This window comes from Urtica dioica, chromosome 10 (genome assembly GCF_054948205.1).
Source record: "Urtica dioica subsp. dioica isolate 48M chromosome 10, U.dioica_male_clone48M_v1_H2, whole genome shotgun sequence".
NCBI lineage: Eukaryota > Viridiplantae > Streptophyta > Magnoliopsida > Rosales > Urticaceae > Urtica > Urtica dioica.
Window position 1 is genome coordinate 14,903,972 of NC_142765.1, and position 72,089 is coordinate 14,976,060.

Consider the following 72,089-nt stretch of genomic DNA (forward strand, 5'->3'; position numbering starts at 1 on the left):
GCTTCATCTTGTAGCGCCGCAGGATCGCAAACATCTCTCTCAGGTCTCGAACGTGGTCGTGGGTCTTGAGGCTTTTGACGAGCATATCGTCCACGTAGACCTCCATGGTTTTGCCAATTTGATTGGCGAACATTCGGTTTACCAACCTTTGATACGTCGCTCCCGCGTTTTTGAGGCCAAAGGGCATGACCTTGTAACAGTAGAGTCCGCGGTTCGTAACAAAGGTGGTCTTGATCTGGTTCGGCTCGTGCATGCGGATCTGGTTGTAGCCTGAGTAGGCGTCCATGAAGCTCAACAACTCGTGGCCCGCCGTAGCGTCCACAAGTTGCTCGATCCTCGGGAGGGGGAAGCTATCTTTCGGGCAGGCCTTTTTGAGATCTTTATAGTCGATACAGATCCGCCATTTCTCGTTTGGCTTCTTGACCATCACCACATTGGACACCCACTTGGGGTGCTCCGCCTCCCTGATGAAGTCGGCGGCGAGAAGCTTGTCGACCTCTACACCGATGGCTTGGTATCTCTCTCCGCTGAACGTCCGCCGCGGTTGAACGCGTTCGGCTACTCTCTTGTCGTCGTTGAGACGGTGAACCATTATCTCGGGGTCGATCCCCGGCATGTCGGCGTGTGTCCACGCGAAGACGTCCTTGTGCTTGCGGAGGAAGGTGGCGAGCTGGTTTCGGACTTCGGACGGGAGCTGGGCGCCTACCTTGACTACCTGGTCGGGTTTGGCGTCGTCCAACACGACGGGAACAAGGTCGTCCGGTGTCTCCACCTTTCGACGCTCGACATCGTCCCTCTGGTCCAGTTCTCCGAAGATTCCTCCTTCCTCTATTTCGCACGGGATCTTGTCCCCGAGCTGGAAGACGGTGCTCACCATCTTTCCCTTTTCTTTCCCGTCCACGCCTTGGATGTAATACATCCTTGCCATCGATTGGTCTCCCAACATCATGGCTATCCCCTTGTCAGTCAGGAACTTCATCATCAGGTGGTAAATGGACGTAATGGCCTTCAACCGATTGAGGGTCGGGCGGCCAATTATGATGTTGTAGGCGGAGGGTTGGTCCACGACCAAGAACGATACGATGTGGGTGACCTCGAGCCCCCCCGGTGTCCCGAAGGTCACCGGGAGGTCGATGGTTCCCTCCGTCATGACCCTCTCCCCGGAGAAGCCGAAGAGTGAAGTCGAGATCGGGGTCGGTCTCACCCCAGATAGCTTCATCCTGTCCAGCGCCGCCTTGAAGATTATATCTGCGGAGCTCCCATTGTCGATTAGGATTCTCCGGACGAGGTTGTTGGCGACCGGGGCTGAGACGACTATCGCGTCGTTGTGTGGGTGGAGGACTCGCGCCGCCTCTTGGCCAGTGAAGAACATGGACTCGAACGGGGCCGGATGAGGAGCCTCGTACGTATGGTTGATGTAGTGCGCTATTTTCCCTTGGGAAACTTCACGCGCGTACTTCTTCCTTTGCGTGGACGAGTCCCCAAACTCCGGGCCACCCATGATTGAGCCCACGACGTGCAGTTGTGAGCTCTCCGGTTCTTCGATTGCTGCTCGGTCTGTGACGGTCATCGTCGCCGGACCCTTTCTTTCCTGCCGCGGACGCTCACCGTGCGCCGCGGCCGTCCCGATCGTTCTAAGGACGTACTCTTTCAGTTTCCCGTCTTGAATCAAGGCCTTTATCTGACGCTTGAGTTGATAGCATTCGGACGTCAGATGCCCGTGATCTTGGTGGTATTCGCAGAACTTGTTTCGATCTCTCTTTGCAGGATCCTTTGTGAGAGGAGTGGGGCTCCCTAGCTTGTCGCGGTGCAGAGCTAGGATCCGCTCCGGTGGGGTGTTCAAGGGGGTGAACGTCGAGAACTTTCGGAAGCTATCGACGTGTGACGGTCTCGGCCCGGGGAAAGAGCGGCCGTTAGGGGCCTGGCCTCCCTTGTTCCTCCTCTTTCGAGGGTCGGGACGATCTCCATCTTGGTCGTCGCGGCGTCGACTACCTTGCCCCCCTGACTTCCGACCATCTCGGCCATCGAGATAATCCTCGATTCCCATATACGTGTGGGCTCTCGTCATCAGCTCCGCCATGCCCCGCGGGACTTTCCCAACAATGGACTTGAGGAAGTCGCTCGTGCGAACTCCCTCGGTGATCGCCGTGATGGCGTCCTTATCGTCGAACCCCTCGACTTTGTGGGACTCCTCGGTGAAGCGAGCGAGGTATTGCCTCAACGTCTCGTCTCTCCCTTGCCGAATGGAGAGGAGGTGGGTCTTCGACTTCTTTTGTGCCACGAGCGTGGCGAAGCGGGCAAGGAAAGCCTCTTCCAAAGCTCGGAAGGACGGGATGCTCCCGGGTCTCAAGCTCCGGAACCACTCAAAGCCCGACCCTGTGAGGGTTAGGCTGAAGGCTTGGCATAGGGTCGCGTCCGGCTGCCCTTGTCATCCACGTCTCGTAGTGTTGGATGTGGAAGTTCGGGTCAGTCCGCCCATCATAGGGAGGGATGGACGGCAATTTGAAGTTCCCCACGCAAGGTTGCGCGAGGAATATTTGTGCGACGAAGGGAGAGTATGATTCCTCGATCCCTCCATACGGCCTCTGCCTCCCCGACTCCCTCATCTCGATGATTTGGTTTTGGAGGCTCTAAATCATCGTGACCATGTCAAGCCCGTTAGCAGGGCTGACCGCCGGGGCCACGGGAGTCGCCGGCTGGCGCTCGTTGGACGCTTGGTCCACGATATTGGCCTGAGGTTGGCCGAGAGTTGCGGCGGGGAGCGCGTCCCTCCGAGAGTTGAGCCTTTGGCGGAGATCCTCCCCTCGGGAGTTTCTCTGCGCCGTCAAGCGCTCTCTAAGGTCCACGGTCGGCGCGTGGTGGGGCGAGTTCGCCCTTGGTCGGGCCGTGCGGCGAGTGCTTCGGCTATCGGCCCCATCATTGCCCAGAGTCGCTCTCTCCTCGGTGAAGGGCCGTGTCTGGCCGCCTCTTGAAACCGAAGGGGCGAGTCCCCGGGAATGCGACCGTGCCTGTCGTCGCGCCGGACGCGACGAACCGGCCAAAGCACCATCGGGCCTCTCGGGTCGCGAATGGGCGAGGCTAGGAGTCGCCTCATCGGTCCTTGACTCCCCCACATAGTCGGGGTCGGAGTCGTTATGGGCGGATCGATCCTCGACATCGTAGCCGAGGAGATCGGCAATGAGCGAGCCGTCGACGCCAGGACGGTCTAGAAGCTCTGCGAGCCGCCGAGCCGTGTCCTCTCGGAGCGCGGCCTCGGGGTCGTTCGTCGGGTCTTGGGGCTGGCACTCGTTATCACGAGGTTTCCCTTCAAGACGGTGAGCGAGGCTCCGGAGGCCGTACCTTGAGCTCGTCGCTCGAGTGCCGGCGGAGGTCGCTGGAATGTGACTCATCTCTCGAGAATCGTAAGAGTAGTGAGAGTGTGGAATGGAATGGAGAGCGCGCTAAGGTCGGTGGTCCCCTCCTTCTAGCGCCAAAATATTATCGCTCGTTTTCGGACAACGATTTAGGAGCCCCGAACGGTTCGACCCGAGGCCGGACCAAGTGGTCGCATTCGGGCTCGAGCGTGTCGGACTCGGTATCCTGAGCCTTCCCTTAGCTGTGAATGTCCCTTGAGTTCGTCCAAGAACCTGAAGAGGAAGAAAGAACACGTGAACTACAAAGGGGAAACAGAGGGGGTGCCTCTGTTTACCTCTCCGACGCTCAACATTAGTGGGATTGAGGTGGAGAATAGAGGGTTTAGGTGTTTAGGGGCCGAGATTTGAGAGAAACGAGCGAGAGGTGAGTTCGGCAGCGTTTCAGTACTCAAGAATGGATTACCTTTTGAAGAGGGTGGGCCTCTTGTATTTATAGGCGACCAAGGGGTCATTGGTGGGCCCCTTGGCCTAGGATAACATAGGCTCGGCCGAGGATAGCATAGGATGGCCGAGGATAGCATAGGCTCGGCCATTGGCCGAGGATAGCGTAGGCTCGGCCATTGGCCGAGGATAACATAGGTTCGGCCATTGGCCGATGATAGCATAGGCTCGGCCGAGGATAGCATAGGATGGCCGAGGATAGCGTAGGCTCGGCCATTGGCCGAGGATAACATAGGTTCGGCCATTGGCCGAGGATAGCATAGAATGGCCGAGGATAGCCGAGCTCGTGAGGCCGAGGTCGAGCTCGTGAGGCCGAGGTCGAGCTCGTGAGGCCGAGGTCGAGCTCGTGAGGCCGAGGTCGAGCTTATGAGGCCGAGGTCGAGTTTATGAGGCCGAGGTCGAGCTCGTGAGGCCGAGGTCGAGCTCGTAGGCCGAGGTCGAGCTCGTGAGGCCGAGGTCGAGTTCGTGAGGCCGAGAAGAGATCGAACTCACAAGGCCGAGCGGAGGTCGAGCTTACAAGGCCGAGCGGAGGTCGAGCTCATGAGGCCGAGGCCATCGGGCTGATGGCCGTGGATAGCCGAGCTCGGTCTTGGGCCGAGGCTATTGGGCCGACCCTTGGCCGAGCCGGCCCACCGGCCGATCAATGGCCGGGGCAAGTCTGATCGCTGCTTTGCCTTTGATTGGTCGCGATCGGGGTCGGGCTGATAACAACTTTCATTTCTCGCTCTCATTCAGCGAAATGTCCAATCCAAGTAGAGATTGGATCGCGGAGAATAATCGGGTGACATTGCAGTACAAAACCGGTGTTAACGAGTTTATTCGCGCTGCAAGAAGATTCCCTAACGAAAAAGCCAAATATCGGTGTCCTTGCAAACCTTGCAACAACGTGAGATGGCACGACATCGGGGTTGTCAGGAATCATTTGCTGAACAAGGGGTTTACCCCAGGCTACACAAAATGGTATCATCACGGCGAGCTCGAGCGTGTCGTCCTTCCTTATGAGGAAGATTCCATCGGAGGAACAGATCAGAGAGGAATAGGAGGATTGCACGGTGCTGTGGAGGATATCAGGGATCACGAGGATTTCGACGATGCTACGGAGCCGACCCAGAGCGAGGTGCGTGAAGAGGAGCAAGTTGAAGACCTCTTCGCCGAGTTAGAAGCAGAATTGTACCCTGGATGCAAAGAGTTTTCTTCTTTGTCCTTCTTGGTTTCGTTGATGCACCTCAAAGTCACGAACCATTGGACGAACAAGTCGTTCACAGAACTCTTGCAGCTCTTGAAGAAGTCTCATCCAGCTGGTAATCGAATTCCGGAGAAGCATTACGAGGCAAAGGCGAAGCTGAAGCGTTTTGGCATGGGATACGAGATGATCGATGCGTGTATTAACGACTGTGTCCTATTTCGAAAAGATCTCACGGAAGTCGACGTGTGCCCAGTATGCAACGAGAGCAGATGGAAGCCAACTAGGAAAATGATACCGCAAAAGATTTTGCGATATTTTCCCCTGAAAGATCGATTGAAGCGGTTGTACGCGTCTCGAAACACGTCGCTTCTGATGTAGTGGCACGAAAGAGATCGCGTCAGGGAAGTTGGTGTTCTACGACATCCTGCGGATGGTACGACGTGGAAAAACCTGGACGAGAGATACCCAGGCTTTGCTGCAGAGCCTCGAAACGTGCGGCTTGGACTAGCTGCGGATAGATTCAATCCGTTCGGAGAAATGAGTTTATCGTACAGCATGTGGCCTGTGGTACTAACTGCGTACAACTTGCCGCCTTGGTTGTGCATGAAGAAAGAGTACTTGATGCTGACGCTTTTGATCCCGGGGCCTCACTCACAAGGAAAGGACATGGACGTGTTCTTGCATCCAATTGTCGAAGAGCTGAAAGAACTGTGGGAGACCGGATTCCGCGTTCGAGATGGCGCCAACGATGAAGTGTTTCGATTGGGTGCCGCGCTACTCTGGACGATTAACGATTTTCCAGCTCGATCCTATTTATCGGGATGAAGTGGCCAAGGGTATCTCGCTTGCTCGACGTGCAACCTTGACACGCCGTCTTTGAAAGTCAGAAACAGGATCGTCTACTACGACCATTGTCGATTCTTGCGTACGCGTCACCGATTGAGAAAAAACACCGATCACTACAAGGATCGCCATGAGAAACACAGTAAACCCGAGAAGTTGACTCTGCAAGACATACTCGCTCAGTTGGCTAGTGTGTCTTGCACGACAACTGGCAAACATGTTGGCTCCGTGGGCAGAAAATGAAAGCGAGCCGAGTGCAAACTAAATTGGGCCAAGAAAAGCATCTTTTACGAGTTGCCGTACTGGTCAGATTTGGAGTTGAAGCATAACATGGACTTCATGCACATAGAGAAGAACGTGTGCGAGAATCTTCTCGGAACCATGCTCAGCTTAGAAAAGAAGAACTACGACACAGATAAGGCGAGGTTTGATTTGATGGACTTGGGCATCAAGACCGCTCTCCACTTGAAAAAACAAGGGGATTCGTGGTACAAACCGCAAGCATCGTACACCTTAACCCTTGATCAGAGGCAGCGATTTACCGAGTTCCTCCAATCTGTCAAATTCCCAGATGGGGTCGCTGGGAATTTGAAGAAAAATGTGACAGCTGATGGAAAGCTCACAAGTTTGAAGTCGCACGATTGCCACGTGATCTTGCAGAGGTTGTTGGCTGTTGGTATTCGTCCTTTTGTGCCAAAAGAAATAGATCAGACGATCTCCGAGCTTTGCAACTTTTTCAAGCTGATAAGTTCGAGAACCTTGAGAGTAGATGATCTTGAAAATGCGCAAGAGTCTATCATCGAGATCTTGTGTAAGCTTGAGATGATATTTCCACCAGCTTTTTTCACGATCATGATTCACATGGCGATTCATATACCAGACGAAGCGTTGTATGGCAGCCCGGTGCATATGCGGTGGATGTACCCATTTGAGAGATACCTTGGGACGTTAAAACATTTTGTCAAAAATAGAGCTAGACCAGAAGGCTCTATTGCGGAAGCTTATGTTGTAGAAGAAGCTCTAACGTTCGTTGCAAGGTATCTTGAAGATAAAAAAAGTGTCGATGAAGTTCAAGTGCGAGAGCTCTCTGTTATTCGATCCGAGATGTGTGTGCCTTATGGGATGATGAAACCGATAGTATTAGACGATGAACAGAAAGAGAACGCGGAGTGGTACATCTATACCAACTGTCGTGAAGTGGATCCATATTTGACGTAAGTTATCGTTGAGAATGTGTTTCAATTCATTCTTTTTATATATTGCTATTGAAGTAATGTTTTTAATAACAGTGAGCATTTGGATCTCTTGAGCGAATCTGGAGTTCGCGATATTGAAGCGGAGCATAGAAAGAGGTTCAAAATTTGGTTTGAGAAGAAGGTAATAACACAATATCAATGCAATTTTTTGATAAACGCACAAGTGCTAATCAATGTTTTCTTTCGTAATCAGATTTTTGATATGAAAGCTAGTGGTTCTGACTTGTCTGACGAGCTCTATTCGCTTTCTATCGGTTCCCTTCAAGTCGCCTATCAATATCCGAGCTGCTTTGTAAATGGCGTGAAGTTCATCACTCGTCGTCGCGATAATCAACGAGTCACTCAAAATAGCGGTGTATGTGTGCTTGTGGATGATTTCACTTACTATGGTCGAATGGAAGACGTCATCGTCGTGAACTATAGGCATAACTGTAGTGTTGTATTGTTCAAATGCATTTGGTACGGTGACAAGTATCATGCAAACCGACTAGTGCACACCGATAAGACTACTGGAGAAACGAGTGCTTATACTGCGAAACAGTGGTTTAAAGAGGAGCCGTACGTACTCGCAACTCAAGTCAAACAAGTTTTTTACATCGAAGATCTTGTTAAAGGCGGCGACTGGGAAATCGTCCAGGAATGCAATCATCGAGGGATTTGGGACATTCCTGAAGTTGACCCCTCCAACTCAGCCTCGATCCCATTGACTATAGAGTTGTCAAACATTGAGCGTTTGAATCATCGACACGAAACCGATGAAGTTGAGTTAGTGACTGTCGTTGACGATGATGAAGAAGACGATGAGAAAAATGAGAGACGGGTCGTTTTTGAGGGAGAAGATGTTGATGTCGATATAGAAGATGATATTAACATTATAGGCATAGATGACGATGAATGAGTAATATCTTTTTTGTATGTTTATTTACTATAGTATGTAACCACGGCTTTCCTCCGCCATATGTGAGGTTTGTTAATAATAAAATCCGTGGTGCCGTCCACGTTTTTTTTAAACAGAAAACTAATATTTATTTACTAATATTGTTCACTTCTTATAGGATGTCAGATGCAGGTGGAGATGAGTCTCCGCTACATCGTTCAGGAGCAGGTGGAGATGAGTCTCCGCTAGAGACACCGGGTTCCCAAGGTCCTAAGAAAACAAGGGGACCAACAACCGGCTCTACTTCGGCAAAAGCAGCGCTTGGGGTACCGGATGCGAAAGTTGTTAGGTATGACCCAATCAACCAAACCTTCTACCAGGACGTAAGGAAAACAATAAAAAAGGTAGGAGTATTCAACAACCGTGTCGGCGCTTTGGTGAAAGTCCATATCCCGGTCACACTTTGTGATTGGAACGAAGTGACGCCCCAGATGTTGGGCAATATTCTGAGCGCACTTCATTCCATGTACACTTTCGTGTACAAGGATGATGAGACCGAGGAGCTGCTTCTGGCGGATTGCTTTCGTCATCAGATTGACTAGACTATCATTCGCGATGCAAAGCAAATGAGGCGCAACCAAAAGTCTAGATTATCAGGGACTTTCTTAGGCAAATGTTGTTGGCAAATGAATGTTGCCAAGAAAGAAATCCCAAAAGGATATCAAAAAGACGATTGGGAGAAGGTGATAGAGGAGTTCGCAACTGACGATTGGAAGGTAATGTATAATTCAAAAAAATTATGTTATCTTCTATGAAATCGAATTATAACGCAATTTAATATGTGCAGAAAAAGTCTACTCGCAACAGGGACAATTCAAAGAACAAGAAAACGAAGTCCACACAAGGGTCGATTTCTTTCTTGGCTCATCGACATTTGAACGTAAGTTTATTCTAATTTTGTAATATTTTTTTTTGCAATAAATACATTACTCATATTTTCATAAGAACTGCAGAGTAGGGAAGATGGGACTTTGGCCTCGGCGTTAAACACGTGGGAGAAAAAACATCAAGATGATCAAGGCAATTGGACGACAGATTGGGCGCAACAAGCATTTGTAAGTTACTTGTGTTAATTACTTAATAATCAAGTTTCGATAATCTTAATAATTTTTTTAAGATATGTTTGAAGGCGCGAATTATGACTCAAGTCGAGGATATTCAGCGACAAGCAGCGGAGTCAGGCCAAACGTTTGACATACACCAGGCGGAGCAGTACGCGATGGATACTGTTCTCGGGCAATGTCGAGATTGGTATGTCGGGATAGGTCCCTCGATCCCGAGATCCTCGTATCTCTTGGCTCAGGCTCAGGACGATAGCTCGTCATCAGGTTCTTCATCGAGGCGCGTTCCAGATCCAGTGGTTAGCGAGCTACAAGCAGCGTTGGCTGCACAACAGGCCGCAATGGAAGAGATGAGGCATGAGCAACGAGCTCAGATGGAGGCGTTTCAGCGACAGTTCTTTGCCTACACACAACAGCATCCGTCTCCCATGCAGACATCCCCCGCGATGATGCACCCTGGGACGACGCCGCCATCAGCTTCAATGCCGAATGTTCAGACGCCGCCATCCGCTTCAATGCCGAATGCTCAGACGCCGCCACCAGCTTCAATGCCGAATGCTCAGACGCCAGATTCGGTAGAATTTCAGCGACATCGTTCGAGCAGCAGCGCACGAGGAAGATCTGGCGGAAGAGGAGGCCGTGCATTCAAGAATTGGAAGACTTCGAGTGAAAAAGGGAAACAAAACGAATAGATTGTAATTTTTTTAATTTATTGAACGTAAGTTATCAAATTTTATGAATTTAATATTAGAATTTCTATTAAATTATTTATATAATTATTCTAATTAATATTATATAATAATTATTATGAAAATTATTTAATTAATTTAACAAAAAAACATTGATTCTAATAGAATTTCTTATAGGCTGATTTTATTGGAATCAGCATTTAAAAAAAAAACTACACACAATCAGGTGCGACTAGTCGCATCTGATACCTTCGCGGGAAAGTATCAGATGCGACTAGTCGCATCTGATGGTACTGTAACCCGCCAAATTATTAGGCGAGGAATTACTTTTCCCGCGAAATATCAGATGCGACTAGTCGCATCTGATACTATATATCCCGCTTTAATATCTTATTTTGGAGTATATTTAGGTGCGACTTTTGGTGCGAGAAGTCGCACCTAAACTGTCGCACCTGATAGTGATGACTTTCAGGTGCGATAAGTCGCACCGAAAATCATCAGGTGCGGACTTTCAGATGCGACTTTGTCGCATCTAAAGTCGCACCTGATGATACTTTCAGGTGCGACTATGGTGCTTTCAGGTGCGACTTTTGTCGCATCTGATGCACTATTTTGTACTAGTGAAAGCTAAATATTTTGGTATTAAGATATTGATATATATTCGTGATTTGGTTAGAACACGACGATGTTGGCGATCGTCCGAAGATCGATCCTAACATCGTTGATGATCGTCCGAAGATCGATCATGTCATTGTGGAAAAACCCAATAGTGTTCGTGCTAGTTGCTCATTGAATCCAACCACGCCGGTGACACCAGTATGGATGAAAGCGTCGAGTGTCTTCTTTTCATTGATGATGTTGTGAAAGGAGGCACAATTCATGTTGCAAATGGGCGAGCGTACATGAATGGAGGCGTAGTTCACTTCTCACCTTTGGAGGAAGGAAATTAAAAAAGCAAAATTGCCAATTCCCACCGAAGAAGCTCAAACCATTGAAGATGCTATAGGCGGGTTTGTCTCGTGGCCGAAGAGACTCATAGAAATGGACATGGGAATAGAGAGTCGCGGTCCGGTTGTCAAACAACTCTCAAAGCTCAGTTTTGAGAGTGAAGCTAGCATCGATGATGCTAAGAAGATTTTGTACAAGGTGATTAATCCCAAGTATCGATTGCTCGCTCAACATGCCAACAAAGTAATGTTACCGGAAGGGGATGTGATTATGATCAATGTTAGTCCAAGTCTCGCGGCTATCCCGATTCCGGTGTCATTTGAAGATGTTTCCGATTTTTTGCAATACTTGGAAATTGGCGCGGGGAGCATAACAGTTTATATGGAGTAAGAGTTTTCTTTATATGTTTTTTTTAATATCAATATTCAATATTTAGTGTTTTGATCAACTAAATATTTGTTTGTCATAGCTATCTACGCTCGAGGCTAGAAAAGGCGAAGAAGACTCGAAACTATTATTTTATAAATCCGAGCTTAAGTTCGTACATCGAAAATGACGACGAGGAGGCTTATTTATCAAAACGAGTCTAGGACGTTGGAAACGTGGTACGACAATGCAAATTTGGTGAACTAGTTTTGATGCCGTATAACAAAGGTAATCATTGGATGCTCGTTGTCCTCGACCTTTGGAGAGATATCGCTATGTTCTTTGACCCGTTGAGAAATAAAATCCCAATCGATTTAACTCGATTGATAAAAAGGTAATATTTTGATTTCTTAAATAATTTTTATTATAAATCGTTCTAGTGGTTTTTTCTCTTATAATCTCCGTGTTATATAGGGTTCTTGTGGATTTCAAGCTCGAGCATCAAAACGCCCATAGTAACGGGCAATCAACGTACGTCAAGGCTTGGGACGCTCCGAGACAAACCGGAAACATGGAATACGGGTATTTTGTTATTTCTTATATGCGTGATATAGTCGTAGGAGGTGTAGGAAAATTAGAAAATAAGAAATCCTATACAAAGGAGGATTTAGAGAGAGTTAGGGAAGAATGAGTAAGTTATGTACAAACATTTATTAACTGTGATGATTAGTTAGTTTTTTTTATTGAATTATGGATTGGTTGTAGATGTACATATTTTCTTTTGAATATTTTGAAGATGAAGATATTATTTTTTGGATTGAAGGTTATTTTCAGGTGCCAGTTTTTTACAACAGGTTTCAGTACCGTGTAAAAACAGATTTTGGATTGAAAACAATGATTCTCGCCGCGGCGACCTATACTTCTCGCCGCGGCAAGTAATTCGAGCCGCGGCGAGAAATATTATTCGTCGCGGCGAGAAAAGATACCGAGAGCAGGCAAATTAGAAATCTTAGTCTCGCCACGGCGAGCTTTTGTCGTCGCCGCGGCGAGTTTTTTTAAAAAAATTCATGGCCTTTCTACAACGCATGATTATCTGTTGTAGAAGCATCTCGCCGCGGCTAAGATATGACGTCGCCGCGGTGAAATATACGTCGCGGCGACGTATAATTTTCGCCGCGGCGAGTTGATTCTACAACGGATATAATATCTGTTGTAGAATAACCTCGCCGCGGCGACAATTATACATCGCCGCGGCGGGGCGGGGATTTTTTAATTATTTAAAAATTTCACAATGGATGTATACCGTTGTAGGAGGTTCCACAACGCTTAGATATCCGTTGTAGGAAGTTGGATTCTACAACGGATATTTAAGCGTTGTAGAAACCTCTTGGATTCTACAACGGATGTTTAAGCGTTGTAGAAACCTCTTGGATTCTACAACAGATATTTAAGCGTTGTAGAAGCTTCTACAACGCTTGACAATCGTTGTAGAATCATTCCACAACTGTTTTTAAGCGTTGTAGAATCCTTGTTTTGTAGTAGTGAATTTTTTTTTTCTTTTGCAGCATATTGACGTCATTTTCTACTACTTGAGAAAGAATGGGAAGTATGGGAATCTCCGAAAGCCGTATACGACGACCAACTCATACTTTCTACTAATGCTCACCTGATGCCATGATGCTTGGTCCAAAATGAAGAAAAAGGACGTGTTCGATTGGACAGACCATTTAGTGGTGCTTGACTACATAACGGCCGGAAAAAAAACAGGTTTTGCAAACACTCCATGGGCGGACGTTAACACTATCTATGTCCATGTCCATATGCCGACACACTGGCTACTAGTCATAATTTCCCTGAATCGTAGATCGCTAACAATATACGAATCTATAGAATCCAAGTATGCATGCAATGTTCGTGATAGAATTAGGATGATGGCTGATTTTCTACCGATAGTGCTGTGCGCCGTAGGTCTTGCAGATGGAACTCGGAGCCATTTAAAATAGTAATTGCGAACATACCACAAAAAACCAATGGGTAAGATATCTCGTCTTATTTGATGATCATGTTTTATGTTATACATATTGAATACTAGTATGCATCATTCGATCAGGGGAGACTGTGGCATATTCAGTGTAAAGGCCGCAGAATTTATGATCCATGGGATTCCAGTTTCTACTTTGCACCAACAAAATATGTCAATGCATAGAAAGAAGATGGCAACCGGTTGTACAAGCACGAGACATTAAAGATTGCAAACAATGTTCACTCGGACGATGAAAATTAAAAATAGGATAATTGGTTAGTGATCCCAATCGGTTAAATAGTGTATTTTTTGGAATGTCTTCGTGATGGCGATGTGACTATGAATTTTCTTTTTGGAATTTGTGTGACAAAATTGTCACGAAGTCATGTTATATGTGCTATAAGTATTAGGTAATTGAATGAAAAAAACAGTAAATTATTACTTCTGTGTCACAATAAATGAGATTTTCGTGACTTCTCTATCACAAAAATTGGCGATTTCGTGACTTATCTGTCACGAAAACAAACTGTTTAAGTCATGAAACAATACTTTTTCGTTACATGGTAGTCACAAAATGGGATACTGTGAAAGAATTTATTGAGAAATCTCTTGTTTATTCCATTAAACACTTTGTAGGGGACCATTGATTGTTATAAAAATTTAAATTTTTTTGAAAAAATACATGGTAAGTCAACCTCTACATACTTAGAAGATCATGAGGAACCAATGTGTCTTGTAAAGTGTTGTTGAAATGCATTCATTTTTCTCACGTCATCATTTCGAAATTTAAATAATCTCAAGTAGTCTAAACATATGGACATTGCAATTTATGTTTAACTTATTGTCGTCGTAAATATTACGCCATGTCGTTATTCCGTGGTAAAACTGCGTCTAACTTCTCCTTAATGTTAGGTATTATTGAAAACACATATTTTAGGGTTGTTATTCCAATATCCACTCATTTAACAGTCTAGAAACGAGTTTATGAGGAGCAAACGATATCAAAAGAGCGAAAGAAAGCATGTTTCATGAAATTGGGTCAGACTTCGTGACTTCTCTGTCACAAAAACCGGGGACTTCGTGACTTCTCTGTCACGAAAATCGGGGATTTAGTGACTTCTATGTCACAAAAAATGGGATTTTCGTGACTTCTCTGTCATGAAAACTTGGAATTTCGTGACTTCTCTGTCACGAAAACTAGGGATTTCGTGACTTCTCTGTCACGAAAATCGGAGATTCTGTGACTTCTCTGTCACGAAAAATGGGCGTTTCATGACTTCTCTATCACGAAACAAAACAATTTACAGTCAGGATAAACTTTTATTTATAGAAATACTTTTTATTATTGTCTCATTTCATAATTTCAAAATTACAGAAACTGATATCGTCTAAACATTAAAACATTGCAATTTAGCTATTTAAAAACGTTGTAAATATTGAGTACCTCATATCAAACTTGAAAAATACATTTTATGGCTTTTTGTCCACCCTTTTTTGCGGGACTTCCACGATAACTCCCTTTGCTTTTAAATCTTCCTACAAATTCTCGCCGAATATTTCGGGAAGCATGGAGTTAGCGATCAAAATCGGATTATTTCCATCCTCACATGCACGCATCTCTATGTACTCGTTGAATTCAGCGTCGTTCAAGTCATGGCGCTTGTTAAATTTCCTGGGATTGGCCGATGATGGAATCAATTAGTATGTCGCGGTCGAGTTTGTACTTCCTGTAAGCATCTTGGACGTCTCATTCACCGTCGCCACCTTTTGACTCGAACCGCTTCCTTTCGTCGTTGGATATTTAGCTTCCATTGCAGCGTTAGACTCTTTCGTTGTGAGTCTAGTGAGAGCGTTTCAAAAGTCGGATAAATAGGAGGATTCATTACCTAACTTTTTTAGTATAATTAAAAATGCATATATGAATATCCTTACCTAACTTCCTAACTTGATTGTTCATAAATTTAGTTGCTATTAATAGCATTCATTGCTATTAATTGCAGTAGATGCTATTAAATATCCATATCCAAATTACCAACTCGGTCACTATCAATAACAAAATATTAACTGCTATGATATACCATCTTTATAACTTTTTCGTGATCACAGTGTCATAGTATTCATTACCTTCGTGACCTTAGTGTCACAAACATGTGGACATTCGTGTCTACACAGTCACTTTGTTCTGAAATTGTGATCTTTCGTGACACTTTAGGCCACGTAACATGATATATTAGTCACAAAAGTCACGAATCATATCATAACAACAAAAGTCACGAATAGTAAAATCCGTAACAAACATAACTAAAGAAGAATAAAGTAAAGTACAACACCAAATTGAGACATCAATAAAAAGTCTTAAGAAAAGATGAAAATCATGTTCGGGGTTGTCTATGGTTGGTCAGGATCGCGTTGCGAAATGTCGCCCGATTATGTCCTACTCTACCGCACCGACTACATTTATTCCTTCTATCCTCACCCTCTTCCCATTGAGAGGGATTCTTTTTCTTTTTCCATATTCCAGTGGCACGAGCGGCAACATGAGGTGGATTTACTATTTTTTTCGTGACTTCCTCTGGAAAATTCCATGACTGATCGCTGCCAATTGGATTAATTACACCTGCATAACAACTTCTCCAATATTCTGTGGTGTAGTAATTTGATATGTACTTCTCAATAGCGAAGTTTCGAAAACCGCAAGTCGCAATGCCATGGGGACAGATAAAGTTATCAGTTTGATAGACACGACAACTACACTGATGATGGATGCACCTGTCCCACACCCAATACCATTTTGTTTACGGGTTATAATAACATTGGAAAATACTTCAAAAACAAGTTTTCGTGACCAAAGAGATAGTCACAAAATCATGCGCAGTACATACAAAGTTGTCACGAAAAACTGGATATATTAAACAATTTTATTGTAAAAAAAATTTAAAATTGAATGCTTATCACGTACCCCCATTCCAATAGATTTAGCATGGCATTCGTTAAGTTTTTTATTCGCATCAGCGTAAAGGATCGTCAACGTTCCCAACGCTTTTCTTCTACGTTCGTAAAACCTTTTAGTCATTCTCTCCTAGAGAAAATCAAATAGCTTGGCAATTAGGAACTCTCTCGGTTTGACATTCACAACATTCAGCGACTCAACATTGTTTGATGTCATTATTGAGTACCTCTTCTCCGTGTAGAAACAATGAGCCCACTTTTCGTGGCCTATGTCGTTCTGAAGATACGCTCGGACTCCTGGATCCTCCTCATCTATCATAAGCATATACTTTTCAAACTCTGCATATGTGTACGCCTTTGCTGCAGCATAGAACGTCCAATTCACCTCTTTTGTTAGACCTTTGATTTGGTTCTTCACGTTCTTCAAAAGATGAAACATGCAATAACCATGGTCTTAGGCCGTGAAAACCTTTTTCACACTATTAATGATTCTCGCGTTCCTGTCAGACACAATGACCTGATGTTCTCTATCCCTGATTGCTTCCTTTAACTTTGTCAAGAAGTAAACCCACGATTCAGTAGATTCTGAATCACCAGCACCGAATGCGAAGGGGTAAACTTATTCATTCGCATCCATACCACATGCTGAAAACAATGTGTCTTTATAGTAACTCTTCAAAAAAATGCCGTCAATGATAACTACGAGCCGTATATACTTCCACCCCATTTTCTAAGCACTAAGCGACATGAAGAAGTATTTGAAACAGTCGGATCGAGGAGTTGTATTAACGTCGAATGACGAACCTGGATTATTAGTCGACATCATGTACATGAATTTAGGCAGAGATTTATACGATGCATCTTCGGTGCCAAATAACGATGATAGTGCTGCATGTCTTGACCTTCATGCTTTTTTGTAGGACATGTCCACTCCAAAATCTTGTTGCATGTAGGACATGATGTCTTTGGGTTTGCATGGTGAACATGAGGGATCGGTGTACCTGTGTTTCATAGTCTCGTCTACGAATGTGGACGTAGCCTGAGGATATTCTCCTTGTCTGAATTGTGTTGCACAAATGTGCTCAGAATCATACATGCAAGAATGTATTTTCAGTGTTAATTTTTGCGATACAAAACTTGTCTTTCGTGACTATAATAATAAAAATATAGAAATAAGTAATAAATTACCTTGTCACTTCAAAGATCTCAAATGTAGTCTTTTCTACACCACAAACAGACAAAGTGCACGAGTCATCTCGACAAACAACATGGATATATACCGTTTGTTAGAAGTCTTCTTCTTGAACATAAAATGTTTGGTGATGGCTAACATGCATAAATGTTTCTTCAAAGTTGCTTTGTTGGCATACAATCCTCCTTTGATTAGTCTCATCGGAGAATGAATATCCAACAAATCAAGGTCAGGATACATATTTTGGTTATCTGTGGAAGGCGTAGGGCATTGACTCGTCCGCCTCGTTCCAGAGCAAGGCATACGGCACGGTTTTGGAGTGCCTGAGCGCGAAGGGGTCTGCCATGGTGTACCTGAATGACTCTGATTTGGGTCGAGAATCTCAGGAGAACTAGTCTCCAAGATATGAACCAACGTCTGCAGAGTCCGAAACCCATGGCTATTGCTTCAATGGCTCCATCTCTACTACCAAACTAAGTTTGGATCTGTCCGGTTTCTCATTCTGAAGATGCAAGTAGCATTTCAAACTTAGGTCGGAGTCAATACTTATCGGGGGTACCGACCCTTCTGTCTCATAAGAAACACGGAGGACTTGATTTTTAGGTGAGCGATTGAGCGTGGCATACAGCAACTGCATAAGCTAGTCATACATTGCCTTTGCCTTTCTTAAGATTCTCACTCCACAACCAGGACCATCGTCGTATCGTTCATGTTTCACCCAGCTACCGCTATGCTTGACGAAGTTATAAATGTCTTTCATAACTGCAAATAGTGCAAATAAACAGACATACAAATTTGTCAAGAATTATTGTCAAGAATTAAGTTTATTGCGACTATATTGTAACTATTGTAACTGCAAAGTATAGTAGAACTATTGTCAAGAATTAAGTTTATTGCGACTATATTGTAACTAAAGTCTTTTGTATCGTGACAGTGTTGTCACAGAGTTCCTTGGTTTAGTGACACTATGGTCATTGTATTCAGTGATTTCGTGACTATATTGTCACTGCATAATTTAGATTTGTAACTATGTTGTCATTGCATAATTTAGTTTCATGACTATGTTGTCACTGCATAATTTAGTTTCGTGATCATACTGTCACAAATTTTATGTCAAGATTACGGGACAAAGTAGTCTCGAAAAAGGTTACTCGTGCCAACATTGTCACGAAATATGGGGTCATAGTGAAGCTTTTGTGACAACGTTGGTCACAAACAATGTAACTAAATGACTAAATACATCTTCAACTAATCGAAACCTACAAAGTGTTTGAACAATTTACCGGAATAAAGAGCGAAAAAAGTATCGATGTGGGAGCTTATTGCGTCGGAATAGGTGGTGGGGATGCTACACAGGACTAATAGAGGGAGGCGGTGGCGAAAAAATTATGTGACTGTGGAAGTGAGACAAGGGATGGTTGCGAAGTTAGAGAGAGACGGCTGGCAGCCGCGAAGTTAGAGAGAGACGATGGACGGTCGCGAAGTTAGAGAGAGACGAGAGACGGCCGCGAAGTTAGAGAGAGATGAGGGAGACATGCAGCAAAGTGAGAGAGAGACGGCAGCAATGAAGGAGATGAGATGGCGGTAATGGAGGAAATGAGACCCAGAAACGAAGAAAGAAAGAAGGAGAGATAGAGTATGTAGGTTTTTTTTTTAGTTTTTATTTACAAAAAAACTAATTAGAAAATAAATAAAGGTATAATAGTAATTACATAACTCAAATTAAATTAAGAGGTTCTATTGCTGACTTTTAAAAAAAAAAGTCCAAAAAAGTCCATTACCTTTTTTTTTTACTCTTAGTTTCCTCCAAATCCCTTTTTAAAGCTCACCATGTGTGTGACCCAAATGCAATACCAATTAGTGGGCTTTATATATAATCATATCAAATCTTATTGATTGATTCAAATAGATGTAATTTTCCTACATACCGTGATGGTGAGTCTATATAAAGAAAAACTCTATGGATTAGTCATCTCTCAACCCATTACATAGTTTTCCTCTACCATAAAAAAAGCTCTCAAGTCTATAAGAGTCAAGAGAGATAAACCAATTCTGGTGATTCCGCCATCACCGTCGTCACTCTCTTCATGGATAGAAGTATGTTTTTTCTATCAATAATGATATGTGAAAATCATCTAGTTCTAAAATTCTGGCTATTTAGGATTGTCTAAATTATGCTTATACATTAATATTAATAACTATTAGTAATTTATTTGTTAGTCTGTTAATGTCTTTTTTGCTTGGGTAATAATAGTTGGTAGCTAATTAATAAAAATTATTCAAAGAATGACTATTTTGAATTCTAAATTTCAAAATGATTAGTTATCTAAACTGCACTAATTTTTTTTTCGCTAACATCTTATTTTACTAAGAACGAAAGCGCAATGACAAGAGAATGATGCTAATGGAGATAGAAGAAAAACAAGACAAACATAGAAAACTGAAAGAAGAAGAAAATATATATTTCTCGTTCTAGAATTATTATTTTATTTTTATTTTTTCTACACGAAGTTCTCGTTTTAGATTAGGGATTCATTCAACTGTGCATTTATCCTATGCAAATACGATGGAAACAGTTTACGAGATTATGTGAAATTTTTCTTAGTTAAATACCCTTACCTTAAAACATATTATTACCAGTGATTCTATTCAAATTTTTTTATATTATAGTTTTAAGTCTTTTAAGCCAGTAAAACCAAATAATGTTAGGGTTCGTTAGATATAGTCTTATAAACATAATACAATTGTTATATAGTCAATTTTTTTTTTAATTATAAAAAGATTGCTAGATATTATAAAATATTTTTTTATTTTTATTTTATGCTGATATAGAGTTTCATAGAGACACCGTGTGTTTGAAGAAATTTTATATTACTAATCTAACCTCATTTATTTTATCACAGACCCGTGCATAAAAAAATAGTCCAAACCGATAGAATTAAAATAGACGGAGTGACGAAATTTGAAATTATTATGGAAGTTGATGATGATAAGCGTTTTTCAAAAATAAAAAATCAGGGGGTAAATTGTTGATGGTACAATAATATTATGGTATTTTTTTAACCTATATGTTTAATGCACGGGTATAAGTATAACGACACATCTTACAATATTTAGTGGTTCATTGTTCAGAAGGTAAAGGATGGAGAGGAATAATCTTTGATGATTATTTAATACTCCTACTTAATTTTGTTATATTTATTATTAGTTTGAAAAGTGATTAGCGGAGGTTGATAGGCGTTTCAATTTCATGAAATTTAAGGCTTAATTTATGGTGGATACGTGAATGTAAGAACTTGTATAACTATAGTTACTTCTCATATGTATACATATAAATAATTATAATATTAGGTTTCAAAAACTTATTTTGGTTTGGGTAAAATTTTTCAATAAAATTTATAGCATCCTATTATAAATCAAATAAACTAAACATTTTATTTTACAAGCGCAAATATAACATGTATATTTTAAAAGTAAATACTACCAAGTAAAACTAATCAACACATTTTCTTCACTCACTTTTTCACCATCACTTTGTTCTAAATATTTTATAAATATGTGACCTAAAAGAACATCCCATCTAAGTTGACAAAATACATGTTTGATAGATTCTCATGGATTTTAACTAAAAAGAGTAAATGAAATGGAAAGCCATGTTACAACAACTTGTGTATATTTATCAACATGATACATTAATTTCAAAAGAAAAGATCTCACATATAATGAAATGAAGGCAAGGAGATAGAGATTAAAAAAAAAAAGAACAAAAAAATCTACAAAGAAATCAATTGAGATTCCCTTATGCCAATAACGGCCAAAAGGCTGAAAAGCGATGCACATGCCACGGCAAGAAGGCCTGGCCTCTCGTTGACCAAGACCCCAACTAAGAACATTGCCACGTCATTGGTTATGGTCCTTCCGCGTTTGACCAAAACCCGGCGGCGGTTTCCGGCGAAGGCCAAGAGCACCAACACCGTGATCCACGTCACCATGGTAGCTCTCGCCGCGGCGGCGAGAGCCAAAGTCAACGCCACAACAAGCCCAATGATACACAATAGAGGCCACCATTTAGTGACTATTGTGAGCTTTTGTTTGTGGTAAAGAGAGAGAATGAGAGAGACTAGTGTTGATAATATGAACAATTTTAAAAGCAACAAGAGCAACAACGGTGTGTTTGTTGTTGTTGAAAGCCTAGTTTTTGAGACACCCATAAGTGGGATCTTTAGAAATGGAGAGGAAAGAGATGAGGAATGTGATGAGTTGTGAGAATGCAATTATATATATTGTTTGTGTTGATGAATGAGCTTGCCTGGTTTGAGAATAGGAATATTGGGATTAATGTGGTGCACATGGGGATGGTAGAGATTTAGATACACTCACCTCGGTATTATGTATATCTTTTTTTTTCTATTATTCCAATGATTAAAGAATAATATTGCATTAGTGGTCATTTAACTTTTGTCTCATTTCTAAGCTTTCTTTATTGAGTGAATTCATGGTTTTTGGTTCGAATTCTGTGGTTAGATTAGACAAGATTACGCCACTAGTATATTGTGTTTGTAGCTTTAATTTGTTGAAAAATTATTCAAGTTTGAAAATTGGAGTTATCTATGTAGTATTATATAAATGATTTGGAAGGATACGTGATATGTGGTTTTGTGTGTCATGTATAGTGCAAGTATAGTGAAGAAATGAAACCCAAAGATGAATGAATGATTCTACTTTACGAGACAATGCATTATTTTTATTAGTAGTTGATCATTTTGTTATATGGGTTAGCTATTTCTGCTTTAAAAAAAGAGAAATTGTCATATCTATTACCAAATCACTAACTTTTTCCAATTTTCCACCAAAACCATAATTTGGCCAAAAATGCCACTAACTCAAATGTACAACTACCCTTTTACCCTCCATTTAAATTTTTCTTACAACCCACACCAACTCTCCCTCATATCCCATCTCATTCCTCATTTTCGCTCATTCCCGCTCATATCTCTCCCTCGTTTTCTCCTCAAAATTCTCTCTCTCCTCAAACGGTCACTCACCTCTTCTCTTCCTAAAACTGTCCACTTCTCCTCATTTCCCGTCTAACCATCGTCATTCTCACTTCTCCTCTGTCCCGTCAAACAATCCTCGCGCTCTCTCTCATTCTCGCGTTCTCCCTCTGTCGCGATCTCGCTCTCTCACCCAACCCCCAAATCCTAACCCTAAACCGTCCCAGAAATGGACGACGATAACGACTTTCAATCACCCAAACAACCCCGGAAAAAACAAAATGAAGTTGTTAGACGGAGTCCCCGGACAAAGACGAAGGCGCCGGAGGAGTCGCCGTCTTCACCCAAACCGTCCCGAAAAAGAAAAACAACAACTTCACCCTAACCGGTGAAGAGTTCGGCGAAGAAACCTCGGCGTGGGAAGGGGAAGCCCATGCATGTCACGTATGACGCCGAGGAAGAAGAGCAACCCCCTAAGTCCGCCAATATTCAGGTTAGTCTAGGGGTTTTCGGTTGATTTGTTGTTGATTGATGGGACCTTGATTGATTTGGGGATAGACTTGATTTAATTTCGGTTTAGTTTTGGTTAACTAGTTTTGGGTTATCTCGGTTTGCGTTGGGCTATCTCGGTTTTGTTATGGCTTGATTGAATATTGACGTTGAATGAATATTGTTGTTGTGGAACTAATTGTTGACATTGATGTCAACTGTTGATGTCAATTGTTGACATCTATACGTCAACAAATGGTATGAATATTGATGTTGAATGAATATTGTTGTTGTTGAACTAATTGTTGACATTGATGTCAACTGTTGATGTCAATTGTTGACATCTATACGTCAACAAATGGTATGAATATATATGTCAACAATTTCCATCAACAGTTGACATCAATGTCAACAAATGGATGTTTGTTGACTTTGATGTTAACAGTTGATGGCAATTGTTGATATCTATATGTCAACAACTGGTATCAATTGTTGACGTATAGATGTCAACAATTGCCATCAATAGTTGACATCAATGTCAACAAACATCCAGTTGTTGACATCTACCATCTTAGTGTTTGAAGGTTGTGTTTTGATTTTCTCATTCTTTTTTGTAATGGTTTTCAGGGATGGGAGAGGTTTGTCCCCGAAGGGGAAATAGTGGAACATAATTTCAGTTTTTATGGTTCACTAGATAAATTTGAAGAAGCCGCTGACATGACAACGGAGGAGACGGCTCTTTTTCAAGAGTCTTGCTTCGGCCAGTTTCTGAAGCTTCCAAAGATCAACAGGTCGTCAAAGATAATCAACCTCTTGTTGATGAGGGTCGGTCAGTATGAAGGGCACGCGAGTGAGGATGCGCTCTTCATTGAGCTCGGGGGTCAACCTCGGGCTTTTACCATCCACCATTTCGCAGAGATCACGGGTCTTCGTATAGTCGACAACTACGAAGCTGTCAACTATACTGAAGTTGTTGAAGACGGATTGTTAACGAGCGTCTTCAACAATGGGACATACAAGACTCGTGCCGTCCTAACCTCGCAGCTCAAAGAGAGCAAGGGTTGGTAAAATCCGACAAAGCGGGTGAAGCTCTTGCTTCTCCGTTTTCTCATCAACGTTCTTCTTGCTTCCGCACCGCATACCAACATCCCAGACTGGGCGTACGTGAAGTTGGTAGAAAACCTAGACCAATTTAACTCCCATTCGTGGGGTAACGTGGTCTGGAAGTTCTTCTTGGAATGTGTCAGGAAGTACATAAAGAGCGTCTCCTTGAAGTCAGCCTCTAAGGGAAAGATCAACTTCCCTTCATTTCTGTATCCATTACAGATATGGGTGTTTGAAACAATGCTAGTGCTCACGTCTCTCTCGTATTGCGAGAAAGTTTTAGAGACGGCATCTCCACTGATGCGTCGGTGGAAATCGGTGACACATGTTGTTGACAACAAATTCCAACACATCGATTTCCAATCCGAGGATTTGGAATTCAAACCCCTGGACGACGAGGAGTACACGTGAGAAAGAACACGACGACCAAGCCACTGCCGAGGGTACTAATTTCTCATATTTTTTTAATCAATTTCATATGATATTTGTCAACTATACATGTGTCAACAATTGACGTCTGTTGTTGACATCTGATGTCAACAATTGACGTCTATTGTTGACATCTGAAATCAACAATAGACACCAATTGTTGACATATGAAGTCAACAATTGACGTCTATTGTTGAGATCAGATGTCAACAATAGACGTCTATTGTTGACATCTGAAGTCAACAATAGACGTCAAGATGTCCATTATTCGTAACAATTTTTGGCATTTTGTTACAGGCACGGGTTGAGTCATGTGGACAAACATCCCATCCGTCGACAACAGCTCATTCTGGACCGAGCCAAGATTCTGAGGTATGTCAATTGAACATTGGCTCGATTGTTATCTATAGCACTATTTGTTGATTTCCTTCAAGTATGAATAACATTTCTAACATCTTTTTAACACAGGCTCGGTTGAAAAATGTGGAAGACACAGTCAACCACATGAAGGGTGAATGGAGCTTATTCCGGATGGAGATGAGACAAAGTTTTCATGAATTCACCAAGAGTGTGAAGGATCGATTGTTGGAGTTGTCCAACAAGAATTCTAAAGATAATCAACCAGAGGACAACGAGGAGGAAGAAGACCAAGAAGAAGAAGAAGAAGAAGAAGAAGAAGAAGAAGAAGAAGAAGAAGAAGAAGAAGAAGAAGAAGAAGGAGAATGAGAAGGAAAAGAAGAAGAAGAAGAAGGGGAAGAAGAAGAAGAAGAAGAAGAAGAAGAAGAATAAGAAGAAGAAGGAGAAAAAGAAGAAGAAGAAGAAGAAGAAGAAGAAGAAGAAAAAAAAAGAAGGAGAAAAAGAAGAATAAGAAAAAGAAGGAGAAGAAAAAGAAAACGAGAAAGAAAAAGAAATAGATGGTACGTACATTATGTCAATAAATGCAATTATTGACTATAATTGTTGACATTGTTGTTAAATGATATTCCTATTTCTTGTTAATTCAGGACTGATCGAGATCGAAGACAGTCAGTTAGATTCATCCCAAAATCTAACTGAATCACAAGCCAGATCGCACCTTCTACGACTGGATTGCGAGCAGTTTGAGAGAGAGATGTACAACGACAACCAACTGATTTATATTGGCTCAGTTCCTGAGGGCAAAACCTTGGGGGATATGGATGAGGAGATCAACGCTGCAACAGACAAGGAGAATCGAGAATCATGGAAGATCGTTCCGATAAACATAGACGATTCACCGAGAAGACTTGTCCGAATCACGAGATCTCTGGAGAAATACACTCCGACTCCTATCCCAAGGCCGTACTTGAAGTTCACAAAAAACAACGATCGCCCGATGAAGAACCCTCTCACTGGTCAGTTCGATTCAACGTCTCTTGTGGACGTACTCGTAATGGAGACTTGGCTTAAGATCGGATTGAGGAAGAAGAAGGACGATAAAGGCTTTGTTGGAGTTGATTAAGGGTTTAAGAAAAAGTTTAACGCTTCGTTAAGCGGCGGAATTTTAAAAAATTTCTTTTACAAGTAAAACGTTTTTACTAACCTAGACAAAGAGCAAGTACATATAAATAAAACTATTATGAGCATAGAAGTTTACTAACCTTCTTAGAAGCTTGAACGTTGAGAAACTTTTGGAAAAGGTTGCAACGTTCGTCTCCCCTCGCAGCACGTCTCTCTTCCTTCCTCGCCAACTCGAGCAACCACGAAAGTTTCTATCACTAAATCACTCGAGAGAAAAGGAATTAGTGAGTGGGCACTTTTAAACACGACGACTCGAGAACAGGTCTCAAAGTCGAAGAGCTAAAACCACTAGGTCAAATGAGGAACTAGGTGCCGAAACAAAAACGAAAAATAACTAGAGAGAGAGAGAGGAGTTCGGCCACAAGGTCTAGATAGAGAGTCTCTCAATCTCTAACTTATGTGGAATGAATGAAATGAGAGGAATGAGGTGGGGTATTTATAGGAGAAGGGTTGGCATTGGAAAGAAGTAGTTTCCTCTTATTTTCCAAGCCTTTATGAGCAATCCCTTATTACCCATTCCTCCAAAATAGGCGCCCACCTCATGCAAATCCCCAAGGGATTAGTTTCCTCTTTTGTTTCTCTCTTGGTTGCCTTGGCCGAAATTCCCTATGCATGCATGGGAAATTTGTTTCCTCTTTTTCTTTTGGCAAGTATCTTCATACATTCATGCACAAAATATTCTCTCTTTCTTTGGGTATGTTGGGCGCCTAACATCATTCTAGAAAGGCCTTCTAGAAGCTTTTCCATTTGTTCATGACAATATGAAAAATGCCCATTAAGAATTTTCAATAAAATTCTTATTAAATGAAATTAATCCACAAGGCCCAATGATCAAGTCATGGCCGAGTGTTATTGAGTCATCAAATGACCTTGTCAAAAAATTTACTGACATTCGTTTCATCCTATGTCTCAAAAGACAAAAATACCCTTTTGACAATTTTCGTTCTTCTTTTGACTTAGCTTCCAGTTTAACTATTCCCACTCGATGTGATTCGTGACAGTGACCTCATGGATCCAAATGAACAAAGCTTGAGCTAAACACTTGGACTCAAAAGTTCACAAAACCTTTTCCAAGTTTAGCTTAATGTCAACTGACTCCACTAAAGAGTTGACACTGAAAATCTCTCGGTTCAAATGAATTTATTTTCTACTCAAGAATTCAACCTAATTGTAATGAGTGGATCCACAGAATATTATCAGTGTTTACCCTTCATTAATATCATCAGATAGTCGGGATTTACAAAATTACCATTTTACCCTTCTAGCTGTTATTTCCTCAACTCCTTTGTCGCTTGTGAATAAGTTAGAAACAATGTATTGACGAGGAGCTAACAAGTCACATTGTTTCATCCAAAAGAGTCAGGACTCAATTTGGACACTGGTCAGTTCATTTATTCCCATTCCAAGGAACAAAGCATGAGGTGATATACATTGCATTTCAGCAATCTTGTACATGAATTCCATATCTATGAGAACTTCACAAAGTTACTCATGACATTCTCACAACTTAGTATTTCACCAATAGGCCTTGTTCGGAATCACATAGTGAGTCCGAACTCTGACTTTCTCAAATAAGAATACGTAAGGTGTGAAATGGCATGTCTCATTTCAGGATTAAGGTAAGCACGATGCAATTCATACGTAGTGACTTCGAGACATAAGAGGTTAAATGGTTTGTTCTTATCTTGTCTCTAGAAGTGCACTGGTCAATTCAGTATCTTCGGAAGATACCTAGAAGAACTATAGAGTCTCCAACTCTCAATGCCCCATAACCAGACATCATAGATTCTCCTAACAATCGTACTGAGGTCAATAGTTCTTTGACCCTTAGATTGCGAATATATCGTTTTAAGCAAACTACGAAGAGTTTGTTCGTGCAAATCTACATTTGTCTCTTCGTAAGTTGTTTAGTTTGTTTATGGACTAAAGACTAATGTTTTATCATAAAGCTTCAAACAGACAAGGAGGAATGAATGAACGTTTCAACTTTTTATTAATGAATAAGCAATTACAAGCAAGAGTCTTCATGAGACTTTATTACATCAAATGTACAATATAAGGATTACAACTCTTCTTGTGGGCACCATTGACAACAGGCTTATGGTATGTGAAAAGGGAAGATCATTTACCATGGAGATGGGATTTCACAGAGGTAGAAGTCAGGTCAAAGACTTTCTTTTACACCCTTTGGACCGAAGAAGAATGGTTGTGCGATCAGGTATGACTACTACTATCTACTTACTTTTCATGTAATAAGATTGATGTCTGTTGACAATAGATGTCAACAATAGACATCAATTGTTGACATCTAGATGTCAACAGTTGACATCAATGTCAACAATAGACGTCAATTGTTGACATCTAGATGTCAATAGTTGACATGTATTGTCAACAATTGACGTGACATCTATTGTTGACATCTAGATGTCAACAGTTGACGTGCATTGTTGACATCTAAATGTCAACAATTGACGTGTATTGTTGACATCTAAATGTCAACAATAGACATCTATTGTTGACATCTAGATGTCAACAGTTGACATTAATGTCAACAATGGACGTCTATTGTTGACATCTAGATGTCAACAGTTGACATCAATGTCAACAATGGACGTCAATTGTTGACATCTAGATGTCAACAGTTGACATCAATGTCAACAATGGACGTCAATTGTTGACATCTAGATGTCAACAGTTGACATCAATGTCAACAATGGACGTCAATTGTTGACATCTAGATGTCAACAGTTGACATCAATGTCAACAATGGACGTCAATTGTTGACATCTATTGTTGATTTCTATTGTTGTATATTTTTTTTACAATTGATCTTATATTATATTAATATCCATCATCTTTTCATTGTTTTTGCAGCATGTAGATGTTGTGTCGTACTACCTGAGGAAGAAGAGAATGACAGGTGAGTTGAAAGAATCGTTCACAATAATGAGCAGTTTCTTTCATAGCTACTGCATCAAAGGGTACGAAGCATGGCTCAACTGTGAAGATAAAGATAGGTTTGATTGGACAAACCAGTCCCGAATCCATGACTACATTACAGCCACCAACAAGTCCTTGAAGCATTCTTCTCCCTGGGTGGGCGTCGGGGTAGTTTACCTTCCCGTATGCTTCACAGGTAGGTCACATTGGCTTCTTCTAGCAGTGATGATTCGGGAACGTTCTATCATGATCTACGACTCGTTGTCCGGGAACAAGCATCACCGACAAATGGTAACGGCCCACGTACAAAAAATTGCTGAATTTCTCCCGTTAGTTCTTTGTTCTGTTGGTGCGTTTGATGGGTTGGGTATTGAAGACACAAGTTCGTCGAAGTTCAAAGTCGGAACTTACACGAACATGCCTCAACAGAATAATGGGTGCGTCTTGCTATTATAGAATAATATCATATTATTGAACATTCAAGATGTCTAATTTCAAATTTTTAAAAACAGTGGCGATTGTGGAATGTTTGTTATAAAGGCCATGGAGTTTTTGACTGACTCACGGGTATGATCTATCGAAAATCCGACAAGACGACATGGCCATGTATCGACAAAAGATCACAATTGATCTATACAGACATGGGGCGGTTCAAATAGCAACAAAACTGGGTTCAGACTTTGAAATGGATGATGATTAGGAAACTTTTTATTTTGGTTGGTTAAATTATGACATTCTCTTGATTTAAGTACTAGTTTGTTCATATAATAGATTAAGCAATCTTTTGTAGTTCATGTACTAGATTATGTACTCTTATGTCAAACATCTGTTGTCAATGACTAGTTTGTTCATATATAAAACAGAGTGTAAATAGACATATTAAGCAGTTTCGGGCATTCAAGTCATACAACAATCCATACATAAATATCACGAAGTTTAGACCAATGATGTGGGGAATTCATCGGCAGAGTCATTTCTTGTTAATCCTTATCCTCCTATAGTAGAGGAGTTCCTCTCTCTGGATTTTCAGCATAAACACTCGTGTCCCATTGGGCACGACTTCCATAAAATCTCCTTTTTTCTTCAACTGAGTCTCCCAGTCGTCTCCGAGGATTTCTTTCATAACACTTTCGAGACACATGATCGGACCCGATTCAGTCTCACTACAAAATGTATCCAAGTACCATATGTACTCAGCCTGGCTTATTTGAAACTCCGTGAGTTGTGCATCACCGAGTTCCGATCCGCTTGCCTTATTAACATCAATTGACTACAATTTTAGTAATTGTCTACAATTATAGGTATGAATATCTACAATCATAAAAAATAATAACCAAAAATCAGCTTTGCTTGGCATCAAAATGTACCTCATTTTTAGAACATTTTCTCTTTCGGGGCTCGAAGTCGTCATAGCTTGTCACCGGAGATTCAATGGAGTGTTTTTCTGACATTTCTGCATAATTTGGACAATATTAGAGTCAACAACGTTCATTAGTTGTTGACATCAGATGTCAACAGTTGACGTCCATTGTTGACATCTAATGTCAACAAATTGACATCTAAACTCTACAGAGTTCATCAGTTGTTGACATTAGATGTCAACAATGGACGTCCATTGTTGACATCTAATGTCAACAACTGATGAACTCTGTAGAGTTTTTAAATTACCCAAACAATATCCTAAAATCTTAACCACGAAGTTCATCCAAACAATATCCCAAACAATATCCTAAACAACTGATGAACTCTGAAGATTCTTAACATACCCAAACAATATCACAAACAATATCCTAAAAAGCGAAACGAACCTTGTGCGCGACCTGATCTTGGACTAAATCTGGAGTTTTGAGTCTCGTCGGCGTTTGGGTCCTCGGGTTTTAGAGAGTTGGTGCGAGAAAGAGAGCTGGTCCTCGGGCTCCTGGGTTTCTTAGGTCTGGTGGCTTTGGGAAAAAAACAGTCCGACGAGGGGACAGAGAGAACGAGAAGAGAGAAGAGAGAGTGAGAGGAAGAGATCGATTGACGGGAAGAGAGAATAAGAAGGAGGAGAGATAAGACTGACGCGAAGAGAGAGAGAGAGAGAGAGAGAGAGAGAGAGAGAGAGAGAGAGAGAGAGAGAGAGAGAAAGAGTCATGGATTAATGTGAGATATGAGAGGGATATTGAGAGTTGGTGTGGGTTGTAAGAAAAAATTTAAGTGGATGGTAAAAGAGTAGTTGTACATTTGAGTTAGTGGCATTTTTGGTCAAATTATGATTTTTGTGGGAAATTGTAAAAAGTTAGTGATTTGGTATTAGATAGGGCAATTTCTCTTAAAAAAAGGTATCAACGGCAATATTAAAGTTTGATTGCTGCCCAAATGCACTAAATTTTTGGAATTGCAAGATATATCAACGGCAATATTACATTTATAACATAAATTTAATTTTTTTTCATTATTTACTTAGAATAAAAATTTCGGTTAACTGATTCTTTTTATTTTTACCGAAAAATGGCAACAAAAAAAGAACTCTTAATAAGATATAAGTAGATTTACCAAACCATGAGAACCCAGGGTACGACGAGCTTCAAAACGCCAACGATATTCTCCAAGCCTTGCTTCAAAAAACCGGCCCAAATTTTCCAGCACGAAGGCGAGAACTCAATGTAGACGACCGCCTCGGAAATAGGTGCCTCGACGCTCCCAAGACCAAAACGGAGAACAAAACCCCAACAACCAAACACGTGAAAAGGCCAAACGTTGTCCTGAAATCCGAGCATGTGGTAGCTTTTTGCTCCATGGTCCATAGAAAGATATTTAGAAAATTATAAACCTAAAATTAAAATATATTTAAAAGTTTTAGTTTAGATTTACCTAGAGGTTTCGTATTCCATTTATCTTAATTAGGGTCATACTTTTTTTTTTCTTTAGAACTAACGGCTACAAGCGGCCCCGCCAATCGGAGCTGCTTCGATATGATCTCTGATTTCTCGTACCTCTTCTTGGAGCTGAAGTTCTTGGTGTTTAGGATCCGAGGAGCCTTCTGACATGCCGTGGGGGCGTTTTGGTCCATGGCACATAAGGTTCCTTGGAGTACAAGAAACTGAATGGGAAGGGGTTGTTATGGGATACTTGAACAAGTCTGACTTTTGAAAAGTTTTTTTTTTTTTACAGCTTGCATTTGATTGATCTTCTTAACCAAAGCATTCCACTATTAATCAGTGCTACAGTCTGAAAAGTTTCGGACTAATTTGCTAACGTTCTTTTTAGTAACCCAAGTCTTTGTTAAAATCAGTTTTTTTTAAAAAAAAGTCTTTGTTAAGATCTGTATATAAAAATAAAAACAACATAAAGAGAAGATGGAATTCGAAGATTCGTGCGTGCGCTTGCTTGCTTGCTTCACATAGCTACCAAGATGTGCACTCAAAATTGTGATGCTCTGTAGACTTTGGACTTCTGTTAAAACAAATCTTTTAGACTTTGAGCTGTTTTTGTCCATAAAACTTCTCTAGTTTGGTGATTATACACCAAAGTTTTAGCATATCATACAAAGCTTTGGATTCTAGCAAAAAAAATAAAAATAAAAATAATTTACAAAAATACAAAATTTGGTCACCTCACCAAGTTTCAAAATTTGGTTTCGGTAAGTTTGACTTCAGGGAAATTTGATTGTGTAATTACAGTAAACTTTACTATTGATAATCTTATTTTCTAATTATTGATATTCTTATTTTCCGATGTGATAGTCACCATACTTGTTCGCCTTTTATTGGGTTTGAAGCTAAATAGACCAACGACTTATATAGCACAATATATGAGATCTTGTGGTACTTAAACCCCAGAAAAAAAATTTATAATATGAACAGAAATACAAGTATTTCTAACACAATCGCCTTCTGGAAGTTTTTAGAGATTGCTTTTATAACCAAAGGAAATAACAACAGCAACAAGTTTTGGGTGACAAAATTGGATGTACAAAACTGTAAAATAAAGAAAAAAACTGTTCCAACTACAATAACAAAAAAAAAAAAAACAAACCTTCCAAGATTCACTTTAGAAGAACTGGAATTTATAGATCATTCAAGGCGTCCGATCATAGTTGTTGATCGAGATACGAATCTTTCTGAGCCTTCGGAGACGTCGATGCAATATACCCAGAAACGTAATTCTTGACCCAGGAAGTGCTTCGAGTCAACCAACCGGCCTCGGCTTGTTCTTGGACTTCGAGGTTACACCTCCGTTCCTCTTCCTCGAGGATCTCGAGCCACCTCTTGGCCATGAAAACCTTCACGGCCTCGACGCCCTCGTTCACGACCTCCTGGGGCGGGACCGAGACCGGGTTCTGGTCAAGGTTGAGTTTGACCAGGCTGTCGAGGCGCCCGAAAGTGTCGGGCAGCGCGTGGATCTGGTTGTTGCTGAGGTCGAGCTCTTTGAGGTTGGTCAGGTCGCCAATCGTGTCGGGCAGCTCGGTCAGGTCGCTGAAGTTGCTGCCGAGGTTGAGGACTTCGAGGCTCGCCAGCTTCCCGATCGCCAACGGGAGGCCGTGGAGCTCGTTGAAGTGGGCGTCGAGGTATCGCAGAGATTTCATCTCGCAGACTGAAGTGGGAAGCGATCGGATCTTGTTCAGTTGGATCAAGAGTTTCTCGAGATTCACGAGTTCGAATCCGATGCTCGTTGGCAAGTACGACAGGTTGTTGAAACTGACGTCCAATTCGACCAAGGACCTGATTGATCATTTCCACAAAAAAAATAATATCACAACCCATATCATTCTTATAGAGGGAAATGAATTTAGAGGAAAGTGTGAAACTAAAATTGGGTTTTCATTTTCCTTGGAAATTTTGCGAGGAAAAATAAAATTCAAGAAAATTGGCTTGTGTGGGATTTTAAAAATGAAAAACGACCAAGGATTCCATTATCTTTCTCTCAAAATTTCATCTGGCTCCCAATTTTAATCCCCCCCACATTTTCATTCAACTATTCTTTCTCCTCCCTAAAATCCCGGTTAAAAACATAGCCATATGGATAATTTACAAAGAAAAGAATTACCTGCAATGACTAATACTATCCGGTAGACTGTTGAGCTTGTTTGCTGAAACATTTAGAATTTTAAGTTTTTGCAACAACCCGATCGAATCCGGCAACGACACCAAAGCATTGGAAGAGACGTTAAGCTCCTCGAGGTTTTCCAGACCGGAAATGGAATCAGGCAGCGTCTGTAATCTCACAAACATCACTATTAGTTGGCAATAAAATTCTAGCTTGACTAATTTGAGCATATATAAGCATAATATATCACAGTATTAATCACTTCACAGCCTCAAAAGAAAATTTGACAAGATAATTATCCAATCCTGATTTTGTTCTTTCTGTTTAACAAGAATGAATGTTTTTCATTCATTGGATTAGACACGATTTCACGAGATCGTTAGAATAACTACTAACACCAAGTTACTAACATAAATGTATTTCAAGATAAATCCAGAGGCTATAATAAGCAAGTTCTTTCTGGGAAGGTAGAAGAAGCTTAACGCTAATTAGCTATTACCGAGTACCTAATATTTCTTCAGCTATTACCGAGTACCCAATTTTAACAAACGATCCAATTCGTAAACACCTTAAACATACTAAAAGCTTATCTATCAAAACCGCAGTATACAGAGCTTTAATGGATTACTTGATATACAAATCGTTATCGAAATATTACGTCAAAATTAAAGGCATGAGAACCGTACTATTACACCTTATAAAAAACACAAAAGCTGTTGATTTTGCACAATATTGTTCCAAAATGCATGAAAGAAATAAAAATTTACATTCCTCAGTTAAATTAACAATAATAAACAACAAAAAATCACAATCTGAGTCATCAAATCCGAAAGGACTTGTAACTTTTTCACACACACCTACCTTAATTTCGAAGAATGCATCAAAACTCAACATTCTTACACTCTGACAAACCAAATCCTAATTCTAGACAGAAAAACCGGTAGCTTCTTTAACTCTTCTCGAAATTGGCACTAAATCAACTTAAATACAAATTCCTCAATTTCCAAAACCAGCCAAATGTTAGATCAGGAAACATAAAATCGAACAACCTAATCCAAATCCAATATTGGAGCTAATTCATACTATTAGTCAACTATGCAAAACCCAATCAGCCTAAAAATGACACAAATGCTCAAAGAATTGTGACTCTTTAACTATAATTAAATCACCAAACTAGGAAGAAAAAAAAAAACTAAAATTAATCGAAATAATAGGCACCGAACCTCGAGTTGATTCCCGGAGATATCAAACACCCTGAGCCCCCTCATCTTCCCAAACGCCTCAGGCAAAAACCTCAATTTCCGACCAGAGAGATCCACTCTCTCCAAGCCTCCTCCGGCGCCGGAGGAAGCCTCCTGCAGAATTTCCACAACCTTACCATCAACCTCCTCCTCCTCTTCCTTCTCCTCCGCCGTCCCCATCGACTCATAAATCCTCTCCAGCCTCGCTTCCGCATCCCTCAGAAGCTTATCATAAGCCTCGTGCATCTCGTCCAGCTGAACCACCGCCTTATAGATCTCCCTCTCCCTCTCCGCCTCCCTCCGCAGCACCGCCTCCTCCTCCGCCGCCCTCGCGCGCCACTCCGCCGCCTCCACCTCCGCCGGCCGAGGCGACAGAACCAGCTCCTCGAGCCGCTTCGCCAGCGCGGCGTCGAGGTCGGCGAGCCTCGCCCGAGCTCTGTCCACCGCCTCGTGGTCCGGCCTCTCGCCGATCGTCTGGAGCACCGATCGCGTCTGCGCCACGTCGGAGACCGCCGTTTTCATGGCGGCCATGACCTCCGGCTCCATCATGCGAGGCCGAACGTCGAAGATCGGGTCCGCCGGAGACGGATCGGAGTGAGGCGGTTGCTCGATGTCCGGCTCGGTCTGGTTCGGATTACGCCCGAACGTCGGGATCCGAGCCATCACGTAGGAGAGGATCGGAAACGTTTTCGGATTCGGGTCCATTCTAGGGTTTCTTTTTTTTCCTCTGCTGAACTTTGATAGAAAGAAACACAAAAGTCTTCCGTGAAGAAGAAGAAGAGGCGTTTTCAGTGAGTTCTTTACTTCTTTTATTATGCTGATGAGATTGTAATCACCACAGCGTGGGACCCGCAGTCGACTTCTCTGTAGCCGCCACGTGTAAACGGTTGAATCGGACTAACAAAAATTGAGTACCACCGACTCCGATCCGTTTGCTTTCTCTATTTATTACTTAAAAAATATTATTATCACCACAAGAGTCAAGTTGTTTACTAAATTTTGTTATGGGGTGAAGCTTATCTCTAGTTGGTCTTAAGCAAAATCTTAAAAAGTTGAGCAAAATCTAAAAATGGGGCTTTATACAAAAAAAAAAAAAAAAAATCATCAACAATGATATAATAAATTGATAATAAAAGTCCCTCAAAAAAAAAAAATTGATAATAAAAGTATAACATTTGATAATTATTTTTAATAAATATAAAATTTTAGGATAACAAAATTTAAAATTTAAAATTTAAAATAAAAACAAATATAAAAATAAAAGTAAAAAATGTAAATAATTTTTTTTGGGGGGGACCTTGGGCATCTACTGGCTTTGTGCCTGGATTTAATTGTTTGTCCTTACATTTCATAGGATTAAAACGAAAATTAAGGCATTTTTTACTAAAAATTAAGACTTACATTGAGACCTAATTTTTCTCCAAAATAAATAAACCTTGAGTGATTGCTTATCATTCACGTCCAAAATATGATCAAGACGTTAAATGAAATTAAATCCATATGATGTTACTCAACTAAAAGAAAATGTCAGTTAAGAACCACCACCAGTGAGTCAAACAAAAGCCTCATTTTGTAATTTGGCCATACGTTGACTTGTAGGTGTGCATGTATGTGTACATGTGAAAAGAAGGTGTGTTGAAGTGAAATATATGTATTTGAAGATTTCAAAATAATTGTGTCGCACATTGAGAAGCCAATAGAATCTCTCTCTCGGCCAAAGCGAAAATCTCTGCCACTCGAACAGCAAATTTCTCGGCGACGTTCCGAGCGATCCTCTCCTGAAATTTTGTGTTCTTCAGCCAAATTACCCCGGCATAGGCCTCGCATTTGCAAGCATTGTGAGCAAACTCCGATTCCTCGATCCGATACCGCAAACAAACCTTCGCAAAAACGAAGATAAAATTATATTACAATAAATTAGAGGAAACTATCTCTTTAACTATTACGTGAACGGTATCTTTAGCTTTTTTTTTAGTAATATGTCATTCATTTTCATTTTAACATTTTTTTTTAGTTACAATATATTTTCCAGCTGGAGTTAACCTGACGATATCCTAATTAAATAAAAACCAATTTAAATTATATCACAACCTTTAAAATACAAGATAGAAAGTTGAAACAATTTTAATTTAATAATTTTCTTTAAAATAAATAAATAAAAACTATTTTAAATTGCACGTGTCAAAATTCCATAAGTGATTAATTTTTTTTACTAATACACTAAATTAATAATTTAAAGTCTGTCTAAGTTTAGGATAAACTATCAAGTTTCTAGTTTTATAGAAGCTATTTTTTCTAGTAAAAAAATTACCCGAAAGCGGTCAGATAACGGGACGCCATGGAGTGCCATGACTTCGTTGACAATCCACCCTCGGTTTTCTTTGTCGTTGATGGGAGATTTTTGTTGAACACACGTGGCTTCTCCTCCAAAGACTGACACATTTCGATTGAATCTGTATGACAGTCGTCGTTCGTGTACGATGACGTCTTTTTTGTCATTTTTGTAGTCTTCCTTGATCGGTTCCCATGGATTGGTCATGTGGCGCAGGCACCCCGATTTTTCCATCACTTTTTTCTCCAACTTTCCTCCATTAAACATTTCCATCAGTGAATTCATCTACAGGAAAGTAGAGGAAAAAAAATATTAGTTATGAATTAGACATTTATTCTTCTCATTTCTTTACTTTCTTATTCTTTCGTTGTGGTCTCACATTGACGGGGAGTTCGGCAGAATAAACTTTGGAAAGCTTTGCATTTTCAACGTCCAAGAAATAACCGGTGTCGTTGATCACGGCGTTTATTTCTTCCTGACCATTGTCGTCGTTGTCATGTTCTTCGGCTATTTGAGCCTTTTGACCGTTTGTAACTGTTCTAGTCCTCCACAATGCCAATATTGTCCTGCCAATGCACACACACAAAGAATAAGACAAATGAGCGCCTAATCTTGAATATGCAAAAACATGCATGAAAAATGAAAGTATTTTGTGAGAACGGTTTAACCTAGAAGCTCCATCGAAAGACACAAATGAGTGGAAGTAGAATCTTAGCCGGCCTTGTTCGTCTTGAGACTTAGCGCCGTGCTTCGCATCCAAGCCTCGGTCCTTCTTCAGGATAATGGCCAACAACGGGCTTCCCATGGACGCAATGGTCGGCGGGAGGATCGCGATGTCTTCGATATCCTCCCACAGAAAGAAAAATTTCGTCTTGTGACCGAACAAATTTGCGTAGAAACCTACTATTCTCGCCGACAAGAAAAGCCGTCCCTAGGAAATGACTTAACTCAATTGATCGCTCTACAACAAGAGATCAATGTCATTTGTGTTGTGGATGAAAGAGCTTACTTGTAGTGGAAGTCTTCTCTTCAATTGGCATGTGAAATCGCTTATGAGAAACTCTTCTGGCGGCAATTCGAAAAGCTTTTGGAACATTGAATTTCGGTGAGGCGATCGGAGATTCAACTGCAACATTTAGATTTATGAGGAGAAACAAATCACGCTGATATAGATTTTTTTATAACATATATAAGTACCTTTTTCCCAACTTCTTTTTCCATCTTGGTTAAGTACTCCCTTATTGTGTCAAACCCGTTTGTGTTGTCTAAGAAGATTCTCAACCTCAGCTTCGACTGAGAGGACTGCGCAAGCTTCCCCTCGAGCGGAACCCACATGTCCGCGAGCTCGGTCGCTGTGTGCTTCAAGAAATTGATCTCTGCGTGCCCTAGTGAAATGGCTTTGCCAAACGGGCCATCAAAATCTAAGACCTCCACGTCCAAAACCGCAGGCGGTTCTTCCATGGCATCAAACTCAAGTATCTCTGTCATAAAAAATGAGGTTTTAAATATAAAACTTAAGAGAAAATTAGGTCCATATAGACTTTACCGACCATTCCACTGAGGGTCACGAGATTGGAGTTTCACCGAGCTCGTTTTCGTCTTAGCATTGCATGTCAAAACGACATAAGGATCAGACAAACCCGACGAGCCCAACGATGCCAAGTTGACTCCTTCAATCAAGGCAACTGTGAGAACCCACCCGTCGCCTTGCCCTCTAACTCCGTGATCTCCTCCTATAACAAAAACCAAATCAAGTTTTTTTTTTAAATGATACTAAAAACTAGAACGAAACGAGTTTGTCTTCCTCAATGCCCGTCCAATTAAATTATAAGCGGAAATTTTCTTAATCACATTTTTATAAAAATAAAAATAAATTTACACGAAAGTTAATGACATGTCGTAATTTAATTAGAGGAACACATAGACAATGTACCTCGTTGTAGTCTAGCTTGCACGAACCGCGATGCCATGTTGTAAACATGTTGTAGGTGGATTAGCAAGACCCCACAAGTGACAAGTTCCCCGAAACTATCGGGCAACTCTAGCCCTAAGAACTCCAATCCCCGAGGAGGGCTCGGATCGCAGAGAAGTATGTGAATGATGACGTACAAACCGGCAAAGATCGTGGCAATGACCGGGAAGTTCCAAAAGTACTCGACCGCCAACTCCCAATCGGACCTATGTCCCGCTTTTAAATCCGAAAGAACTCGATCTTTGTCCATCGAATCCACCACCTCAAAATTCTCGGCCAGCAGGGCGGAAAACTGGTCAAAGCTCTCCTTTAAACCTTGCCTAGCCCCACCCTCAATCATGCCCTTCATCATCGTCGACTGAAGGAAGTTCAACCTCCATGAAACCACAAGGCGTGACACCGTCAATGATGATGATGATGTAGTTGCCGTCAACGACGACATCTCCGACCCCGACGTTATCTTGTAGAGGAGCTCAACTTTGAACGAGCTCCCATACGGGACCTCAGGAGTGGCCACCGAGACGAAGACGTAGAATTCCCCAACGTCGATGTCGGCTCTAACGTACGTCTGCTCTTCCGTGGCCGTAACGGCCTTGACGAGCCTCGTCGCGGCTTTAGTGTACGTCACGATCCTCGTGAGCTTCCCTGAGCCGTTCCACTCCCACGGACCCTCACGGAGGTCCGTGGTCCCTTGAAGCTCGGCCAAGTCTCGAGCGAAGAGCGCGTTGGGACCAAAGAGCCATGTGTTGAGCTCCTCCGGCGGGACCGAGTACGTCTCGTCAACTAGCACGCCTCCTTTCAAGTCCTCTGAGTGATCCTCAGATTGCACTCTCCGAAGAGCAGCTTCAAAAGAAGAGCGCGAAGAAGAATCATCGTCGTCATCGTTTTCGAGCCGATCCTCCAATATTTCGGATCCCAAGCTCGAAATGTCCGACGATGATCCGGCGTCGGATTTTAAGGCCTCGCCTTTCTTCCGGAAGAGGTTTTCCATACGGCTATTGAGGGATTTGATTAGGTGTTTTACGTTCGGTATCTTCAATTGCGGAGATTTGGAGTTCTTTCGGTCTTCTTCGGTGATTTTCACTTCTAGAATCGGAACCGGAAACGTTTCGGGGGAGTTGGTGGTGTGAAAATCCTCGGGTTTTCCGTATATAGAAATGGTGAGAAGGATTTTTCCTGCAGTGGTGTAAAATGGAGGTATTCCAAAAAGACATTAATAACAAAAATAATATAAAAAAATGAAACAATTTATAATGTGTCAACGTTGATATAGACTTCACTTTGCATTCAATACAGCTAAGTATTCTTCTGATTTATATTCTCGAACTGCAATGTTAGGCAAATTAGGCCTCTGATTAAAATAATATGCTCCTATGGAAAGTAACAGCTTAATTTACAAGTTGATACTTTAAGTGTGTTTTACACCCTAATTACAAAATCTCAAAGGAGAGAAACTAGCATAACTAAAATCCATCTAGATCTTACTTACACACATTATTTTGTATAACAGAGAAAACTGTATTCCTTCAAATATGTTCACAATCACAAATTCACAAATAAGGTTAGCCAATGAAGAAGATAAGAAGATATTCACAGATGTCACTACTATCAAGTGTTATAAAGTGATATTCCTTCAAGTAATGACAAAATCTGAAAATTAGAAAGAGATAAAAACTCGAAAGAAAATACACGGAAAAATTCTTATGAGTTATGAGTGAAAATCAAAGTTTTTGAAAAAATTAAAAAAAAAAAATCGAGAAGAAAGCCACGTATGTCTTAAGTTAAGACTATCATAGAATTATTCCAAAAAAAAAAAAAAAAAAAAAAAAAACTTCCACTCATTATTCAGTTTTACATTTTCCACAAATTTTCTCTCTCTCAATTTATCGTGTGATAAATATACAAAATAATGTAATAAAATGAGTATAAGTAAAGGGTAAATAAGTTAAATAACCACCTGAAATCAACGTGGTTTGTCTAAAATGAGTGAAATAATTTATCTAAAATGAGTGAAATAGTAAAAAATGTATAAATATTGGGTTTCAATAATTTTGACTGTATGATTAAATTTTTAAAGTGATAATAAATTGCTAACATAAATCCCAAAAAAATTAATAACAGTCTTAAATTTTTTTAGAGAATGTAACTTTAGTAATTTTGTTGAAAACTGAAACTTTTTGGTAATCAATTAGTATGGCTATTTGTATAAATTTTTCATAAATAAATTACCAAGTACTAACCAGATTTATGTTTGTCGCCAGCGACGTTGTTTGTCGTTTCCAAAGTGAACCAAGTGGGAGACAAAGTGTGATTCTCGCCACTCGCCACCGACCGAACCGGAATCCGAACCCGACCCAGTAACCGACCCGACCCGGAAAACAAACCCGGCTCGTCGTGATCGGCAACGTTAAACCCATTTGTATTACTATCATGCTCATCCTCAAATACACTCACAATCACCTCTTCTTTGTCCAAGTCATTGACTCTAAAAACGAACTCTTCATTCCAAGCCACAACCGAAGAAGAAGAAGAAGAAAAAGCGACTGGTTTGGTCTTCGATTTTTGCTTGCCAACTTGGAGCTTCACGTAACAGCTTTTCTGGTTTACATGCAAGTCTGAGCCTTCCAAAACGTAAACGTATAATTTCATGTTTTCTTTTTCTTCTCTCTCTTACTTGATCTATGTTTTTTGGTTCATGGGTTTCGGACTATTTAACGAAAGAGAGGAGAGTGAGTCGGTTTTGTTTTGTACTTTTGTTTTTTTTAATTTATAAGAGTAATCATATCGGTTTTTGGAGAGAGAAAAAGATTGTTGTGACACATTTTTGGAAATAATGAGACGTGGAAGCAAATGGGAGTGGACACGAGAGCGAGGTGATTAATGGAAATATAAAATAAATACATAAAAAAAGTTGGAGGTATCTCAAACTCAATCGGTTTTTAGACAATTTTTTATTTTCTTCTTTCTTTCTTTTTTTGTCAAACCAAATCTAGATATATATTTCTTCTTGGGTAAGTCTTTACGTCGTGTGTACGTATACCTTTCAATTTTCCGGTAACCCAAAAATTTTTGGCCGTGTTTGGTTAGTAACTCAAAAAGTGTTTTTCACTTTTTGAGTGAAAAAAATAGGAAAGGAAAATTGAATGGGCCGTTTGGTAATAATTTTCGGAAAATTTTTTTGAAAAATTTTGGGAAAGTTTTGAAAAATGGTAAAGGAAAATGGAAACAAGGGGGGAGTGTTTTCCGAAATTTTTTTCCTTTTTTTTCAGCGAGATCGAGCGAGAGAGAGAGAGAGAGAGAGAGAGAGAGAGAGAGAGAGAGAGAGACGCCGGAGAGTTGTCGTTGCTCGATTGCTCGTTCCCGGCGTCTTTCTCCTCGGCGGCGGTCACGGCGAGCTCGCGGCGGCGGCGTGTCGCTCGGTCTACGCGCGCGCGGTGGCTCAGCGATCGGTGACGCGCGAAGGCGAGAGAGAGAAGAGATGAGTGGGAGGTGGCGGTGGCGACGTCGGAGGCTCGGCGGCGCTGTATCTCCTCGGCCCGGAGCGCACGCGGTGGAGGCTCGGTGAGGACGACGGCGCGGCGCGGAGAAGAAGAAGAAGAAGAAACGAGGGTGGTGGCGGTGACCGTGGTTCGGTGAGGCTCGTGGTCGTGTTTTTTTTTTTTTTTTTTTCTCCTGGTTCTCTTGTTCGGCCGAGAGAGAGAAGTGAGGAAGAAGAAGAAGAAGAAGAAGAAGTGGAGATAGAGGAGAGAGAGAGAGCGTGACCGAGAGAGTGAGGAGAAAGAGAGAGAGATGGGAGTGATGAGGTGGCAGCGAGAGAAAGAGAGGGAGGGGTAGGTGTCCGCGTCTCATCGTGCCACGCGTGCACAAGTGGCCCAGTCACATTCTGCCACAATTCTCTCAAAATGACCCCAACTCTTCTTTTTCTTTCAATCTCATCCCTCAAAATTTTGCATATAAGTCCTTTTAAAATAAAACTTCGCAATTCTGTCCTTAATTAATTTAAAAATAATCTTGAAAAATAACCGAGAAAATTATTATTATTTCTCGTTATTTTAAATATATTTAAGGGATCTTGGAATTCTTCTTGTACCAAACAGTTTCCACGTTTGAGTTTTTCAAAAACAAAAAGTGAAAAGTTTACCAAACATTTTTTCCAGTTTTTTCAGTTTCTCAAAAATAAAAATGAAAACTGTACCAAACAGCTTTTTGAAAACAATTACAAAACAGTTTTTCAATACAACTCCAAAATTTAGAAAACAGAAAACAAAAAACTTTTTGAGTTAACTACCAAACGCTACCTTTAAGTTTTGTGTTTCGGTCTTTTTGTGATATTTTTTTGTGTGACTTTTGAGATGAGATTGCAATGGAATTGTAAAAAGAAAGATGGACAAAGAATAAGATACCTAGATTGAGTTGAAAAGGTCAACAAAGGAGTCGAATAGATGTATGATTTAGTGTGTGAGTTACAGAAAAAGTTGCTGCATGTGTAATTAATGAGACGATAACTTATAAATCATTCCCTGAATAAGCTGATTTTATTGTTATTTTTAATACTACTCTTCACTTTACTTGCACATATATAGTTATTAACTTAGGACCTTACTAGTGCGAGAATCTCAGAATTTGTTAAAATTGGGACAACAAAGTATCATATCACATGGAACTGAAAATAATGCAGTGCCAAATAACATTTACAGATCTAAAACAAGGTTTCTAATTTCATTACAAAATAAATTTAGTAGTGATTTTAAATACGTTTTCTATGGATGGATATAAAATATATTTATGAAAATAGAAAATGGTACAGTATGCCGATAAACTAATTCAAAGTATGTCACTCTCTATTATCTTTCAATGAGCTCTTTGACCATAAATTGACCCTCGGAATGCTAATTATATATTTTTTGTACTTTATTGGTGATGCTGAAATTTTTCTCTAGTTACAAATTAAAACATAAAATGATGTGCTAAAATATAGATCGAGAATTTAAATTTTTTTTATTGTTCTAGCTTAATGTAATTAAAAAGACCTGATTCTACATATATTTATTATTTTGTGCACAATGCATAGTGGGAAGTAGACACTAATGCTACTATTTCTAGGTCACTTTACCAAAATTAACAAAAATATCAAATTTAACACATTTATTACTAAATTATTTATGCAAAGACTATTATACTTTTTTACATTTCTTTCTCTTCTTATCTCTTTTTCCTATATCAGCTCGGGTCAGTTTGGAACCATAAAATAAGAGCTGTTACAAATGCTCTCAAAACTGCCCAGTCATAATGCACACAGTTTACAAACCGTTGCCTTAATGCACACGTTAATTCTCAACATAACACGAGTTATTTGAGGAATTAAAAAATTTCAGAAGTGAAATTTGCAATAAAAAGATATGAATTAGCCCAAAGCCCAAGCCGAGACATTTCCGAAACCGAGCCCGAGCCCACACTCTCCTCTCTTGCACTTGCTTATCCACTAAAGAAAGAGGATAATATATATATACACAACACAACACACTTCCCTAAACTCATGTGAGACTCTTGCAATTCACTTCATTTACACATAACAACTGTGTTCTTTTAAACATACTTTGAACATCAATTTCTCATTCATAATAGTAATGATTTTGGAAAATAAATAATCAATCTTATACCCGTCGCAACGAGGAATAGAATACGCAAGAATTAACAAATTCCGATGAGTGGACCTCACTCAAATATAAGCCACAAATCACCATACACTTGTAAATAAATTAATCCTCTTTATTTTTCCGAAAAAATGGAATTCTCACTTTAGTTATACATTTTTCTTCTCATTTTTTCTATTAAAAAAAATCTTAAATCGAAGAAGAAGAAGAAAGAAGAAGAACAACAACAATATTCCAATCTCTGTTGAATTAAGTCCGGGGCCATGTCGCGCCGTCCAAATGATTGCTTATACTTTCAGAGGAAATTTGCTGTGATTAGATTACTTTGAATTACGCGTAATGGAACCAAATGATTAAATTTGATGTATAAAGTTTGAAAGGGTCTTGAGAAATTTCACCGTAATGATTTTGTTTTTATTGCATATTCTTAAGACATGTTGCTTGAATTTTGTGTTTGTTGCACCGAGACATTGAAGTTAAAGTATGTATTAGAATTCGTGGTTCTAGTTTGTTGAGCGTCACATATGTTAAATTAATAGCAAAAGAGAAACATATATAGTTTTCCTCAAAAAGAAAAAGAAACATAAACAGCCTTTTTTTTTAAGTGAATCAGTTGAGATGAGCTCTGGAGAGGATAGAGAACAATTCTACATCGATTTAGAGGATGCAGAGAATGGGGGGACTATTCAGATTTTTTTTTTGGTGTGTGTATAGTTTTAGCTGCCACAGTAATGAATTAGTCCCTTTTTCTACCACGTTTGCTTCATCAACGCAAACCGTTTGTGAGATATGTCATGTGAAAGTTAATTAGCCTTGTTATATTTACCTTACGCGTTCAAGTACCGATCATTTAAGCTTATTCAAATGCTAAGCCAAGCATCATTTTTTACGTGACTAATTGGTGACAAAAATTCTTTAATTTTTTTATTACTTAGTCACGAAAATTTATAATTTAAGACCAATCGCTAACAAATATTTATAATTTATGATCAATCAATTACAAATGTACTTAATTCGTGCCTAATCAATCGCAAATTTAGATATTCGTGACTATTTTATCACGAAATTTTGAGAATTTATGACAAATCAATTATTCACTATTTTTTTTATCTTACCAATTTTCTATTAGAACCGGTTTTTAAAATTGTTTAGTTTATTGATTGTTTATTTTTTATTTGACTTATTTACCCATGTATTGGTATAAATATACCCCACTGCCTTTCAATAATATTAGTACAATTCTTCTAATATGGTATCAAGAGCCACAGTCTCACGACAAAATTAAACCCTAATTTTTTTTACCCCCTCTGTTGCACGCAGTCTTCTTCCTCTCTGTTCCTCCCTCTTTCATCTTCTCTAAATCTCATCTCCCACATTGTCATCATGAATACTAGTGACAATCTCAGTCCGCCACATCGGTCGTCTCCGGCAACAACATTGTACGTCCTATTCTCTCCACCACTGGGTATTCAGCACCAACTTTGATTGCCATAAATACCGCCGCCCAAGTACCACTGAAACTCACCGCCACCAATTATTTTGCTTGGTGTACCCAATTTGATCATCTTCTCATCGGATACGATCTTTACGGCTTTGTTGATGGCTCCAATCCATGCCCACCAGCAACGCTGCCCAGTCCCGGCGACTCTACAAGCACTCCTAACTCGGCATATCAACTTTGGATTCACCAAGATAAGCTTCTTCTCAACGCTATTATTGGTTCTCTCTCTTCAACACTTGTGCCGTTTATTGCTTCCAAAAAAACGTCCCTTGGTGCTTGGGCCTCTCTTGATAAAACATATATATCCCCATCTCGTAGGCGAATTAAGGAGCTTCACGATAAATTAGCACATCTAGTCAAGGGCTCTCGTTCTATTACAGAATACATGCAGGATATCCAATCATGTATCGACTCGCTCGCTCTCATGAGTTCGTTGATTTTGATTATTTTTCCATTCGAATCTTGAAAGGATTAGATCATGTCTACAACGCACTCTAAGCTCCAGAAACACCGATCGAATTTGATGAGCTCTTTGAGAAACTTCTTCTTGTTGAAACGCACCTTAAACTTCCACCAAAGCTCCCTTCAAACCAACCGACACATGCCTTTGCTGCCCTAACATCCAGTGGATATAGCAAATCCAACAACAACCGGTCAAACTGCATTTAGCACACGAATCAGCCACCACAGTACTCCTGTTGGAATAGATCTAGGATTAAGAATAATTTATTGCTTCTAGCAAGCGGCGGAATATAAAAAATTTCTTTAAAAGCACGTAAAACGATTTTACTACCTAGACAAAGTGCATGAACATGTAATTTCTAAAATAAAACTATTATGAGTTTTCACTCGGTAACAACCTTGATTGAAGCTTGAGCATTGAGAAGCTTTCAGAAAGGTTGAATCGCTCGTCTCTCCACGAAGCTCGTCTCCTTCGTATCTTCTTGAACCTGAGTAACCACGATAATTTCTACCACTAGAGTCTTTCGAGTTTGGTTAGGATTTAGTGTGTGGGCACTTTTAAACACTATGACTCAAGAACTCGTCTTTGAGCAAAAGAGCTAAAACAAAACGCTAGGTATAATGAGGACCTAGGTGCCAAAACAAAAGAGCAAGAAAAGAGGGAGAGAGAGAACTAGAAGATGATGATTACTAAATAAGATAAGAAATTACTGTATTAGCATCATATGATTAGTGGGTTGAGGTCTGATAACATTCAGAATCAATAACAAGTATCATTCATAGTCTCCGTATCAAACTGAATCGCATGCTGGGCATCCAAGATCGGGCGGTGAACTAAAACTTAGTCGATGACTGATATGTGCTTGGAAAGCCTTATCTAAAGTCATATATGTGGAACACAAGTGAAGGTTGATCACTTAGTGGGAGCATTCTGCACTTGTGGTAACTGTACGATCCGGACAGACCTTGCCTGTAGATGTGTCATTTAAGGACCGTTACGACACACTAGCCAAGGTTACAAATGATGATCACAGTGAAACTTGATCTTAATCATGAAGTGATCATGGACTTCTAGGTCGTGTTACCGGGTTCTTTGATTCGTCATGTTAAAGACCAATGAAGGTTGAATAAATGGATGTTTTGGGAACTTGGGACATGATCGTAGAAGGGAAGTGTTTTACAGATACGGAATCCGGCCTTCTTGAAAAAAATTTAATGTTCTCTCACCTAAGGGTTGATTCCAGAACCGATTGATTGTGCACACTTCCGAATTTGGCTTACATTCGGTTGAATCTTTAGCTGGGGAAGCAACGATGCTTAGGGCTTATATGTAACGAGAAAGGTATAACAGAACAAATTGACCTATCTCGATACGGGCAGAACCTGTAGGGTCATGATCACGTACTCACTAAATCAGTGGACACTCGTCACGATGAGTAAATATAATTCTAGTATTAAAGGAGAGTGCAGTCTTTGCTTACACGGTGGAGTATTGACTAAGATTAGACAAATCGATCGAAAAAGATAAATGACTATTTCGTCTTTTTGATCGGATTTGTTAAGCTTCAACTACTAAGTTCATCGTCCCCGATTCGGCTTCGATAAAGGCGGATAAGAATGTTAATATAATAGTATGTATTATTATTATAATCTCACTTGCTGTAATAGTGATTGACAACATTAATTCCAAAAATGGTATTTTGGAAATTAAATAAATATTTATGGTAAAGCTGTTTATTTATTGCTAGATCAAGTAAATAAACTTATTATTTGTTATTGGACAAGTAAATAAGTGTTTAATGGGCTTAAATCTATTGGGCGTTGAAAAAGCAAAAATCGCCTACCCCCTACGGTGTCGAACGTTTTTTGCACTAGTGTGGTAATCAGTATTTTTTTCTGTTTTTCTGTTCCTAAAATATATGAGAATAAATAGGAGATATATTTTCCTATATTCTCTCCTAATATTTAGTCTAAATATTAGGAGGATATTTAGGAGAATATCTAGGAGAATAAAATTTCCTAGATTTTCTCAAAAGCAAATATTTTATACTGTTGTATAAAATAAAATCCTAGATATTGATCTGATGGATGAGAGGAAAAATAAGATTCACTTGTTGAGAACCAATGGCTGAGATAACCAGACATCATAGATTCTCCTAACAATCATACTGAGATCAATAGCTCTTTGATCCTTAGATTGTGAATATACTGTTTTAAGTAAGCCATGAAGAGTTTGTTCATGCAAATCTATATTTGCTCTTCATTTGTTGTTAGGTTTGTTTAAGGACTAAAGACTAAAGTTTATCATAGAGCTTCAAATAGACATTGAAGAATGAATGATAGTTTCAATTCTTTATTAATTATTCAGCAGTTACAAGCAAGAGTCTTCGTGAGACTTTATTACATCAAATGCATATAAGCAATAACTACTACTCTTCTTGTCGGCACCAATGCCAACAAACTTCCACTTGACTCAAAGAAGATGTGAGTAGTCCTTCATGCCTAAGCCTTCCCGATGTTGGTCGAAGACCTTGCTGGCTAAAGCTTTTGTGAATGGATCTGCAAGGTTGTCTACCGTCGAGATCTTCTTCATCTCCACATCTCCGCGCTGCACGATCTCTCGAAGCAAATGGTATTTCCTCTCAATATACTTAGAGCGCTTATGGCTTCGAGGTTCCTTTGAGTTAGCGACAACCCCATTGTTATCACAATAAAGTGTTATGGGCTCGTCGACTTTTGGAACGACTTTGAAATACTTTAGGATTTTTCTAAGCCATACAACCTCTTTGGATGCTTTACAAGAAGCCACATATTCTGCTTCCATTGTGGAGTCAGCAATGCAAGATTGCTTGATGCTCCTCCAAACAACAGATCCACCATTTAGGATGAACACAGATCCTGAAGTGGATTTCCTAGAATCCTTATCCGCCTGAAAGTCGGAGTCGGTATATCCCATCATAGTTAGGTCAGTACCTGAATATGTAAGCATCAAGTTCCTAGTTCTCCAAAGATACTTAAGAACATGCTTAACAACAATCCAGTGCTCGGGTCCAGGTTTGGACTGAAAACGACTTACTACGCCAACTGCAAAGCAGATATCTGGTCTAGTACAAAGCATAGCATACATGAGACTTCCCATGGCTGAGGCATAAGGAACTTTTCTCATGTCCTCAATCTCTTGTGCAGTCTTGGGAGACTGGTCCTAAGAGAGTGAGACTCCATGCCTAAAGGATGTTTGGCCCTTCTTGGAGTTTTGCATTGAGAAGCGATCCATCACCTTATCAATATAAGATGCTTAAGAGAGCGATAAAGTCCGGTTCTTCCAATCTTGAAATATTTGAATCCCCAGAATGTACGCGGCTTCTCCTAGATCCTTCATATCGAATTGTTTTGCTAGCCAGATTTTAACCTCAGATAACTTACCCACGTCATTGCCTATGAGTAATATGTCATCGACATACAATACCAGAAACACAGCTTTGCCCTCGTGCATTAACTTGTAAACACAAGGCTCATCTATCGACTGCTCAAAACCGAAGCTTTTTACAGCTTCATCGAATCTAATATTCCATGACCTAGATGCTTACAATGTCTCTAGAAGTGCACTGGTCAATTCGATACCTTCATAAGATGCCTAGGAAGAACTATAGACTCTCAAACTCTCTATGTCTCATAACCAGACGCCATAGATTCTCCTAACAATCATACTGAGATCAATAGCCCTTTGATCCTTAGATTGTGAATATACTGTTTTAAGCAAACCATGAAGAGTTTGTTCATGCAAATCTATATTTGACTCTTCATTTGTTGTTAGGTTTGTTTAAGGACTAAAGACTAAGATTTATCATAAAGCTTCAAACAGACAAGGAAGAATGAATGAAAGTTTCAACTCTTTATTAATTATTCAGCAGTTACAAGCAAGAGTTTTCATGAGACTTTATTACATCAAATGCATATAAGTAATAACTATTACTCTTCTTGTGGGAACCAATGCCAACAACTCCGCCCCACATTAGCCAACATCATCATGGAATTCTCGGCCATCGAATTTTTTGCCATCACCTTATGGCACCTGAGGTAACCAAGGTCGTTGCCAAGTATGTGGTGTTACCAGACACACTGCTCGATAATGCCGACTTGTACCATCTCATACTTGGGACTCCATTCCAGGCTCACCACGCGATCCTCGTCCACCTCCGAGAGTCAACAACGCCACACACTACCACGTCCCACTATCTAACACCGATTGCGTAGTGGATTTTGGTGCATCCCATCACGTCGCTTCTGGTTTGGCCAACCTTTCTATGCATAAACCGTACACTGAGAGTGATAATGTTGTCATCAGAAATGGTATGTGTGGGAGCATAATTCAGCCTAAGTACCATCAGACGATTGGGCCGCCTAGCCCAATAACGAGAAAAGCCCATTGGAACAGAAGCAAGTTAAATAATTAATTTTTGATATTTAAGTGTTTAATTATATTCTTGTTAACAAATATTAAATAACCAAACTATTTGGGCCAGCCCAAATAATTTGACGAACTCAATACACTTCTACAACGTTGTCTCTGTGTCAACTGTAGCTGCTGTTGCTGCATAATAATTATTGTCGCTCGTTTTCGGACAACTATTTAGGAGCCCCAAACAGTTTGACCCAAGGCCGGACCAAATGGTCGTGTTCGGGCTCGAGCGTGTCGGACTTGGTATCCCAAGTCGTCCCTTAACTGTCAATGATCCATGAGTTCTTCCAAACACCTGAAATATGAGAAAGAACACGTGAACTACAAAGGGAAAACAGAGGGGGTGCCTCTGTTTACCTCTCCGATGCTCAACGTTGAGAGGATCGAGGTGGGATATAGAGGGTTTAGAGTTTAGAGGGCCAAAGCTTGAGAGAAACGAGTGAAGTACGAGTTCAACATCGTTTTAATACTCAATTTTGGATTACCTGACTCGAGGGGTCGAGCCTCGTATTTATAGGCAACCAAGGAGCGTTTCGAGGCCCCTTGGCCGTGTGAGAATTATGGCCGGCCATTGGCCGAGTGACGGCCCAGGGCCGGCCGAGTGACGACTCTGGACCGTCCATTGGCCGAGTGACGACCATGGGCCGGCCATTGGTCGAATGACGGCCCAGGACCATCCATTGGCCGAGTGACGGCCCTGGGCTTACCATTGGCCGAGTGACAGCCCAGGGCCGGCCATGCGTCGAGGGGAGCACGCGGCCCGGAAGTGTCCGCGCTTGAGGAGGCGCGCCGGTGGAAGAGCGCCGGCGCCGGTCGGCGCCGTCCAAGGAAGAGCCGGCGTCGGGCAGGACGTGGGCCGGCCAAACAGCGCCGGGCAGGGGTGGCGGCCTGCCTGACCCTTGAGCCAACCCTAGGCTCAAGCGGGCCGAGCCTCTGCGAGGGGGACCTAGCCGGCTGAGAGTCGGGCCGGGCCCTTGGGCCGGACGCGAGCAAGGAGGGAAGCCCGGCCTGCCCAGGGCAGACGGACGGGAGGAGGGCAAGGGCCCTTCCGGGCTGGGCCCATGCGGGGAAGTCCCGACCGACCTGGGCCGGGCCGTACCTTTAGGCCGGATGCGCGCGCGGGAGGAGACCTAGCCGGCCGAGGGTCGGGCCGGCGTGAAGAAGGGAGCCCGGCCGACCAGGGGCCGGACGCGCGCGTGGGAGCCTTTGTCGATCTTGATGCGGGGGAGACGGACCCTGTCGGGCCGGGCGCGTGCACGGGGGGCCGGCCGGTTCGACTGTGCGATTGTCATGGGGACTTGCCTTGCTCAAGGAGTGTTCCGACGCCGAGCGTTCGGGCGAGTCGTCGAGTCGCCACACCTCTATGGCCGCGATGCTCTCATTGACCGCATAAGAGGAAATGCGAGCTTTAGCCTTCCCGGTCGGAGAGTCGGTGATTCGTGATGACATCGATTGCTCGGGTGTCGACGTTCAAGCTTGCTCTCGCTCGCCAGTTTTATGAGTCTGAGGAAGCGCTTTTGCATCCCGGAATAAAAATCGATTCTGAGACCGCTGTCCGACGATCTCCCAACTCGTCCGCGAAAGGGGTATGCTGCCGTTCACGAGGGGAGCCTTCGCGGAGGTCTATGGTTGCCCTTCCAGCCGGTGATTCAGGCATGACTTGTTGGTTTGATTGGGAGTGCACGTATCGCAGATGTCCCCATTTTTCTATCGGGTGGTTGCGGCGTGCCGTATGATGCTCTATCGAGCGAAGAAGAGAGCCGTCACCGTGGACAACATCCAGAACCTCGTAGTCGTTCGTGGAGTCCCCGGGAAACCAGGCTCCTACCTAGTGGCACATCGAAAATGCCTCTCCATAATTACCAAGGTCACTTTGAAGCACCGATTGCCGATGTTGTGGCCGCGGCCCGCTCTCGGGTTGAAGCTCGTCGTAGGGGATCGCCCGTGCGAACATGGAACGAGGCGAACTCTTCGAACAAGCGGCCTTCGTCGTCGGTCTCTCTCAGCTCGCCCTCTTGTCAGAAGGGTGCTCACACGTCGGTGGCAAAGGACGATATGGACTCGATGCTCCTAGCGGAAGCAGCAAAGCTGAGGGGCCAATGCTCACAGGGGATCCTGAAGCCCCTCTGAGAGACTTTAAGGGTCTCCCGACGACGAGCGACATTGAATACTTCCAGAACGGGATCAGCGACGCTCGGAAGGTACGATCCGTTATTCGGTTTATGTATAGTCGCCATACTTATTATGGTTGCACGTGTGCCATTCACTCTTGCAGATGCTCGCACGCCAAGAGCGGTGCGACCGTATTCTTCGAAACATGCTGCGACGGATGCAGAACATGAAGGCAGACATGGAGAATGCCGCGGCCGACCATGATGTTGCATTGGCGGGGGTCTGAACTGCCCAGGAGTTTCAAGCACTCGAGGAGGAGTCGAAGCGATCCCGCGAGGAGGTGACCCGTCTAAGCGCAGAACTGACTACCGAGAGGTCATTGCGGGCGGCCGAGCAGGCGTCTCGGGAGAAGGCGGAGCAGTCGGCCGACACCTTCCTAGGGGAGACTAGGAAGCTCCAAGCGTTACTCTCATGCCGGGATAAAGAGCTGAGGATCGTCCATGCTTGACTATCGGCGAGCGAGATCTCCCGCGTCAAGGCGGAGATGGAGCAAGACTCCTTAGTGGTGGAGATGCAAGCCATCATCGAGGAGAAGGATGACGCCGTGCGGGCTAAGGTGGATCTGGAGGATGATTGGGACATCGCTCTAGAGGAGGCCCGTTACGCGGCAGCTGTACGGGTTCGTGACGCGACTGCGAAGGAGGACGCATCCCGCGGGACCACCTTATCTTTCTTTGACGGCATGTTCCCCCCATTGGACGACGTGGTACCTGTACGGGTTCGTGGTACCTGTCGGCGGGTTTTGACTGTTGTCTTAGGGTTAGCGTCCGGTGTACGGATGCAACCCGTTGGTAGTTCGCTACCTTACGGTGCGCGACACATTCGTGGGTCCGGTGGACCGCTTCTTGGAGCCGTACGAGGGCGTCGCACGAAGGGTGTATACCTGTTAGCCCCCGAGTTTCTTGGGTACTCGTAGATGAGACTAGAAATTATAACAATACGTAACAAAGCTTAAGATGAAACGTAATCCCATAGTCTTATATTGCGTGAAAGAAAATAAAACTACATCCCATGGCCATCGGCCTTGTTCAAACTTGTAATTGTCACTTTAACATAATTGGAAAATCAAAAGAAAAAAAAGTGAAAGGAGCCGAGGGCGGGCCTTATTGGTAGTACTTTCTTAGATGTTCGGCGTTGCATCGGTGAGTGAACACGAGCCCTTCTAAGTTCTCGAGCTCGTAGGTGCCAACGTGTATGGCTCGGCGTACATGATATGGGTCTTCCCAGGTGGGACCCAGGACTCCTGCCCCTTGCACCTTGGTATTTTGGAACACTCTTCTGAGGACGAGGCTCCCATCGACAAACTTCTGAAGCTTGACCTTGGAGTTGTTATACTTCTCGACCTTCCTCTTTTGCGCGGCGAGGCGGGTTTGTGCGTCTGCCCTCTTCTCGTCTATGAGGTCCAGTTCGAGCCTCATCGCTTCTTCATTGGCGGTTTTTTTGAATTCTTCGATGCGGAAAGTCGGGAGTTTGGTCTCAACGGGAACCACAGCTTCGACGCATAATGCGAGTGCGAACGGGGTTTTGCCGGTTGCATTCCACGTGGTCGTTCGGTATGCCCACATGACCGTAGGAAGCTCTTCGGCCCATGCCCCATTTCTTTCTTCTAACTTCTTCTTCATGTTCTCCTTGATCGTTTTGTTGACCGCTTCCATTTGGCCATTGGCCTGAGGATGACGAGGGGATGAGAAGGTCTTGCTGATTCCCAACTGCTCGCATATGTCGCGGACGCGCGCATTGTCGAATTGCTTTCCATTGTCAGTCACGATCGATGCGGGGATCCCGAAGCGGCAGACGATGTTCTTCCAGATGAAACTAGTCGTGTTCGCCTTTGTGATCTTTGCCAACGGTTCTGCCTCCACCCATTTTAAGAAATAATTGATAGCCACGATTGCGTGGCAGGGCCGTAGGCAGTTCGCCGATGAGGTCGATTCCCTACTTCGCGAAGGGTTGAGGTACGACGATCGGACATAGCGGCGCCGGTGCCTAGCGCGGGACATGGGCGAACCTTTGGCACTTGTCACACTGTTAGGCCCACTCGTGGGAGTCCTTTTTTAAGGTTGGCCAAAAGTATCCGAGCCTTAGGAGTTTCAGAGTCAAAGTTTGTCCGACGGCGTGGTTCTCGTACAGCCCCTCGTGTACCTCGTGGAGCGAGTTCTTCGCTTCGACCTCGTTTAAGCATCGGAGGAGAGGCATCGAGTACCCTCTCTTGAATAGGGTGTACCTTATCATTGTGTATTTGGGTGCCAAGCTTCTCTGCTTTCTCGCTTCCTCATTGCTCTCGGGGATGACTCCTCACTTGAGGACTCTACGAGTGGCGTCATCCATGATGGGGGTTGCACTTTGTCTATCACCCCTACGTTGCTTCTCGAGATATAGGGTCGGGTCAACACTTCTATCGGGACATTGCCTTCTCGTTCTTCGTTTATTCCTAACGTAAGGTGTTGTCAATGGTGCCCACAAAAAGAGTTGTAGTGTGTATTTATGTACATTTGATGACATATAGTCTTACGAAGACTCTTGCTTGTAACTGCTTATTGAAACGTTCATTCAATCTTCCTTGTCTGAAGCTTTATGATAAAACCTTAGTCTTTTAGTCCATAAACAAACTTAACAACTTACGAAGAGACAAATGTAGATTTGCATGAACAAACTCTTCGTAGTTTGCTTAAAACGATATATTCACAATCTAAGGGTCAAAGGACTATTGACCTCAGTATGATTGTTAGGAGAATCTATGATGTCTGGTTATGGGGCATTGAGAGTTGGAGACTCTGTAGTTTTTCTAGGTATCTTCCGAAGGTACTGAATTGACCAGTGCACTTCTAGAGACAAGATAAGAACAAACCATTTAACCTCTTATGTCTCGAAGTCACTACGTATGAATTGCATCGTGCTCACCTTAATCCTGAAATGAGACATGCCATTTCACACCTTACGTATTCTCATTAGAGAAAGTCAGAGTTCGGACTCACTATGTGATTCCGAACAAGGCCTATTGGTGAAGTACTAAGTTGTGAGAATGTCATGAGTAACTTTGTGAAGTTCTCATAGATATGGAATTCATGTACAAGATTCCTGAAATGCAATGTATATCACCTCATGCTTTGTTCCTTGGAGTGTGAATAAATGAACTGGCCAGTGTCCAAATTGAGTCTTGACTCTTTTGGATTAAACAATGTGACTTGTTAGCTCCTCGTCAATACATTGTTTCTAACTTATTCACAAGCGACAAAGGAGTTGAGGAAATAACAGCTAGAAGGGTAAAATGATAATTTTGTAAATCCTGACTATCTGATGATATTCATGAAGGGTAAACACTAATAATATTATGTGGATCCACTCATTACAATTAGGTTGAATTCTTGAGTAGAAAATAAATTCATTTGAACCGATAGATTTTCAGTGTCAACTCTTTAGTGGAGTCAGTTGACATTAAGATAAACTTGGAAAAGGTTTGTGAACTTTTGAGTCCAAGTATTTTAGCTCAAGCTTTGTTCATTTGGATCCATGAGGTCACTGTCACGAATCGCATCGATTAGGAATAGTTAAACTGGAAGCTAAGTCAAAACAAAAACGAAAATTGTCAGAAGGGTATTTTTGTCTTTTGAGACATAGCATGAAATGAATGTCAATAAATTTTTTGACATTGTCATATGATGACAAATGAAGTTAAAACCTCATGGCCAAGTTAAAGAATATGGGCCTTGAAGATTAATTTCATTTCATGGAATTTTATGCGAAAATTCTTAATGGGCTTTTCTTATTTTGTCATGAACAAATAAAGAAACATCTAGAAGCATGTTCTAGACTCAAAATTTCATGCATACCATAGAGAGAAAGAGGAAATTATTTTGTGCATTGATGTATGAAGATACTTGCCAAAAGAAAAAGAGGAAACAAATTTCCTCCATGAGGAAAGGGAATTTCGGCCACCAAGTAAGAGAGAACAAAAGAGGAAACAAATCCAAGCCTTCTAGAAGGTATCTTGGCCGTGTGACTCTAAGGGAAAAAGGGAAATAATTTGCTCATGATTATGTGATATTCTATAGAAGAGGAAACTACCTTGTTGAAGGTAATCCCTCCTCTATAAATAGAGGCCTCATTCTCATTGTTTATTGATTCCACATAAGTTAGAGATTGAGAGCCTCTCCCTCTAGAACTTGTGGTTGCCGCCCCTTCCTCTCTCTCTCTCTCTAGTTTATTTTCGAATTTTGTTTTGGCACCTAGGTCCTCATTTGACCTAGTGTTTAGCTCTGCGACTTCAAGACTCGTTCTTAAGTCGTAGTGTTTAAAAGTGCCCACTCACTAATTCCTTTATTTCGAGTGATTTAGTGATAGAAACTTTCGTGGTTGCTCGAGGTGCCAAGGAAAGAAAGAGAGACGTGCTGCGAGGGAGACGAGTGTTGCAAACTTTCCAAAAGCTTCTCAAAGATCAAGCTTCAAGAAAGGTTAGTAAACTTCTATGCTCATAATAGTTTTTATTTACATGTGCTTGCTCTTTGTCTAGGTTAGTAAAAAACTGTTTTTACTTGAAAAGAAATTTTTTAAAATTCTGCCGCTTTGCGAAGCGTTAAACTTTTTCTTAAACCCTAGATCAATTCCAACATAAGGCAGGGCATCGGCCTTGATGTTCGTCTCGTGGGGAACTTGGACTATCTCGAACCATGACAGGGCTTCCAGGTTCTTTTGGGTCTTGGACAAATATGCGATCATGCTCGGCTCCTTTGCTGCGTAGTCGCCCTTCACCTGGTTCAAAATTAGTTGTGAGTCGCAATGGATACGCATGTTCCGAATTTCTAGCTTGTTCGCCAATTCCAAGTCAACGATCAGAGCTTTGTACTCCACCTCGTTGTTGGAGGCCTTGAACTCGAATCGCAAAGTGTACCTCAATTTTTCCCTATCGGGGTTTGTGAGTATGATGCCGGCGCCAGCCCCCCGGGCGTTTGATGCGCCGTCCACGTGCAAGTCCTAGACCGGCCCTATCGGGTCATTGGTCCTTTTCTTTGATGACCTGTCGCGGTCGATCTCCTTGTCTTCCTTGTCTTCATCCGTTGAGGGCGTGCTAGTAATTCCGCCACAAAGTCGGTGAGGGCCTGACATTTGATAGCGGTTCTCGGTTGAAATTCGACCTCGTACTCTCCCAGCTTTTGAGACCATATGGCTATTCGTGACGAGGTCCTTTTTTGCAGAGCCTTTTCGATGGGATGCCCCGTGCGTACCACGATTGGATGTGCTTGAAAGTAAGGGCGCAATTTTCTCGCGCTCATGACGAGGGCGAGGGATAATCTTTCGATTTTCGGGTATCGAGTCTCTCGTCAAGGAGCGCCTTGCTAATGTAGTAAACCGGCCATTGGACCTTGTCTTCTTCGCGTCTCAGGACCGCGCTCACGGCCCTGTCGAAAACCACGAGATAGACGCACAAGCTCTCCAGCAACCACATGTTTAGGAATGGCAACAGGTACGGGTTTTAGCGGGTACACCAATACCGGTACCCGTACCCGCCTATTAAAATACCCGTTAACCCGTACCCGTTAACCCGGTTTTCCCAACGGGGCGGGTAACGGGTATACCCGCCGGGTGACGGGTGCCAAAATTGAGCACCCGCTAACCCGTTTAAAAAAAATAAAAAAAATAATTTTTAATAAGAATCAAAACAAAAACCTACTCATTATAATGTAATCTAATGTTTTCTTAAAAAATCATATCTAGTTTTTTTTCCATAAAAATAATTAACGGGCGGGTTAGCGGGTTAACGGGGCGGGTTTAACATTTTCGCTACCCGACACGTACCCGCTAAAATACTAACGGGTAATACTGGTTAGCCCGTTAACTCATTTTGAACGGGTATTACCCGACCCGTTAAGACCGGGTAACGGACGGGCTAACGGGTTTCGGGTAAAAATGCCATCCCTACACATGTTGTCAATGGTGCCTACAAGAAGAGTAGTAGTCTTTACTTATGTACATTTGATGTAATAAAGTCTCACGAAGACTCTCGCTTGTAACTTCTGAATAATTAATAAAAGTTGAAACATTCATTCATTCTTCTTTGTCTGTTTGAAGCTTTATGATAAACTATAGTCTTTAGTCCTTAAACAAACCTAACAACAAATGAAAAGTCAAATATAGATTTTCATGAACAAACTCTTCATGGTTTGCTTAAAACATTATATTCACAATCTAAGGATCAAATGGCTATTGATCTCGGTATGATTGTTAGGAGAATCTATGATGTCTGGTTATTGGACATTGAGAGTTGGAAACTCTATAGTTCTTCCTAGGTATCTTCTGAAGGTACTAAATTGACCAGTGCACTTTTAGAGACAGAATAAGAACAAACCATTTAACTTCTTATGTCTCGAAGTCACTATGTATGAATTGCATCATGCTTACCTCAATCCTGAAATGAGACATGTCATTTCATAGCTTACGTATTCTCATTTGAGAAAGTCAGAGTTCTAGATTTACTATGTGATATAGACAAGACCTATTGGTGAGGTACTAAGTTGTGAAGATGTCATGAGTAACTTTGTGAAGATCTCATAGATATGGAATTCATGTACAAGATTGGTGAAATGCAATGTATATCACCTCATGCTTTGTTCCTTGGAATGTGAATAAATGAACTGGCCAGTGTCCAAATTGAGTCATGACTCTTTTGGATGAATCAATGTGACTTGTTATCTCCTCGTCAATACATTATTTCTAACTTATTCAAAAGCGACAAAGGACTTGAGGAAATAACAACTAGAGGGGTAAAATGGTAATTTTGTAAATCCCATCTAGTTGATGATATTCATGAAGGGTAAACATAGATAATATTCAATGGATCCACTCATTATAATTAAGTAGAATTCTTGAGTAGAAAATATATTCATTTGAAACGAGAGATTTTAGTGTCAACTCTTTAGTGGAGTCAGTTGACATTAAGCTAGAACTTGGAAAAGGTTTGTGAACTTTTGAGTCCAAGTATGCTAGCTTAAGCTTTGTTCATTTGGATCCATGAGGTTACTACCACAAGTCTGTAGAGTAGGATTAGTTAAACATGAAAGCTAAGTCTAAACAAGTTCAAATATTGAACTAGACAAGTTTTACGAAAATTGTCTAAAGGGTAATTTTGTCATTTTGACATGGGATGGTATGAATGTCAATAAATAAATTTTTTGACATTGTCATATGATGACAATGATATTAAGTCACACAGCCAACATTCTTGGATTGGGCCTTGAGGATTAATTTCATTTCATGAAATTTTATGTGAAAATCTTTAATGGGCTTTTTTATGTTGTCATGAAGAAACATCTAGAAGCATGTTCTAGAAGCCCTTAATTTCGTGCACCATCATAGAAGAAAGAGAGATTATTTTGTGCATTGATGTATGAAGATACTTGCCAAAAGAAAAATGAAACAAATTTCCTCTAGAAGGAAATCAACGGGGGCGGCCAAAGAGGAAGAAAACAAATGAGGAAACAAATCCAAGGACTTGGTGCATCATGTTGCACGTCCAAGGGAAGGAAGGGGTTTGCTCATGAATATGTGATATTCAATAGAAAGGAGGAAACGACCTTTTGAAGGTAACCCTCCTCCTATAAATACTCCACCTCATTCACAACTCACAATACACAAGTTTTAGAGATTAAGAGCTTCTCTCTCTAACCCATGGCCACTCACCCTATCTCTCTTTATCTCTTCTTGTCTCTTTTGTTTTGGCACCTAGGTCCTTATTAGACCTAGCATTTTGTTTTAGCTATTTGGCTCAAAGACTTGTTCTTGAGTCATAGTGTTTAAAAGTGCCCACACACTAAATCCTAACCACACTCAAAGACTCTAGTGGTAGAAACTTTTGTGGTTGCTCACAGGTTCAAGAAAACTAGTGCGAGAGACGAGCTGTGTGGGGAGACGAACGTTTCAACCTTCCAAAGGCTTCTCAACGTCCAAGCTCCATTCAAGATTGGTACCGAGTAAAAACTAAATGTAGTTTTAAAATTTTAAATTATATGTTCATGCACTTTGTCTAGGTTGTAAAAACGTTTTACGTGTTTTAAAGAAATTTTTTATATTCCGCCGCTTGCTAGAAGCGATAAATCTTTTCTTAATCCTAGATATATTCCAACAAATGGTATCAGAGCTATGGTCAAAGTATAAGTATGTGCATATAATTTGAAATATGAATTTGAAAATCGTTTTCTTGAATTTACTCGAGTTATGGTTTTACTAGAATTGTTATTTTAGATTTTTTTTTTAATTTATTGCTCGTGTCTTTAAATTAAAAAGCATACCATTCAAAATCACGTTTTGATAAGTTTGAGAAATTTCAGGTAATTTTGTGACAAGTAATATTACCTTGCTTTCTTTGCTTATTTACTCGCTCGTTTTATTTTTGTTGTTATTATCTCTTGCGCTATACTATTACCATGTTAATAATACACATCCAAAAGACTAAACTTGTTGGTGATTAAAGCACCTTCAATAACCAATTAAATGCGGAAAAGAATAATTAGACTAACAAGAGCTAATTATTAACATGATTATTAAACAAGATCTATATTACTTAATTAATTAATCATAAAAAACTTCATCAAGCAACCATATCACATAAAAGACGAGTTTAAGAAAACCTACAGTTTTAGGGGCTCACGAACCGAAAGCTTTCACAATCCGTCTTCGTCTTGAACGTACAAGCCTCCACACGATCAGATCTGGAACTCCTCCTTCTAGGACTATATACGTAATGACACCAAAGTCTTCCGAAACGTAATCTTCGAGGAAGATAAGACAAAAAAGTGGGCTTCGTTATATCTCACTAGATCTGGACACGGGGTGTTTCCGATCTTTCTCTCTTATTTCTAAGAATGGAATTGAAGCAATTCCATGGGGAAGTAGATGAGGAAGAATCGACTAGCTCAAGGAGAGAGAGAGAGGCCACGAAATTCCTTGGCTAATTCGGTTAAATTTTACTTTACTTCAGCCCTATATTTATAGCAGTTTAAAAGGTATCTTTATAGAATATTCCAGAATATTCTAAAAGATATTTTTTTTCATTTTATTGTGCTCACACTAGCTGATTAAATCTCAGCCCTTTGGATCTCAACTAGTGAATCCTATTTTTTCTCTCATCCGTCAGATCAGCATCTAGGATTTTATTTTATACAGCAATATAAAATATTTGTTGTTGAGAAAATCTAGGAAATTATATTCTCCTAAATAACCTCCTAATATTTAACCTTAATATTAGGAGAGAATATAGGAAAATATATTTCCTATTTATTCTCCTATATTTTAGGAACAGAAAAATAGAAAAAATACTAGTTACCACACTAGTGCAAAAAAAACGTCCAACACTAGGGGGTAGGTAATTTTTTTAGTTTTTCAAGGTCCAATAGATTTAAGCCCATTAAACACTTATTTACTTGTCCAACCATAAATAATAAGTTTATTTACTTGATCTAGCAATAAACAAACAGCTTTACTATAAATATTTATTTAATTCCCAAAATACCCTTTTTGGAATTAATGTTGTCAATCACTATTACAACAAGTGAGATTATAATAATGATACATACTATTATATTAATGTGAAACCCCGAAACTTAGACATTAAGAAGCTCTATGAAATATCAATTTTTTTTTTACTAGTTGCTTATGTGTTACGTTCGTAGTTGTTAATGAAGTGATTCAAATAATTATATAAATACATAAATAAATGTATAAAACTTATATAATACTAGTTGCTTATGTGTTACGTTCGTAGTTGTTATGGATACCTAGCGTCTGTGGTGGACAAGACGAAGGAGGTCGAAACAAAACCACAAGATGTGCTAGTGGTGAGGGAATATGTTGACGTTTTTCCTGAAGATCTACCTGGTTTAGCGCCCGAACGCGAGATTTCTTTTGCAATCGAGTTGCTACCTGGAACAGGTCCAATTTCCAAAGCACCCTATCGTATGGCCCCTGCCGAGCTCAAAGAATTACAATCTCAACTTCAAGAATTGTTAGATAAGGGATTTATTCGCCCTAGTCATTCGCCTTGGGGAGCACCCGTTCTATTTGTCAAAAAAAAAGGATGGGTCTTTTCGCATGTGTATTGACTACCGAGAGCTAAATAAAGTGACGGTCAAGAACAAGTATCCTCTTCCAAGGATTGATGACTTGTTTGACCAACTCAAGGGGGCGAAGGTATTCTCGAAGATAGACTTGCGATCCGGCTATCATCAATTACGGGTCAAGGATGACGATATCCCGAAGACAGCTTTTCGCACCCGCTATGGTCATTACGAATTCACTGTCATGCCTTTTGGACTCACTAACGCTCCAGCAGCATTCATGGACATGATGAATAGGATCTTTAGCGACGTCTTGGATAAGTTTGTTATCGTCTTCATCGATGACATACTGATTTACTCTAAGAGCGCCGAAGACCACGAGGGACACTTACGAGTTGCACTCCAGACGCTGAGACAACATCAACTGTATGCCAAATTCTCGAAGTGTGAATTTTGGTTGGATAAAGTGCATTTTCTCGGACACGTGGTTTCTAAAGACGGAATCTCCGTCGATCCTGCCAAGATAGAATCCGTGAATGATTGGAAGCCACCTCGAAGTGTGACAGAGATAAGGAGTTTTCTCGGTCTAGCAGGTTACTATAGAAGATTTGTGGAAGGATTTTCTACATTAGCTGCTCCACTCACCGCCCTCACAAAGAAAGATAAGAAGTATGAGTGGACCGAGAAGTGTGAACAGAGTTTTCGCGAGTTGAAGAGAAGACTCACCACCGCTCCAATCCTTATAGTCCCTGAAAGTGGAGAACCTTTGTCTATCTACAGCGATGCATCAAGGACAGGTCTCGGTGCTGTGTTAATGCAAAACGGCAAAGTCGTGGCTTATGCGTCACGACAACTCAAAAACCACGAGAGGAATTATCCTACTCATGATTTGGAGTTAGCCGCAGTGGTGTTTGCCCTCAAGATTTGGAGACACTACTTGTATGGTGTTCGGTGTGAGATATTTACCGATCATAAGAGTTTAAAGTACATTTTCACTCAGAAAGAGTTGAACATGAGACAAAGAAGGTGGCTAGAATTGGTTAAGGATTACGATTGTGGTATCCATTACCATCCCGGAAAGGCGAACGTGGTAGCTGATGCGTTAAGTAGGAAAGATGAGGCTCGGCTATCGATGATGCATGCATTATCTCCTCAACTTGTTGACGAAATCAACAACATGGAAGTTGAAATTGTCACCTGGGGATTAGCCAACATGACCTTAAAATCAGATTTGTTCGAGAGAATCAAAGAAGCGCAAAGACGTGATCCTGATATATCGAGGCTTAAGGACAATGCACTAGAAGGTCAAGAGTCAAGATTTTCTCTTGCAGAGAATGATGTACTCTTTTTCGATGGAAGGATCTGTGTACCTAACAAAAATGAGTTACGAAGACAGATTCTGACCGAAGCACATGAGACTCCATATTCAGTCCACCCAGGTTCCACGAAGATGTATCAAGGCCTCCGAGAACACTTCTGGTGGAACGGAATGAAGGGCGATGTTGCAAAGTTCGTCAGTAAATGTCTTACATGCCAAAAAGTGAAGGCCGAACATAAACGACCAGCTGGAGAATTACAACCAATCGAGGTTCCTGAATGGAAGTGGGAACAAATCACAATGGATTTTGTGGTTGGTTTACCTAAGACAATTGAGGGTTATGATGCTATATGGGTAGTGGTGGACCGTTTGACCAAATCTGCTAGATTCATACCGATGAAAGTCACGTACTCCGTAGAGAAGTTGGCTGAACTGTACGTTAATAACGTAGTGAGATTGCATGGCGTTCCTTTGTCCATCATCTCAGATCGTGACGGTCGTTTCACTTCTAACTTCTGGAGGTGTGTGCAAAAGTCTATGGGATCACAACTGAAGTTCAGTACTGCCTTTCACCCCCAAACGGATGGCCAATCCGAAAGGACTATTCAGACCTTAGAGGATATGCTACGAGCATGTGTCATGGATTTTGGTGGGAGTTGGAATAAGAGGCTACCACTTATTGAATTTTCATACAACAATAGCTACCAAGCTTCAATCGGCGTCGCCCCATATGAAGCTCTTTATGGTAGAAAGTGTCGATCCCCGATTCACTGGTTTGAATCCGGAGAAAATAGCCTCGAGAAGACAGATTTTATTCGAGACACCACTGAAGCTATCAAGAAGATACGAGATCGAATGGGAACTGCCCAAAGCCGACAGAAGAGCTACGCTGACAAGAGGAGGCGACCACTGGAATTCCAAGTAGGAGACTTCGTATTCTTGAAGGTAGCACCTCTCAAGGGCGTGATGAGATTCGGAAAGAAGGGAAAATTGAGCCCGAGGTACATTGGTCCTTTCGAGATCACAGACAGAGTCGGAAAAGTAGCCTACCGTCTAGCTCTGAATCCCGAGTTGGCATCGGTGCACAATGTGTTTCACGTCTCAATGCTCAAAAAGTACCTGCCCGATCCAAATCATGAGTTAATACAAGAGTCTATCGAAGTACACAAAGACTTGACGTATGAAGAAAGGCCAGTACAAATTCTTGATCGTGAAGAAAAGATCCTAAGGAACAAGGTGATTCCATTAGTCAAGGTACTTTGGCGGAATCATAAAATCGAAGAAGCCACTTGGGAGCGCGAGGATGATATGAGATCGCGATATCCGGACTTATTCCTAGAAGCTTAGTGTTGTCAAGTAAGAATCGTTATGCTCTATCTCAGTCGTTATATTAATTTTCGGGACGAAAATTCTAATAAGTAGGGGAGATTGTGAAACCCCGAAACTTAGACATTAAGAAGCTCTATGAAATATCAATTTTTTTTTTACTAGTTGCTTATGTGTTACGTTCGTAGTTGTTAATGAAGTGATTAAAATAATTATATAAATACATAAATAAATGTATAAAACTTATATAATACAAATATGCATATACGCATATTTTGGGCGCACATGTACTTATAAGCAGATTAATTATTTATATACTAAGTCAAATGGTGTATACATATTTATATATATTATACATATATGATAGTTAATGTTGGCAGTGAAAGAAATATATAATTGTATTAATACGATATTGGACATAAGGATTTGTAATATATATGCGCTTTTATTGCACGAATATCAATACATTTTATGGCACTTTTATATGAAGACTATCGTGGGTTTTTATGATGGTGCTAGGAATAATACTGTCCATATATATTTTTATGAATTCAAAAGGTGTAAGTGGTCTGTATAAGTATTTTTTTATTTTATTTTTCTAGTATGATTATATAAAAGGAAAAGGAGGAGTAAATCACTCCTAGTCTTTTGGTTGATCAGCAAAGGAATAAAAGCAAATCGTCAGACGTTAAAGTGGATATTTAATGTAATTAAAATGTATTCACTCGTTACAGAATTTGATCCATAAGCTAAAACCTTTTTTTTTCTTTTTTTCATTTCCAGCCTTTTCCCCTTACGCTCTTTTCCTATCCTGCTCTCTCCCTGATCCTTTTCTTCAAAAAAAAAAAAAAAAAAAAAAAAACTCTAGCTCAGGATATTTTGTTTTGAAGGCGTTAAGTTTATTCTTTTTCTATCAAAGTCTCTCCCACTCTCAAGGTATATTCGAAATTCAGTTATTCTTAGTTCACTACGTTGATATGTTTATATTTATCAGTAATTATATAGGTATATATATATATATATATATATATATTTCTTTTTCTTCTTCTGAAAAGTGGAAATTTAAATAAGTTTTGTTATTTTTCCAGCTTCTGAACAATAAGGAATAGACTTGTTTCAGTCATCTAAGAATTTCTTTTTAATCTAAATTTTTTTTTATACACAACTACATCAGACGTTCTTGATACGTGTTTAAAATTTCATAATTTTTTAGATTAACCATTTTTATCCTAAAAATTATTTACTATCAAAGCGCAGACATTTTATTTCTAATTCAAACAGCGTAGTTTTGTATTTAATTAAAATATCTACGAAACATATTTTTATGTGAAATTTTTATACAAAATATTTTGGTACGTCGTTAATACATGATAATTTTTATATGAATTTTGAATGTGTATTTATGTATGAAAGAAATATTTTCAGACCGGTATACAGATTATTTCAGTTTTCTTTAATATCTTTTTATCATTTTATACTTTGATTTTGTTTTCGTCAACTTAAACTCCGATTTTGGTCTTATCACTGAAGACTAATATGTTCAAATTTATATTTTCTAGTCTCTGGAATTTTTCCAGAATTTTTTCTCTGAAATTATTTTTTTCCCGGAAACCGAGAACGAAGGGTATTTTCGTCTTTTGACGTCCCTGTTCCTTCTCTGATATTTTTTTTTTCAGAAACTTTGTTATGCCTAGAAGTGTCTTTTAAGAACCTAATTCCTATCCGTTCGAATAGGTCCCGAGCCGAATAGCTTTTCCAATCGTTCGAGAGTCTAAGAACTTTTCCCCGACTCAATAAGGTGAGAATAATCTCACTACAATACGGATTAGTTTAAAATTAATTTACGATGAGTGTGTGATCTGAATTGGTTTATATGTGTTATATGATTGATTGTGTGATATCTCTTATGTGCATGTATATGTTATTGAGTGAATTGTGATTATTATGTTATGACTCGTTATGATGAGTTTATGTATGAGTTTAGTACAATTTTGGCATAACATGTTCTATTTATTAGCATGTTTCATTTATGTTTATATCATATGTCATCTTTGTATGTAACGCAAATAATCAAGTGATAAGATAAGTAAGAGAGTCGTACCGCCTCGAGCTACGGAGGTATTAAGAGAATTCTCTCGAGCCGACCTACGGGCTCATAAAGGGAGTTTTCTCATATGATATGTTATTAGATGGTGCGAACTATGGGAGGTCGCAGCCCCGTAGTTCGTTTCCAAAGTGTACACTGAAATTGGTACGACTACTCTAGGGGCACCCCGAATAAAATATGATAAGACTTATGATACGAAAGACCATGACACTATTAGGATTTAAAACACTAATAACCGGATCATGCATCGCATTACTCATCTCTTTTCGTGAGTTATAGTTATTCTCGCTGAGCGTTAGCTCATATTATGTGTATTCGTCCGTATTGTAGGTAAGCAACAAATGAACAAGTGAGAAGGTGGATCAGCGGCGTTCGATGGCTAAGGGGTTGGGTTGTGGTTCCGCTCACTATTTAAAAGACTTCCGCTACGAAATTTTCTAAACACTCGGTTTGAGATTTTTATGCTTAAGATACTTTCCAAGTTTAATTATTTTTGCAAAACTGAAGTTGAATTTTTATGGTTTTATTTTCGTTGAATATTCCAACCATCTACTTTAGTTTGGAATTCCGAATTAAGTGTTTCTCATATTTTCAAATAATGTTTTTGTAAGATTTCAAATGTTGGTTATATTCAAAGTTGTTTTTATTTTAAAATCTAAACTTTATAAATTTATGAAACGATGTTTAAAAAAAAAAAATTATCCACTATTTTTTTTAAAGTAAGAGAATTAAGATAAGTATGACGGTCTGAAAAGTCGGGTCGTCACAATTAACGTTCTTCTCCGCATTTATCAAAGTCAAATCGGGGACGATGGACCTAGTAGTAGAAGCTTAACAATCTCGATAAAAGACAAAATATTCATTTTTCTTTTCTAATCGAATTGTCTAGACCCAACTTTGATACTAGAATTATATTTACTCATCGTAACTAGTGTCCACTGATTTAGTCAGTATGTGATCATGACCCTCTAGGTTCTGACCGTATCGAGATAGGTCAATTTGTTATGTTATAGCTTTCTCCTTACATATAAGCCCTAAACATCGTTGCTTCCCCAGCGAAAGATTCAACCGAACGTAAGCCAACTTCGGAAGTGTGCACAATCAATCGGCTCTGGAATCTACCCTTAGGTGAGAGAACATTAACCTTCTTTCAGGAAGGCTGGATTCCGTATCTGTAAAAAACTTCCCTTCTACGATCATGTCCCAAGTTCCCAAAACATCCATTTATTCAACCTTCATTGGCCTTTAACGTGATGAATCAAAGAACCCGGTAACACGACCCAGAAGTCCATGATCACTTCAGTATATTAGATCAAGCGTCACTGTGACCATCATTTATGACCCTGGCTAGTGTGCCGTAACGGTCCTTAAACGACACATTTACAGGCAAGGTCTATTTGGGTCGTACACTTACCACAAGTGCAGAATGCTCCCATTAAGTGATCAACCTTCACTTGTGTTCTGCATATATGACTTTGGATAAGGCTTTCCAGGCACATATCAGTCATCGACCAAGTTTTAGTTCACCGCCCGATCTCGGATGCGCATCTTGCGATTGAGTTTGATACGGAGACTATATATGGATGATAGTTGCTATTGATTCTGAATGTTATCAGACATCAACCCACTAATCATATGATGCTAATACAGTAACTTCTTATCTTATTTAGTAATCATCATCTTCTAGTGGGCTATATTCCTAACAATCTCCTACTTTGACCAGAGAAGATACGTTACCATGAGCCAATTGATTCGTAGCCATCGTAAAGATAGTTTCAGAAGTTTTGACCCAGGATTGAGATTCCCATGGATCACTACCAGAAATTTGGCCTCTAACTACTGCCGAACGGTGTAGTCATTTTAAATCCACTACAGTTTACTGACTGTCATCTATTGCACTGGAGTCTTATCTCTTTGATTATAACTCCAGTGTTTGGCTGTAGTGTATCTGTTTTATAAGACTGTAGTTAAAATATATAACTACATTGTTTAGATGTAGTCTTACTAGTGGCATCTATAAATACTACATCGTTATGCTGTAGTTATATAGAACTCAATTATATAAGATAAAAAAACTACAGTTTTAACAAGTAGTCTTAATTGAGTCAATTAGACAGACTACGACGTTTTTGTGGCATCTATTGCACTGAAGTCTTATCTCTTTGCCTATGACTCCAGTGTTTTCTGTTGAAGACTACATTTTTATAATGTAGTTGTTCAAATTTTGAGTCAATAAACACTACAGCTTTAAAGAGTAGTTATAATTAATTGAGTTGGACAGACTATGGCGTTTTTGTGGCATCTATTGCACTGGAGTCTTATCTATTTGTCTATGACTTCAGTCTTTTTTGTTGAAGACTACATCTTTTAGGTGTAGTTGAAAAATTGAGGTGGTTCATGTTTTTATCTTAGACTACTGCGTATTGTTGTAGTCTAGGAAGATAGATATTTATATTTAGCTTTAAGACTACATTTATAAATTGTAGTTTTCAGTTTACGCACTTAAGACTCTAGTTTACGTTTGTAGTCTCTTGTGTGATTTAGCTTAGACTACTTTCTTTTAATTGGAGTTGAACTTAACGTCATCATTTAACTACATTTGAATTCTGTAGTAAAATATCTGTGAATGCAATATTTTGTATAAAAATATATATTGAATTAAAATGGTTCAATCTTCTAATTTGTATAATTTGTACCTATATTTGTACCAAAACACAAACATGCATAAAAACACATCCACATAAGTACCAGATTTACATCCAACCATATATCCTGAATAATCCTACAAGAGTACCAAATTCATACCAATCATACCAAGTACCAAATTCATCAACATATCCATACTAGTACAGGCATTGTAATGCTACAAAACCACAATACCTAAATCCAAAGACGTCCCTGCTTCATGCATACTAAGTGCCAAATATCACACAATTCTACAGCAAATCCATCCAAGTGATATCATGATTCTACATAAAATACAAAATAGTTTGATAGTGTCCAGAACACTACCTAATACAAAGTTTGAAGGTAGGCAGCCCATTCTTGGCGCATCACATCGAGCTCGTCTTGAGTATAGCTACGTTTTCCATCGAACTATATTAACGATGAAAAACATGAAAATTACTTAACCACATCAAGTAAACAAACAAGCTTATAACTATATTAAGGCTGTATTTTTCCAAAAAAAAAAAGATTAAGGCTAAGCAAATTACTTTAGCTTCAGTCGAGATTAGGTGATGGCCAATGATATCCACCTAATCACATAATATCCACACTCTGTTCCGCCCGGTTGTCGAGGACACTAGACAAACAGAAAAAAGTAAGTTAACAACCAATGATTGAGTCAGCTACAAAATTCAGATTCAATCCACACAGTAGCTCAACCCAATTTCAGATTCAATCCCAAGAACAAAATCAGACTAGCTACAAAATTTAAACATACCTTAACAAATTCCCATGTAGCTTGTTTCTTCATAGTTTTGTTGGCTTTCGAGTTGAATAATTTCATAGCACTACGTACAGAAATACACATGTCATGATATATATGTAATGTATAACTATGTAAGATCCATAAATATGAAGAAGTCGATCAATGTGTGAACTCACGTATTAATAACAGCTTTGATATCATTTCCAGGTTTACGAGCAAGAGAATCAAAGTAATAAACTCGG

At 40.6% G+C, this 72,089-nt stretch overlaps 2 protein-coding genes across 2 annotated transcripts; both read right to left on the reverse strand.

The window, feature by feature from the left end:
• Window positions 1-32,590: 32,590 nt before the first annotated feature.
• On the reverse strand, window positions 32,591-35,993 carry LOC149383486 (plant intracellular Ras-group-related LRR protein 9-like). The gene is made up of 3 exons (XM_089629265.1): window positions 35,048-35,993; window positions 33,825-33,991; window positions 32,591-33,499 (listed from the first exon to the last, which is right to left on the reverse strand). The coding sequence occupies exons 1-3, from the start codon at window positions 35,768-35,770 to the stop codon at window positions 32,869-32,871; spliced, it is 1,521 nt and encodes a 506-aa protein (XP_089485391.1). The 5' UTR covers window positions 35,771-35,993; the 3' UTR covers window positions 32,591-32,868.
• A 541-nt stretch (window positions 35,994-36,534) lies between these two features.
• On the reverse strand, window positions 36,535-42,038 carry LOC149383487 (C2 calcium/lipid-binding and GRAM domain containing protein). Its single transcript, XM_089628954.1, has 9 exons — window positions 41,610-42,038; window positions 39,331-40,545; window positions 38,948-39,130; window positions 38,595-38,878; window positions 38,407-38,523; window positions 38,066-38,328; window positions 37,777-37,963; window positions 37,377-37,682; window positions 36,535-36,945 (listed from the first exon to the last, which is right to left on the reverse strand). Exons 1-9 carry the CDS (start codon window positions 42,016-42,018, stop codon window positions 36,730-36,732), a joined length of 3,180 nt encoding a protein of 1,059 aa, XP_089485080.1. The 5' UTR covers window positions 42,019-42,038; the 3' UTR covers window positions 36,535-36,729.
• Window positions 42,039-72,089: the final 30,051 nt, after the last annotated feature.

What these genes read in the sequence shown, in the direction of transcription:
- LOC149383486 (XM_089629265.1), bottom strand. Translation starts at nt 35,770, where the DNA reads ATGGACCCGAATCCGAAAACGTTTCCGATCCTCTCCTACGTGATGGCT. An exon ending in TCTCCGGGAATCAACTCGAG is followed by an intron (nt 33,992 to 35,047) that starts GTTCGGTGCCTA and finishes GTGAGATTACAG; the next exon opens with ACGCTGCCTGATTCCATTTC. An exon ending in GATAGTATTAGTCATTGCAG is followed by an intron (nt 33,500 to 33,824) that starts GTAATTCTTTTC and finishes ATGATCAATCAG; the next exon opens with GTCCTTGGTCGAATTGGACG.
- LOC149383487 (XM_089628954.1), bottom strand. Translation starts at nt 42,018, where the DNA reads ATGAAATTATACGTTTACGTTTTGGAAGGCTCAGACTTGCATGTAAAC. An exon ending in GCAAGCTAGACTACAACGAG is followed by an intron (nt 39,131 to 39,330) that starts GTACATTGTCTA and finishes TTTTTGTTATAG; the next exon opens with GAGGAGATCACGGAGTTAGA. An exon ending in CGTTATCTGACCGCTTTCGG is followed by an intron (nt 36,946 to 37,376) that starts GTAATTTTTTTA and finishes GTTTTTGCGAAG; the next exon opens with GTTTGTTTGCGGTATCGGAT.